This window comes from Tachysurus vachellii, chromosome 1 (assembly GCF_030014155.1).
Source record: "Tachysurus vachellii isolate PV-2020 chromosome 1, HZAU_Pvac_v1, whole genome shotgun sequence".
Lineage (NCBI taxonomy): Eukaryota > Metazoa > Chordata > Actinopteri > Siluriformes > Bagridae > Tachysurus > Tachysurus vachellii.
Window position 1 is genome coordinate 43,555,984 of NC_083460.1, and position 72,089 is coordinate 43,628,072.

Genomic DNA, 72,089 nt, shown 5'->3' on the forward strand with positions numbered 1-72,089 from the left:
TCGCTTTCATGTTGCTACAAATCACATCGGCAACTAGTTTAAACACAATATGGCCAAATATTTGTGGACACCTGACCATCAAACTTATATGTGATTTTTAAATATTCCATTTCAAATAAATTCTCTCTTTGGTTTTATAATAACCTTCACGTTAGGTAACCTTTAGTTTAGGGATGAACCGGATACGGATCTGATATTAAGGTGACCGTAAACATTTACTGTTATTTGATAAATATTGCAAAAGCAAATGCGGCTATACTGAATATCAGAATATGAGAAAAGCTGTGTTTTGGCCGTGGCTAATCATTGCCCAATTGTGACTGCAATGTTGCTTTTAGGCAATGATTCTATAAACAAGAAATTATTAGGAGTTATTATAATTTATACGAGTGGATATATGAGTGGCATTTAAAACACAATCTGTCCAAATGTCCTGTTTATTTTTTATAGATCCTGAAAAAGCCACACTAACTTTATGGTGCTTTAATGTTATCTTTGCTGTGGCAATGGTGTTGAACTAGGATGTGGAATTTGACTTAATATTAAAGGTAACACTGCTCGACAAATTTTGGGAAATGATCAAATTCAGAGATAAAATGTGCTAACTGTAATATGATGAACATGATGCCTTGTAAATTCTCGACAAAGTATGGTAGAAGGATGAAAATGGTACCATATGAAAGTTTATACATTTCTACTCACTTTGAGATGAAAGATTATTACCTAACTGTAATTTATTGGTCTTTTATTGCAGTGTACATTTGTCTTGGCCATAGCTACACATCAGTCAGGTACATTTGGTAACATTTCCAAGGAACACTCACTCTCTCTCTCACTCATCTTCTACCGCTTATCCGAACTATCTCGGGTCACGGGGAGCCTGTGCCTATCTCAGGCCTCATCGGGCATCAAGGCAGGATACACCCTGGAAGGAGTGCCAACCCATCACAGGGCACACACACTCTCATTCACTCACACAATCACACACTACAGACAATTTTCCAGAGATGCCAATCAATCTACCATGCATGTCTTTGGACCGGGGGAGGAAACCGGAGTACCTGGAGGAAACCCCCGAGGCACGGGGAGAACATGCAAACTCCACACACACAAGGTGGAGGCTGGAATCAAACCCCCAACCCAGGAGGTGTGAGGCGAATGTGCTAACCACTAAGCCACCGTGCCCCCCTTCCAAGGAACATTTGCGTGATATTTTCCCTCAGAAACCAAGATGCCTTAAAACTGTGTAAACAATGCTGATAACTACATGTGTGAGGAGGTTACATTTGCACCTCACAAGTGAAGTATGAAAGTAAAAAAAGCCATCATACCAACTATATAGTGAAAATTAGGTGATCAAGACAAGAGCTGGGCCCCTCATTATTGTTGTAACTGATCTGAATCATTTATCTGCATCATCATCTGCTAAACAAGAAGAAAAAGTCCATGTCTTTTGCAGTCCCAATGGTGTGGAGCAGTGAGTGATGAGCATGGGGAGAGATTCCACCAGGATATCACAGACATGGAGAAAAGATCCCAAGGAAAATGGAGTCTGTCCCTGCTTGTTAATTACTGCAGGAATCTCTGCAGGGATGATCCTACTTCAGTTCACAATAGACTAGTCAAAAACCATGGAACCTTGTCGTTTATTCTGCTTGTGTGCTGAGGACCTTTGTGTTTGTGTGCTGAAGTTGAATGTTAAAAAAACAACACAGATTTATACATGACGCTTGTACACACACACACAACAAAAAATAATACAATAAATGTTTCTTTTTGTGTCATTTGCCCTCAAGTTTAAACCTCTCTTGCCCCATGTGTGTGTTTTAGGAGGGTGAGAGCGAGAGACTCACAGAATCCTCCAAGAAGAGAAGGAGGAGATGATGAAGACTCTAGCACAAGAGGAGTTACAACATTTCTTCTCAAAAATACATGGCTACTTTTGTGAACCGTGTGTGTGCATGTGTGTGTATATGTGTGTGTGCATGTGTGTATATGTATGTGCGTGCACGTGCGCGTGTATGTACTGTATGTGTGTGTGCACGTGTATGTACTGGTTTCCTCCTATTTTTAAGCTACCCTTGAGTGTGAACATGTGAAAGCATCTGAGTTTGAACCACACGTGTGTTTTAGGAGTACGAGCGAGAGCAGGAGGCTCACAGTATCCTCCAGGCTGAGAACAGTGAGTCCATCACTCACCTGGAGGAAGAACAATGAGAGGAAGAAGACTCTGATTGACCAGAAGGAGTTACTGAAGGTAAACATTTCTTCTCACTAAACTACGACTGCTATACCTGCTTGTTTCTTCACGTTTTAGGAACATTTTGTCCTGTTCAGATTTTAGACTGTTCTCCTGAGTAATGAATCAGTATTTAAAAGTGTGTAAATGTATGTGTTGTTCCCTCAGGTCAATCTGGCTGAAGGTGAGGAGAAACAGCAGAACCATCAGGAGATCATCACTCAACTGGAGGAGGAGAACAAGATGAAGACAGTCACCAGGAGGAGTTACTGAAGGTAAACATTTCTTCTCAGGAATCTGAGTGAGAACTTGTTGCATCACATGAACATGGTGTTGTACACGTGACAGATGTTGACAGGGACGTGTTCAAAGTCAGGTGTATAAGTGACTAACACATAGTGCAATGTTTCTTCAGGCTGGAACTACAATTTCTAAGAGATTCACAATTTAACTCCAACTTTTTAAAATATTTTTATTAACTCGAATTTAATATTTAAAACAGAATTAAACAATTAACACAACTCATAGCTCAAAACAGAACATAACTCAAAACCTTGTTGCATCACATACAGAACAATTCTTAATATACAAACAAATAAAAAAAACAACTAAACAAGTAACAGTGAGAGGAAGAAGACTGATAAAAGGTAAACTTTTTATTAAAAAAAAACAAAAAAAACATGAACAATAACAATATTTTTTAATTTTAACCAAAATAAGAAAAAAGAAAGAAAGTCCATAAATCAGATGTTCCTTCTGAACACTCAAGGTCACCATACAAAAAAAAAATTAATTGTTAAAATTAATTATTAATTTGAACTTAAACAAAAAAGTAAACAATGAACAATTGTTGAACAAGAGTCTTTGAATTAAGACTGAACAGCTGTTTAACCATTAAAAAAAACTAACAATAATCATCACAAAACAATAACAAAAAAAATCTTTTTACAACAAAAATAAAAACCAACATGTAAAAGAAAATCAAAAATAACTCAAATAAAATGTGTGCGGTGTGTCGCTGCATCTGACTTCCATTGTCCAGGTCTTTGCATGCTGTTACGAACTATGTTTGTGGGTTCGCTGTTTTGCTTGTTCTTGTTCTCTCTCTCTCTCTCTTTGCTCCACTATCTATCTTTTCAGATCCTACCATTGGACATCTCCTGTCAATCTTCATTATCCTGTGTGACATCACCCGTCGATCTACCAACCAACCAGAATCAGAATCAGGATTAGAATCAGAAACAGAGACAGAAACAGAAGGAGAAAGAAGATGTGTGCTAATTAGTTAGAGGGCTCTATTGTTGTTCATTCGGTTTTAGTATGTCAGACTGTTCATGTATCCCAATTTGTTAGTTATTTTGTGTACGTGACTTGAGGGTCACTTTGTGTACGTGACTTGCGGGTCACTTTGTGTACGTGACTTGCGGGTCACTTTGTGTACGTGACTTGAGGGTCACTTTGTGTATGTGACTTGAGGGTCACTCGTTCGGCATCTGGATGTTTGTGTTTCTTCGCTTCGTGGATATGACTTTATTTATTTTGGGGAAAACTGGACAGGTGAGTACGTCACGTGACATACATTGTGCAACACGTAGGTAAGCTTTTCTGTATTAGACACACTAGGGTAGGAGCGCGTGCCACCCTCTGTATCTTTTGTTTGGATAGGAAGTATAGGTTAGTTAGGGCGTCATCGACGCTGAAGATTTGTTTTATTACTTTTCTTTGTAGTTCAGGTTAGAGGGTTATGTTCAAGCTAGCGCAGTTTTGTTTTGTTTATTTCTTTGTTTTGGCACCGCTCATGTCTCGTTTTCCCTTTGTGTTTTTTTGTTATCTTGTTTCTGTAGATATAGTAAATATTATCACCTTTGTCACCACAATCTGTATGATAATATAGACAGGTTTTGCCCGCTATTTGTTGTTCGTGTCGTTGATTGCTACATACACACCAGAAATCTAACTTTATAATCATTTCATATTGTTACATCCCAACCATACCCCTAAACATCATTTGGGGTCGTAACACATGCTGATAGGGGATAAGAAAAAAGAAAGAAAGAAAGTCCATAAATCAGACGTTCCTTCTGAAAACATTAACAGCCAGAACATATCTGGAAACCTTGTATGTTGCTATATATAAACCTTTATGGCTGAAAAAGCAATAATGCTGCAATACTCACCCATGAACAAAATTAGAGCCATCAAACACAACTCTGCAGTAATGGCGAAGGCAGTGAGAGATTATTGGTGTTTTTTTTAGATAAAACTGCCTCAGGTATGTTTCCTAACATCGAAGACACCAACAACAGAACATCAGCAGATGTTCTGTATGTCTAGTGTCTATTTATGTTGATCAGCTGCGAGAGAGAAACACCACATGACCACATTAGCATGACCTACATTTTAGTGCATCCTCAAGAGAACCTTAAGAGTAAGCTGATGAAAAATAAAAATGATAGAAAATATATAAATTACAGACATTTCTATACTTCTGCATAAACAAAGATGGACTTACTGGAGCAATCAGCAGCAAGTGGAGTCGAGGAACTGAAATTCTGTGGCAGCAGCTCCTGCTGCTGAGCGACCCTCAACTCTCCGGGAAGCAACAGACGCACGGCAGTCTAGATGTCCTTAGAGGTGACGGCGGCGGGCTTGTTGCGGCGAGACGGACGTGAAGACTCACCGGTGACGAACGAGTCCGTGATGCACATGCACACAGATGCTCCCCTCTGTGTCCGCTGTGCTTTGTTCCGCTTCCGCCGTTTTACACTTTCAACACAACGCAGAAGAAAACCCACTGCATATAAACCTCTCTATCTTTCTCTTTTTCTTTCATATTGTGTGTGTAACACGTGTAAAAACTGGTGTTAGAAACAGGATTTTTTTTTCCCTTTTTCTGTTTTTCATAATGTACAAAACACATCAAATACAGTCCAATCTGTCGTGGATCATTAAGAACAAACAGATCCAACTTTACACACACATAACTGTATAAGTCATAACAGAGATAAAACTTAAGTGTGCATCATTACATAATGACTTTCAGCAGCCTACTGCACGTGTAATGGCGCCATTACGTCAATTCACACTTTACATTAAACACTTTTACAACCTTCAGAACTTGGATTACTAATATCTTAATAAAGAAAAGTTACTAAACAATCACATTTTGTGCAGAAAATCCATAAACAGTAAGTAATGAACTACTTTTGAACACTTTTCCGAGGAGCTGATAAAACAAAGCTCTCCAGAAATGATGTCAGTTCCACCCTCACGCTTACACGTGACACTTACTTAAACGATTCTTAATAAACTTTCTTTTTAAAGGTTAACAGTTTCAAAAGGGAAAGGAAAACAAAACCAATAACAAAGAAATAAAAATTATATATGTAAAAAAAAGAAATAAAAATAACAATAATATTGTGCTTGTGGTCACATGACCATTCATCACATGTGCAATTTCTTCTAATACAAATTTCTAAATAAAAGCCTCTTGCGTTAATGCAATTACTTAATAATAATTTCAATAATCTAGTGCAGAGGTATTCAACTAAAATTTAAAGAGGTCCAATAAGAGAAAATTTCTTGAAGCAAAGGTCCGGAAGATCATAATGTCTAAATAGTTAGTGTGATATATATTTAAGTAGCCTAGTTGTTGTATCAACATCTGCAAGTAATCAATACCTGACTGTCAAATCAAATAAATTCAGTACAATTTAAAAACCTTTTGACAATATTTGTTGTCACGTAACATAGAACTGAACATATGTATGATTGTAGACATGTATAACGTTCTCTCATTACATAAATAAAGTAGGGCTACATTTCAAAGTAAGAGAAAAATAAAATGTGAAAATTGTGTGTTTAAATAAAGTGCTTAACTTTCCTTTTTATATCTCAGTGAGAGAATTGAGCTCTAGCTTGGCAGGATGTTAAACCTGGGCTTGGGTTAGGGTTAAACCTGGGCTTGAATGGAGTCAGGGCCATTCTCATATACATTGAATCACTTTGTTCTGCTGAAACATTAGTGTAGCCCAGCTAGGGTTATATTAAGTATCATTTCTTCTCTTTTCATGTAATGGGGCATTTATGATTGTTTGTGGTTCATATAATATCATAACTGTGTCTGTGTATAGTGATAAAATAATTGTGCACGTCCCCTTTAAGAGTTTGTTAGTAATACACTGTCTAAAAACGTGGCTTTGCCCAGCAGGTTAGTTAATTTCTTTGTGATTGGCCCTTGTCCTTCTTATTCCCGCCTCTGCAGGTATACTGAGAATTATGATTGGATGAAGGGGTGGAGTTTAGAACTGCAGATCGGTGGGAGAGGTTTGTTTGGCAGAGACAAGAAGGAGTGAGTGTCATGCACAGGGATGTTCTTGGTGGCGGTTGGTTGGCAACAGCTAGACTGTGACTGGGTAGGAGATGGCGGAAGGAAGTGAGGAGACCGGAAGCGAGATGGGATTTGAAGAAGAAGGCGGGAGAGATAGGAGTGTTTGGAGTGTAATGCGATCGAGAAAACGGAAAAAAAAGGAGAAGGCGACATATAGTATAGATGAAACGGATAGTGAACAAGGTATGGCAACAGTAAGTAAACCACAAGATGAAGAGTATAAAGTGATTGTGACACTGTCTCAGGAGGGGTCGTCATTTGGTGAGTGGAATCTGATTCATTTGACGAAGTCGATAAACAAATTGCTAGGCGAGGTCAAAAATGCAAAGATATTAAGAAGTGGAGCACTGCTGATCTTCTGTAGGAATAAAAAACAACAAAAGAAAGCCATAGAACTGAGTACAATAGATGGCAGAAGAATAAAATGTGTTTTACATTTACATTTACAGCATTTGGCAGACGCCCTTATCCAGAGCGACGTACATAAGTGCTTAAATCTCTAACATTGAATACATTAATGCTGGATCACTAAGTTACATACTTAAGATACCATGAGTTTAAAACATTCGTTCTAAGTTACAATGAAAGTGTCAAAAGGTGTGTTTTTTTTTTTTTTTTTTTTTTTAAATGCAAAAGATAATGAAAGAAGTGCTAGTTGAAGTGTTTCCTGAATAAGTAGGTCTTCAACCGCCGCTTGAAAATAGCCAGTGACTCAGCTGTCCGGACCTCTAGGGGAAGTTCGTTCCACCACCTTGGTGCCAGTACAGAGAAGAGTCTTGTAGTATACTTGCCTCTTACCCTGAGAGATGGTGGAACCAGTCGAGCAGTGCTGGTAGATCGGAGGGTGCGGGGTGCAGTGCGAGGAGTGATGAGGGCTTTGAGGTAAGAGGGAGCTGGTCCATTTTTGGCTTTGTAGGCCAGCATCAGTGTTTTGAATCTGATGCGTGCAGCTACCGGAAGCCAGTGGAGGGATCGCAGCAGCGGGGTGGTATGAGAGAACTTTGGCAGGTTGAAAACAAGCCGGGCAGCTGCATTTTGGATCATTTGCAGAGGACGGATTGCGTTCATAGGTAGACCTGTCAGCAGTGCATTGCAGTAATCCAGTCTAGAAATGACAAGAGACTGAACAAGTACCTGAGCAGCCTGTGTGGACAGAAATGGTCGAATCCTTCTAATGTTGTAGAGAAGAAACCGACATGAGCGAGTCACATTAGCAACATGAGAGGAAAAGGACAGTTGATTGTCCATGGTTACCCCAAGGTTGCGAGCTGTGGCTGAAGGGGAGATCAGATCGTTGTGCAAGGATATAGCAAGATCATGACCTGGGGATGAATCACCTGGGATGAAGAGCAGCTCAGTTTTGCTAGGATTAAGCTTTAACTGATGAGCAGTCATCCATGATGAAATTTCTGCCAGACATGCAGAGATCCGGTCAGAAGCTGTGGCATCTGCGGGTGGGAAAGAGAAGATAAGTTGTGTATCATCAGCATAGCAGTGGTAAGAGAACCCATGTGAGGAAATAACTTCACCAAGAGAGTGAGTATACAGGGAGAAAAGAAGAGGACCAAGTACTGAGCCCTGTGGGACGCCAGTGGAGAGTCTGCGTGGAGCAGATGTCACTCCCCTCCATGTTACCTGATATGAGCGTCCTTCCAGGTAGGAAGCGAACCATTCCCAAGCTGATCCGCATATCCCAAGACTCCTGAGGGTGGCTAAGAGAGTCTTATGGTTGACCGTATCAAACGCTGCTGAAAGGTCAAGGAGGATAAGGACGGATGAGAGATTGGCTGATCTAGCAGCATGTAGTTTCTCAGAGACATCTAAAAGGGCTGTCTCTGTGGAATGAGCTGCTTTAAAGCCAGACTGGTTGGGGTCTTGGAGGTTGTTCTGTGAGAGATAGACAGACAGTTGATTAAAGACAATGCGTTCAAGAATTTTTGAAAGAAACGAGAGAAGTGATACCGGTCTGTAGTTACTGATGTCTGATGGATCCAGAGCAGGTTTCTTCAGGATGGGAATAACCCTTGCTCTCTTGAAGGTAGTTGGTACCTGACCAGATGCTATGGATCTATTGGTGATAGTTGTAATGAAGGGCAGAAGGTCTTGCGAGATGGTCTGCAGCAAAGTGGAAGGGAGTGGATCCAATGGGCAGGTGGTAGGATTGCAAGACTGGATGAGTTTTAGAATCTCTTCTGCTGTTACAGTTGAGAAATGTGACAACAAAGGTGTAGGGGAGTCCATACTCTGAGATGTAAGTGCAGTCGGGGCTGAAGTGAAGGTCCGGCAGATTTCCTCAATCTTCTCCTGGTAGAAAGAAGCAAAGTCTTCTGCAGTCAGGGAGGATGAAGAAGGTGGAGCCGGGGGGTTGAGCAGAGAAGAGATGATGTTGTGGAATTTCTGAGGGTCATGTGAGGAAGCTTCAAGCTTTTCCTTGTAGAAGGAAGTCTTGGCAGAAGTCTTAAGGTAGACTGAAACTACTCCTGATTAATCAGCTGAGAGAACAACAAGGACCAACACTATAAAAATCAACAATGGTATAGAATATAACAATTCAAATCACACTACTCTAGAACAAAGTGAGTTAAGCAGATAGTATACAAAAGTCAGGAACCTACTTTACCAGAAGACAATATATTCAAATGAAGAGAGTTAAAGCACACTGAAGAGTAGGCTGGTTCACCTTCAATTTAAATAGGTAAGCCCTGCCCCCAATTCACACCTTAAGGTAGACTGAAACTACTCCTGATTAATCAGCTGAGAGAACAACAAGGACCAACACTATAAAAATCAACAATGGTATAGAATATAACAATTCAAATCACACTACTCTAGAACAAAGTGAGTTAAGCAGATAGTATACAAAAGTCAGGAACCTACTTTACCAGAAGACAATATATTCAAATGAAGAGAGTTAAAGCACACATATTTCCGGTTTTGACCGGAAATAAGTCGTTGATTCGAGGAGTTATCACAGGGATACCGGTAAATATCAATGAAGATCAAATTAAAGACAATTTAGCAGGGGCAAAGGTGCTGGAGGTAAAACGCCTTAAAACAACCAGAAACGGGGAGAAATGCGATAGCCTGTCTGTTATGATTAAGTTTGATGAAGCAAGACTTCCAAGTAAGTTATTCATAGGTTACATGAGCTATGAGGTCAGAGCATACATCCCTCCCCCTCTGAGATGTTTTAAGTGCCAAAGATATGGCCATGTAGCAGCGGTCTGTAAGGGTAAACAAAGATGCGGTAGTTGTTCAGTCGAGCATGAGTATGGGAAATGTGGGGAAGGAGTTAAATTGAAATGCTGTAATTGTGGAGGGGAGCACAGTGCAGCCTACCGTGGATGTGAAGCTAGCAAGAGAGCAATGGAGGTGCAGTGGGTGAGATCGCTGCAAGGAATAACATATGCAGAAGCTGTAAAGAAAGTGTCTAAGGAAAAGGAAATCAATAAACCAGAACTCAAAGTAAATAACACTAAGTCTTGTGAGAAATGTGAAAAAATAGAGGAAAAGAAAGATATGTTAGTTATGGGAAAAAGTGAATTCGTGTTGTTTATGGTTGAGGTGATAAACTGCTTGGCACAAACAGACAAAAAGACAGAGAAGATCAAAATAATAGTTAAATCAGCGGAAAAATATCTAGGAATTAAAGGGCTTAGCTGTGAAGTAGTTGAAGAAATGATAGTGGTAGGAAGTGCAAATTCGCAGTCATGGGCTGGTGGCTTTTTATGATATTAGCTATATTGCAATGGAACTATAGAAGCCTTATAGCAAATGGACAGGAATTGAAGAGTTTTGTCTCAGAACTAGCAGATAGACCTCTTGTAATATGTGTGCAAGAAACATGGTTAAAGCCACAGTTAGACTTTGTATTGTATGGATATAATTTGATTAGGAGATATAGAGAAATAGGAAAAGGTGGAGGTGTAGCAACTTTCGTTAAAAGTGGGGTAAGATATAAACTTATTAGTACAGGGAAAGAACAGGAATCTGTTGTAATTGAAGTATGGTCAGGGGAAGATAGCATAAAAATAGTCAATTTTTACAACCCTTGCAATAGATTAAGTGCTGATATATTGGAATCAGTTTGTGGGTCAGTGCAGGGCAAAATTGTGGAATGTGGGGATTTTAATGCGCATAGTACACGATGGGGAAGTAAAAACACAGATATAAATGGATTAGCAATAGAGAAATTTATAGAGGATAAGGAGCTGGTGTGTATTAATGATGGAAAGGGCACACGGTATAATAGTTCAGGTAATACAGAAAGTGCCAGGAATTAGTGCATGGGAAGTACTGAGTAGATCAACAGTGGGTAGTGATCACTAGCCGATAATAACTAGAATTGGCATAGCGGTACACCAGGATGGGGTAGCGAAAATACCAAGGTGGAAATTAGATAAAGCTGACTGGCAGACATTTCAAGAAACTAGTATGTCTAAGTGTGTGGAACTATTGAGTAGAGATATAACAGATGTAGAGGAACTGAATAGTGTTGTAGTCGCGGCCATTATACAAGCAGCGGAAGAAACAATTCCGAAAAGAACAGGAAATAAGCAATAAGCAAGGAAAAAGCATGCCGTGGTGGGATGAGAGCTGTAGAGTAGCAGTTAAAAAAAGAAACGAAGCATTTAAGCAGCTTAAAGCTCATCACACACTAGAAACTCTAGTTGGCTACAAAAGGGCACAAGCAATAGTTAGGAAAATGATTAGGTCAGTCAAGCGCATGTATTGGAGACAGTATTGCAATAAAATTGGGATTGAAACACAGTTGTCAGATATATGGGGAACAATCAGAAGCATGAGTGGATTACGTAGAAAGGTGGACATGCCAGTGTTATGTAGTGATAATAAGAATGCCGTTAGTAATGCAGAAAAAGCAGAGCTTTTGGTAGAAACCTTCGTGAAAATCCACAGCTCTGGAAATTTATCCACTATAGATAAGCAGAATAGGACTCAGACACTGTTGGAAAACCCTGGAATTAAGGAGGGTAGTACTGTGTCAGGAGGAGATATGGACTTGCCATTTACTATGTTCAAATTAAAAAGGGCTATCTTGAATGTAAGGCAAACAACACCAGGGAAAGATGCTATATGTTACACCATGTTAGGGCATATGAAGGATGTGGCATTGGAGGAAATATTAAGGCTAATTAACATGATATGGAATACAGGTAAAATCCCGCATGGCTGGAAACAGGCAGTGATAGTCCCAATACTCAAACCTGGTAAGAATGCTGTAGACCCGTCAAGCTATAGACCTATAGCATTAACATCACAATTAGGAAAGGTCATGGAGAGGATGGTAACAGACAGGTTAAGTTACCATATGGAAAACAAGGGTCTCTTTTCAGCGTATCAGTCTGGTTTTCGTAAGGGAAGGGGGACAATGGACTCTGTTTTGTGCTTGGAAGCAGAAGTTAGGAAAGCACAAACTAATAAGGAAAGTGTAATTGCTGTGTTCTTTGACGTCGAAAAAGTATATGATATGTTTTGGAAGGATGGACTACTTATCAAACTTAACAAATTAGGAATAAAAGGTAAATTATTTGGTTGGATACTAGACTTCCTGGACAGAAGAACTATAGAGGTTAAGGTTGGTACAGAGTATTCAAGTAGGCATATTGTGGAAAATGGTACCCCACAAGGTAGTGTCTGCAGCCCCATACTATTCAATATCATGATAAATGACATTTTTGATCAAGTAAGCGGAAATGTAGGTAAGTCACTTTATGTAGACGATGGAGCACTCTGGGTTAGGGGCGAAATGTGGAATACTTAAGAAAGAAAATGCAAAATGCAATAGAGAAAGTTGAACAATGGACTTATAAATGGGGGTTTAAGCTATCAATTCAAAAAACTCATTATATGCTTCTCTAAGCGCCATAAGGTAGTGCCACTGAAATTGTATGGACAAGATTTAGAACAAGTTAAAATGGTGAGATTTCTAGGAGTTGTTTTTGATGAGAGGCTGACTTGGTGTCAACATATTAATAAGGTCAGAAATAAATGCAAAAAGATTAACAACTTGTTGAGATGTCTGTCAGGGTGAGACTGGGGAGCGAGTAGAGCGTCGCTAATAAGCATTTATCAGGCTCTCATGAGAACTGCCACAGACTATGGTTGTTTAGCGTATATGTCAGCATCAGATTCCAACCTTAGAAAGCTTGATGTGGAGCAGGCACAGGCTCTCCGGATTTGTACTAGGGCATTTAAAACGTCACCAGTAACTGCATTACAGGTGGAGGCAGGAGAGATGCCGCTACGTATTAGGAGGGTCAAGATTATGTTGGTATATTGGACTAATCTGCAAGGACATAATATGATGCACCAAACAAAAACTGTCTTGCAAGACTGCGCAGAGCATAGTACAAGAAATCTTTACAGTTTTGGGTGGGTTGGGAATGCTAAGGCTCAAAATGCAGGTCTCAATCAGCTGCGAATTAGACCCACTGTGACCATGTCCGCGATACCACCCTGGAAATTTATACAACCAGCTGTAAATATAAACCTACGACAAATAATAAAAGAAAACACAAAAAGAATGCCAGAGTGGTTAATAGTTCAAAACTATGTAAAGTACCAAGAGGAACTATTCATATTTACAGATGGATCAAAACAGCCAGAAACAGGCCGAACTGGTGCAGCATTTTTTATTCCCAGGTATGAAGTAGCAGTCAAGAAGAGGACAACAGATTACCTGTCAATCTTCACTGTGGAGTTAGCAGCAATTTTAATGGCATTAGGGTGGGTGGAGGTCAATAATCCGGACACAGATGTCATTATAGCCTCAGACAGCCTATCAGCATTATCAAGCATTCAGTCAGGGAGAGCGTCATGTAGACAAGACCTCATTCATCAAGTATTCCACTTGCTTCTCATACTTCACAATAAAAGAATAGGGGTCTCCTTCCTTTGGGTCCCTGCCCATGTAGGGGTGGAAGGAAATGAAATTGTGGATATACTAGCAAAAAACTCTACAAAGCAGGAAACAGTTGGTGTGCACATACCAATAAGTAGAACAGAGGTCAAAACTATCATAAAGCAACACTCACTTAAAATATGGCAGGAATATTGGAACACAGCGGATACAGGACGTCACTTATACAATATACAAAACCAGGTAGCCACAAGCATGAGGAAGGGCAGAAGCCCAAGGGATGAGATGCTAATCTCACGGCTTAGACTGGGTCACACTGGTTTAAATGCAATACTGTACAGAATAGGAAGACATCCCACTGGACTATGCACTGAATGTAAAGTACTAGAGACAGTAAAGCATATACTGTTAGACTGTAAAAAGTATGAAGAAGATAGGGCAGAGTTAAAGGCACGCATGGATGGACAAAGCATGACACTTGAACATTTATTAGGTAAAGCGTCTATGGGAATACACAAATTAGTGATTTTGTTTTGGAAATTTTACTGGGATAAGTGAAAGAATCTAATTTTTTTTTTTCTCTCCTCCCTTTGTCCTTTGATGTCATTCTACTGCCCACACTCCAGTCTAGTAGGTGGCGGTAATGCACCTTTAAGCTGAGTTGCCAACCGCCATAAAACTCAAAAGAAGAAGAAGAAGAGAGGTTTGTTGTTTGTCTCCTGCGAGTTTTAAGGCTAATATATAGAGTAAATAACCACTGACAAAGTGTGTTAAAGCGTCTGTATTTGGCTGACCGAGTGTTATTACTACTTTTATTTGTGTATATAATGTGTACAAGAGTAAAGTTTATGACTTGTTTCTTCTGAGTCTGCTGCACAGAGCAGCCGAAGCTACGCTAATTCTCGTGACTATCTGACTGCTTTCCTACAGTTTAGTTTAGTTAACGATGTGACTGGGAGGAATTCATGGACCAGTTGGGACTTACCTCGGACGTGCTTTGGAGTATCGTTGCTATGGCGATAAAGGATCGTGCTGCTGTTCGGTAGAGGAGGGACTACAGAAAGATGTACAGCTTCAGAGGAGGGAATTCCGTGTTCCAGCCGCCTGGGAAGCCGTTCAGGTGATTTGTTTATTGTTTTATTTCAGCTCGTAAGGGTGCATAGATATCTACACTGTGTGAAAACTACATATCCCATGAACACTTGAGCTACTGTTAGCATGTGGCTAGATGTCACCTTGGCTACGGCAGTTCATTGGACCGAATGCGTCAATAGAGCCGCCATCTTGGACCGGGGACCCCCTCCTCTTTAATGCATCAGTGTCAATGTAGGCAAAGGGAAATAAAATCACCATAAATTGTCATGAATGTCATTTTCTAGTTTTTTTTGGTTCGTTCCAACAGTCAGACATGTATTTATCATTGAGTCCAGAGAACATTTAAGGTTTTGGTATGAAGATAATCTACTTTTTCACAATATAATGCTGACGTCTCTGTTTATCACTTGGGAATCTACAAAGATTCAGATTATTTTATTTAATACCATGTCAGCAATCAAAGCTGTTTTCATGGCAAAAAATATCTTATAAATACAATAAAAACAAAACAAATATAAACAGCAAGTCATATTATACAATTTTTTATTTTAATTAACATACGATAAAAAAATCCAAACCATTTTCAGACATAATGTCATTAAATCTGTCCTTAAGTGAAGTAAGTTGATAAAAGAGCATTGTAGAGGTTCTAGCCCTTTTTTAGGGTGGCTCCAGCCCCCTGTGTGTGATCTCAGCCACCCTAAAACTAGAAGTATAATTTTTACTTTCAAAAATAAAAATGACGTTAAAATGCAGGACGTGTCGTTGATGGGAAAGAAAATGATTTATCAGTTTGATCCATGAGCGAATCTTTTACGTGCTGCGTTCAAAAGTGCGTCATCAGCTGTCTGCTTTATCTGACCTGAGAAGCACAGAGTCAGTCAGAGCTGGAGGCGTTTATCTAGAACATTAATCGGCGGAAAGCCACAAAGACGGTTATAGAAGGTGTTTTATAAATGTGATAAATGTTGTTATAAATTTTACAAATTGTTTACAAGGTTGTGTTTTGTGTCTGTTTCTCCCACAAAAGCATGTTTTTCAAATGAGAACGTATTACTATAAGCCCACCCTAGTAGTTTTCATTGTTTAATTAAAGATGTATTTATTGTGAGGATGTATTTTATATCATCCCACAAGTAAAAGTTTGTTGGAGGTACAGTAATAAAAAGTTGTACTACTACTGCATGTTTCTGCTATAGTAGTGAACTTAATGTACACAGATGTGTGTGTGGCTGTAGTGTATATATACAGTACTGTGGTGACATTTAAAATAAATCACTTATACCAGTCAAATTTCACTATTCTTATTAACACAAACTAAATATTAATGCAAACAATCCATTCAATACTAAATAAAAACAACATTTATTGATTTGGTCTTTGTGAATATTAGTTTATTAATGACTGCATTCATTGGACACACTGTTTGTAGAGAATGCACACACACATGAATTGATTTGATTCAAGACTGGCATCATTACATCATGCATAAAATTTTGGTGTCCACTTTTGTCATTTTAAACAATAGCATAACTTTTGGCTTACTATGTAGTCATATAATATAAAACTCTTCTTGTTTTAAATTGTCACTGAGGCCTAAAGATGAAACCCTAGAAGCGCCCCTGCTATCTATGGATAATTCTCCACCCTTTTCTTTCAGCCGACCAGAGTCCGCTCTTCCAGAACCAGAACCCATGCAGGTGGATCCTACTGGTCTCTCACTGTCAGAGCGTCATGGAAGACTTACTCTAGGATTGTGTCTATACTGTGGAGCATCGGGGCATACCATCATCTCATGCCCCATTCGCCCACCACCACACCTGGTGAGTGTTATTCAGCCTGATCCATCTTTTTACTCACCATTGTAAACTCAATGTCTGATATGTGTTCCCCATCACTCTGTTTCAGTCTCAGCCCTCCTCCATTCCGGATTAACTAATTAAACCACATAAGTCCGTCCCACACCACTGTATTAATAGATAAAGTGCTGTGATCTGATAAAACATTTAATAAGGTGTTAATATGATCAATTCTGCTCATAAAACATTTCTCAGTAATGAATGAAATGAAAAAAATGTACCTTTTTTTTTTTTTCTTTTTTTTTGTGTTTACAATGTTAACAAACTTATTCATGCTGTACCTGTTCCATCCTCCACATTTTGCTCACCTAGTTTCTCTGGCACATCCTTCTCTACCTTTTCACACAAATGGACACTGAGCTGCTCACTAGGGAGGAATCATGTATGAAAGTTACCACTTGCTTACTTGATCCCCTCCCTACAAGCTTGTTTAAATCCTGTTTGTATTCATTGTGCCCTGCTGTTCTCAGTATTGTAAATGATTCCTGCAGACTGGTGTTGTGCCAGCAGCGTTGACTGGTGACTGGTTTTGTCTGTACGGGTGTTCCTCAGGGTTCCATCTTAGGCCCCTTACTTTTTAGCATGTACATATTTCCACTTGGATTGCTTTTAAGATCACTTGGGCTTAATTATCACTTTTATGCGGACGACACTCAGATTTATATTCACTCTAAGCCTAATCAAAATTTGGACCTTTCTTTTTTAACACACTGTATCGCTGAGACAAAAACGTGTCTCAAAATTGTTTGTTCCTCAACGCTGATAAGACAGAGCTTGTCTTGCTTATTGGTGCCCCTCACCAGCTTCGCAAAGCTGGCTCACTGTTTCTAAACGTAGATGGCTCTGTTCTGGAAGTACAAACCAAATGAAAAAATCTAGGAGTAATCTTTGATTCAAGTTTGTCTTTTGACCCTCACGTTCGGCACATTGTAAAGAACTCATTTTTTCATCTCAGAAATATGGCTAGACTTCACCCTATGTTATCCCGTTCAGTGACTGAAAGGCTTATTAAGACTTTTGTGTTCTCCCGCTTTGACTATTGCAATGCACTTCTGGCTGGGGTTCCTAAATCCACACTTAATAAACTGCAATGTGTGCAAAATTCAGCTGCTAGGATCCTGACTGGAGTCAGGCAAAATGAGCACATTACACCAATTCTCAAGTCCTTGCACTGGCTTCAGGTCAGGTTCTGAGTAGATTTTAAAGTCCTCATGCTTACATACGAGGCACTGCATGGTCTTGCCCCCCGGTATCTGTGTGCACTTTTAACTTTATACACACCCAAGCGTTACTTCTGCTCCTCACAAGCAGGACTGTTGGTAGTCCCACAGACACGGCTGTGTTCTGTAGGGGATTGGGCTTTTTCCTCGTACGCGCCTAGACTTTGGAACGCAATCCGTCCTCACATCAGAGGCACCCAGAACTTTAGTACTTTTAAATCTCTTTTAAAAACTCGTTTTTTTAGGGTAGCTTTTTCTTGACTACTTTATTTTTGTGTGTGTATTACTTGTTTTACTTTGAGTGTGTTGTATTCTTATTTGTTTTTTATGTAAAGTGCATAGAAGGTGTATAAGTGCATAGACATTGTAGTTCCAGCCTGAAGAAACATTGCACTAAGAGACTCACAATTTAACTAAAACTTTTTTAATTTTTTTATCTTCAATGTTTAACAATTAACATAATGATATTTACGTAACATAATTCAAAACATAAACGGAACACAACTCGTAAACGGAACACAACTCAAACAATCTTCTATAATGTACTGTATAAAATAATATACAACAATACACTTGAACAAAACAATAACAATAAACATAACTGAACTATATGATTAACATGGAACAAAACAACTCAAAAGGGAACAAAACAGACAAGGACCATTGCAATGTTGCTAATGATGTTTAGCATCCTGCGGTTTCCCACATTGTTCAGATCTGTGCTCATAGGGGATAAGAAAAAGGAAAGACAGCCATAAATCAGATGTTCCTTCTGAAAACTATATAAACACCTTTATGACTGAAAAAGCAATAATGCTGCAACACTCACCAAAGAACAAAGTAAAGACCAAGCTGGTGAGTTCCAGAATGATGCAGGAGGTGGTCAGACATTTAATTGCTGTATCCTCACTCCTCACCACCTAGAATATGTTGGACAGGGCGCCCAGAATCACACTTGCGTACAAAAGCCATTTGGTTGCCGGCCACAACCGCCTGGATGCCGAGAACAACACTCACCAATGAAACCAGTGCAAATTAAGCTGAAGAGTTCCAATATGATGCAAAAGGCGGTCAGCCATTTAAGGACCTCCTCACCGTTCTGCATCACCTCGAAGACATTGGCCACGGCGACCAACATCACGTCTAGATGAACAAATCCACCTGGTTGCCGCCGACAAACCACCTAAGCTGATGAAAAAATTTAATTTATAGAAAATATATAAATTACATAGAAATTTCTATACTTCTGCACAAATAAAGACGGACTTACTGGATTCTCTTCACGCCGCAGCCACGCCTCCTCTTCACGCTGCGCATCCGCTTCACGCCGCAGCCTCGCCTTCTCGACACGCCCGCAGCCACGCCTCCTATTCATGCCGCGCATCCGCTTCATGCCACAGCCGCACCTCCTCTTCACGCCGCAGCTGTGCCTCCTCTTCACGCCGCAGCCGCGCCTTCGTGACACGCCGCAGCCGCGCCTCCTCTTCACACTGCGCATCCGCTTCATGCCGCAGCCTCGCCTTCTCTTCACGCTGCGCATCCGCTTCACGCCGCAGCCTCGCCTTCTCTTCACGCCGCGCATCCGCTTCACGCTGCCACCTCTCCTCCTCTTCACGCTGCCGCCTCTCCAACATTAATTTTTTTTATTAAAAAAAAGAATAAAACAAAAAAAGCAATTCAGCCTAAATTTATTATTTATTTATTTTTAACGACAATGTAAATTAAAATACAAAAATGAAAAAGAAAATCTGCAGAAATAACAATATAACTTACAATTGTAACTTCTCTCATTGACCATGTTCAGCTCTGTAAGTGCCGATAAGGGATAAGAAAAAACAATGAAAGCAAGTCCATAAATCAGATGTTCCTTCTGAAAACTATATCTACACCTTTATGACCAATGAACAGAAGGTAAAGCAACGTGAGCCCTTCCAAGGCGATGCACACGTCGATCAGCCATTTAAGGGGCTCTGAACCGTCGTGCACCACCTTTTTTTTGGTTGGCTGCTAGAGATGAGCCGGATACTCGGCTGAAACGAGTATCCGGTACGGATAAAGCACTTCTGCTGAGTACGAGTATTATACGAGTAATACGAGTCAATATCTGTGCTCGGATTGAATGAAAATCATCATTGGGTAGCTGATTGTGTCAGCGTTCTGTGATAGGCTAGTCACAGCGCCCCTCCCCTACAGTGATAGGCTAGTCACAGCGCCCTTCCCCTACAGTGATAGGCTAGTCACAGTGCCCCTCCCCTACAGTGATAGGCTAGTCACAGCGCCCCTCCCCTACAGTGATAGGCTAGTCACAGCGCCCCTCCCCTACACACATACAGATGTATTGTGTTGCTGTGTCTCGCTCTGCTCACTTACAGTCACACACAGAACAGCTCTCTGTCTCTCCCTCAGTCACTCGGGTTCGCGGGTCTTTTCCGTTAACGTTTAGGGTTTCTTCAGCTTTTTACTTCGGGTTGTAACGTTAATAATACGTACTTACTAACCAGTAGAGTTCTGGTAAACGTGGGTTCGTTCAGACGTGGTGCTTGCTTGGTAGAATGCGACTCACATTGCGTCTCTGCCTGTCGGAGATTTTTTTTCTTTTTTAAACCTTCAGCTGTCTCTAACCAGTAACCAGACACTGAGTGTCTGACACGTTTTTGCTGTATTTCATAAAAACATAAAGGTAGTAATCTAGTATTATAAATATTACAAATTAATTATTACCGGTTAAAGCCCCGCCCGTTCCAAGATAAACCCCGCCTACTTCCGGGTTAGGCCCCACCCACTCCGATTATACAGATAATTCATATGGTTAACAGATACGGATACAGATACAGATAATGCTGTACTCGCTCATCCCTATTGGCTGCACTGCCGCACAGCATAGCGAACCCAAACACAAACTTTGCCACCGTCTTTTTTGTTTCTACCCGATTGACGTTGAGCTGCTGCGAGAGAGAAACACCACATGACCACAATAGCAACAGTACAGAAATCATTATTGCAGCACATTGTATACAAGCAAACCAACAGGAAATGCTGCATTTATCCTACATTCTAGTGCGTCCCTACAAGATAATGCATTTAACTTGGAACGAAATACGATTTATTGGAAATTATATATATTTATGTATGTATATATATATATATATGTGTGTGTGTGTGTGTGTGTGTGTGTGTGAGATGCAAAAGGACATGAAACTCTAGGATTAGTGTTTACTTCTGAGGTCAAATTAGTGTCCATCTAATTTCAGTCAATGAGAGGACAATTAGGTCTCTGTGAGTGTCCTATTTTAATTAAAGAACACAGATATATCAAAGTCTGATGTTCATGACGTGTGTTTGTTGATGTGGATCACGGCAAAAACAAGGGAGATTTCTGACGCCTTCAGAGAAAGAGTTATTTTTGCTCATCAGGCTGGAAAAGGTTCCAAAATCATCGTGAAAGAGTTTGGAGTGTAAAAATCTATAGTCAGTGTTACCTATGAAATGATGACATTAACTTGGATCTGGATTTTGTCTTTTATTTCTCTCGTGCAGAACTCACAATGTACACATTTGGTCCTTGCTGCTGTTGTTTTCTTGTTGGAGTTTAGAACTGCAGATCGATGCCAGAGCTGTGTTTTTTTGTGGGTTTTTTCTCCTGCGAGTTTTAAGGCTAATATATAGCGTAAATAACCACTGACAAAGTGTGTTAAAGCGTCTGTATTTGGCTGACCAAGTGTTATTACTACTTTTATTTGTGTATATAATGTGTACAAGAGTAAAGTTTACGACTTGTTCCTTCTGAGTCTGCATTACTTTAGTGCATTATTAACCCTCACGGTGTGTTGATAGAAATGTTAAGAGTGGAGTAACTGCCATAGCACCAACATCTGGTTATCCTTATGTGACAATCTCATCCAATACAATAAACAAAGTGAAATTAATGCAGCAAAACCAGAAAAACCAAATAAAAGACAACAAAGGCAGGAAGAAGGAAGTTATGGAAACTAAACTAAAGGAAATGGGGACACTGTTGTATGAAATAAAGAAACTGAATGTATCTGATTAAAACTGTGAAGAAGAGATCCAGGAGGAAGCTGATACAACAACAGGAGGAACAGACACTGTACCTAGACAGTTGGATAAAGACCCATCATCTTGCTGAAAGAAGATTATTGAATTGTTCTAAGTTTTCTTTTTCATTTTATAGAACGATAAGTTTTCTTTACCTTTTATACCAACTTACGTAATCGTTTGTATGCTCAAGAAATGATGTAATGTTCAGTAGCATGTTTAAATGTCAAGATAGAGAGTAACATTGAAAGCTTGATGTGAAATCACAAGGTTTTGTGTCAGCAGTATAAAAAACACACAGTCGGCATAAAAACAGCAGCGGCAAAAAACCTGAAGAACTAATTATATTTATATATGTATATTTATGTATATACATTATTTTTCACTTATATTTTCATATTTTATATAGTTTTTTATATAGTTGATACTTTTTTATTTATCTATCTCCTTTTGGTTTTTTTTTTATCCTAAATTGTATTCCTTTTTTTATGCTTATATACCGGACAGTTGTAAAAAGCATGTGACTGCATGTCGTACCCTGTATGTACGTGTACGTGACCAATAACTTTGGGTTTTTTTTTTAACTTGGAGACTGTTTCTTGGTTTGTAATTTTATTTTCTTCTACTTACGCTAGAATTGTTTGATTATTTGAAGCAGATTTTATTTGTAATTTTCCATATTTTCCATTTTACATATATTACACACATTTATCTGTATTACACTGCTTTTAATAAAAACAAGGCCTCCCATTGTGAGGATCCTGAAAACACAAGAAGGTCTAAGTCTGACTCCTTCATCTAAAGATACAAACAATAGATTAGGTAGAAGAACTTGAAGAGGACCGAGGGACTTGGAAGGACACCTGCGTTCAAGGTAAGACCAACTCTGATAGCTGATCTTGTTTTCAATACTAACCCAGTTAGGTAATAATAGTGTGGAAGGTTTTCTACACAATCCCAAAACAAGTGTCACTGAGGGACACGTACGTCAGTATAAATGACTTCAGGTGTAATATCTTTTTGGTCAGAGCAGCGTGTCACAGCAGGTTAGAGTACAGTTATAGTGTACAAGGGATTAAAACCTTCATATTGTTCATAATATGTGGACTTGGTGTATAACTACATTATATTTACACATAAAGACAATTTCACCGGCTATTATTGGCTTTACGGAAGTGACGTTTCCCAACTGGAGTCTTCTGAATGCTGACCTGTCCTGTATTATGCAAGGGTAAAAGTGCATGAAGAGAACTATGAACGTAGACAACTCATTAATAAATATATAGTAATATTAATGTGATGATTAGGCTTTTTTCTGGATATAACAATGCTATTCATCTTGTGTTCAAATTAACATTCATCCAAGACTGACAGCAATTAGCAGGAATTATTTAGAATGGTCCTTGCTACATCAGTATTGCTAAAGATACTCTTCAGTTGTTGTTGGTTTTTTTTGTCTAAATAAAAATCTAATATTTTGAAGCTTTGAATTCAAATGAACAATTTGGTCGATAACATTTGAGTTTAGTAGGAAAGGGAAAATATCTATAAAATTATAATTCTATAAGACAATGAACATATAGGAGAATAATGACATTTTGCTTCCACACAGAATCAACAATTATTGCTGATATTTTCTTAAAATGTTTCATTTATAAAGTAAATAAACTATGTCTATAGAATTAGTAATCAATGCACATGACCTCTTTTTTATGTCCACTAAACACAATGTGAGTGACTATCTAAGGAAAAATCAGAGTAAACATTTATTAGATAAACATGTATTGGGCATGAATTTGCATTATTCACTATTCAATATTATCTTTTTGTGTACAGACTTCGAGCAATCTTGGAGAAACACTGACTGGAAGTGAGTGATCAATTTTGGAATGTTTTGTGCTTGATATTCCATGTATCTAAAGAAATATTACAAATCTGCATAGTTTGCAAGAAAATAGACCAAAACTTAAATAAAGAGTTTGACTACATACATCATCCTTGTTGTGGTGAAACTAAATCACTTTGGTCAGAAGTCACGTCATTAGTTCAGTAGCAGTGATCTGTGTGTAATTTAAATGTCAAGGAGAATTCAGCTAATGAAGCAACATTAAATCCACTAGTAAAAAGAATGAGGCAGCACCAAAACTCTGCAGGTCACGGCAAACACTTTTTTTAGTGTATACAGTAAAATGTTCAAATAATTAACTGTCTTTTCTTTAAATCAATCAGATTTACCCCACAAATGATTTCGAAACTCGAAATGTGTTTATACCAAACAGCCCAAGCAATCTGAAATCTGAGTTAAGTGAACTTCTTGAATTTATTGAAAACCGCCAAGACATCAGGCAGTTCAGAATACTGCTTCATGGAGCAGCTGGGAAGTCCTGCTTTGTGAACTCAGTGAGGAGCGTATACAAGGAAAGAATTGTATTCGGGGCAGCGGAGGGGACATCTGCTGGAAAGAGCTGCACAAAAAAGCTGCAGATTCCCTGCAGACTGGTGTTGTGTCAGCAGCATTGAATTCATTACTCAGGAGAACAGTCTAAAATCTGAACAGGACAAAATGTTAATAAAACGTGAAGAAACAAGCAGGTATAGAAGTCGTAGTTTAGTGAGAAGAAATGTTTACCTTCAGTAACTCCTTCTGGTCAATCAGAGTCCTCTTCCTCTCATTGTTCTTCCTCCAGGTGAGTGATGGACTCACTGTTCTCAGCCTGGAGGATACTGTGAGCCTCCTGCTCTCGCTCGTACTCCTAAAACACACGTGTGGTTCAAACTCAGATGCTTTCACATGTTCACACTCATAAGGAGGAAACACACACACATATACACACACATTTATTTATTTATTTTTAACATTCAACTTCAGCACACAAACACAAGGTCCTCAGCACACAAGCAGAATAAACGACAAGGTTCCATGGTTTTTGACTAGTCTATTGTGAACTGAAGTAGGATCATCCCTGCAGAGATTCCTGCAGTAATTAACAAGCAGGGACAGACTCCATTTCCCTTGGTATCTTTTCTCCATGCCTGTGATATCCTGGTGGAATCTCTCCCCATGCTCATCACTCACTGCCCCACACCATTGGGACTGCAAAAGACATGGACTTTTTCTTCTTGTTTAGCAGATGATGATGCAGATAAATGATTCAGGTCAGTTACAACAATAATGAGGGGCCCAGCTCTTGTCTTGATCACCTAATTTTCACTATATAGTTGGTATGATGGTTTTTTTACTTTCATACTTCACTTGTGAGGTGCAAATGTAACCTCCTCACACATGTAGTAGAAGTTATCTGCATTGTTTACACAGTTTCAAGGCATCTTGGTTTCTGAGGGAAAATATCACGCAAATGTTCCTTGGAAATGTTACCAAATGTACCTGACTGATGTGTAGCTATGGCCAAGACAAATGTACACTGCAATAAAAGACCAATAAATTACAGTTAGGTAATAATCTTTCATCTCAAAGTGAGTAGAAATGTATAAACTTTCATATGGTACCATTTTCATCCTTCTACCATACTTTGTCGAGAATTTACAAGGCATCATGTTCATCATATTACAGTTAGCACATTTTATCTCTGAATTTGATCATTTCCCAAAATTTGTCGAGCAGTGTTACCTTTAATATTAAGTCAAATTCCACATCCTAGTTCAACACCATTGCCACAGCAAATTTAACATTAAAGCACCATAAAGTTAGTGTGGCTTTTTCAGGATCTATAAAAAATAAACAGGACATTTGGACAGATTGTTTTAAATGTCACTCATATATCCACTCGTATTAATAATAACTCCTAATAATTTCTTGTTTATAGAATCATTGCTTAAAAGCAATATTGCAATCACAATTGGGCAATGATTAGCCATGGCCAAAACACAGCTTTTCTCATATTCTGATATTCAGTATAGCCGCATTTGCTTTTGCAATATTTATCATTCATTCATTCATTCATTCATCTTCTACCGCTTATCCGAACTACCTCGGGTCACGGGGTGATCTCAGGCGTCATCGGGCATCAAGGCAGGATACACCCTGGACGGAGTGCCAACCCATCGCAGGGCACACACACACACTCTCATTCACTCATGCAATCACACACTACAGACAATTTTCCAGAGATGCCAATCAACCTACCATGCATGTCTTTGGACTGGGGGAGGAAACCGGAGTACCCGGAGGAAACCCCCAAGGCACGGGGAGAACATACAAACTCCACACACACAAGGTGGAGGCGGGAATCGAACCCCGACCCTGGAGGTGTGAGGCGAACGTGCAAACCACTAAGCCACCGTGCTTAGATTGGTTAGCTGGCCCAGTGTGTTGTGATTCGCAAACCGCCTAGTGCACGTTTTTCGGAAACGTCACACCCCTTACCTTTACCAGTAGTCTTATTTAATATTCACGGAGGAGGAGTTTATGTAAATATTGGGCTTAGTGACGTCAGCAACCCTGGAGGAATGTCGTGTAGTCCATACCGGCCGTTTGCTGTAGTCCTTAGAAATGGATTTCTTTAAAAGCAAATATCTCCCTTTGCTTAAAACTTTGAACGTTGTAACTTTGCAGATGTTGTTTATGCTCAAACAGGAACATTACACACTATCTAAAGTTAGAAAAGTGAAATCGTGTTTTACCACCCCTTTAATTTAGAGAAATAATTGCAATAAATAAAGCAATATGTGTGGTGGAGACAGGAACATAAAGTTAAATTAAATAAAAACAAGATGCAACCAAGATATAAAATGTCATGAGGAAATTGAGAAAGAAGAAACTGAAAGAAAAATAGATCAACTACACAAAAGGAGTTCAGGAATAGATGGATTAGGGAGTGAAGTTTATACTTGTTTAAAGGTATTTTAATAAAGATTTTAAAAGTGTTTGGTGAAAAGGGTTTAAAAAGAAGACACTTTTAAAGGAAAAGAAATAAATGAAGATCACAACTGTGAGTCAATCATCTGTGGAGAAACAAATTTGAGATCCAATTAAAGAGGTAAAAATAATCTCTAAACATCTGTAACACATGGATGTGTATTTGTGTAATCAGTGTGATGATGTGATGATATCTGTGTGTTGTGTGTAGATGCTGAAGGATTTGACTTTGGATTGTAAAAGATGTTAAAGTGTTAAGTTGTAGCTGAGAGGATAAAAGGATGTGATCAGTCACAGTTATGGATCTTCTACATCTGAATATGAATGATTCAGCTCCCAAACTGCTGGAAATGTGGGACGTGTTCTAACGCTTCACCTCCATAACTGCTTTATCCTGCAAAAATGGTCTGAGGAGAGATTCCTGTCATACACCAGACCTGGTGAGTGTCTTATCATTAATGCTGAAAAACACAACAGGACAGAATTACAGACACATTTAAACACATTGCTTATGAACAACAGAAGCATAAATACACACATTAGATGTGACATTTTACAGCACACAGTGAATATTACTCAACATCATACAGTAAAGAGACAGTAAGTCAGTAACTCACTGTAGTGTCTCCAGTTTACAGTGTGGATCCTTCTGTAGATCAGAGAGCAGCTTCACTCCTGATTCTCCTGGATTGTTATGGTTCAGTTCCAGTTCTCTCAGGTGTGATGAGGAGTTTGACCTCAGAGCTGAAGCCAGAGCAGCACAACCTTCATCTGTAATACTGCAGTTAATCATCCTGCAAGAAAGAAAACCTTCTCACACTTAACACACTCAGTTTTAGGATTGAAAACATGAACTACACAAAATCTTTATATACAGTACATTTACTCTCCATCTCACACACACAACAATGACAATATATCAGATCACTACAATTACAGTTACCATAGAGGAGAACTGGATGTTGTAGTGTTTATTAAAACTCTGTGTGTGTGTGTATGTGTGTGCACGTGTGTGCATGTGTGTTTGTGTGCGTGTGTGTGTGTGTGCGTGTGTGTTCATGTGTGTGTATGTGCGTGTGTGTATGTGTGTGCTTGTGTGGTTGATGATATTGCTGTGTGATATTGTGATCTCTTTGTGTGTGTACCTCAGTTTCTCCAGTGTACAGTGTGGATTCTTCAGTCCATCAGAGAGCAGCTTCACTCCTGAATCCTGCAGTTTATTGACTCTCAGGTCCAGTTCTCTCAGACTGGAGGAGTTTGAGCTGAGAACTGAGGACAGAACTCTACAGCTTTCCTCTGTCAGATCACACCGACGCAGCCTGGAAGAGAAATTATGAAATGTTTGATTTATAGTGAAATGAGGTGTTTCCATCAGTGAGAAATAAAGTGTCTACCTGAACACAATGAGCTGGGATACAGGTTAGAGATCTGGGTGTAATAGTCGACTCTGACCTCAGCTTTGTTCCTCACATCAATAATATCTCTAAAGTCACATTTTATCATTTGAGGAACACTGAAAGAATTTGTCCATTTAAAAAAAAAACCCTTTACACATTACAGTTAGTAACCAAATCACTCCTATTGTACAGGAACTGTACTGGTTACCTGTGACATCCACAATCATTTTAATATCATCTCAAATATTTATTTATCATCAACAAATGCTGACTTCCTTAAGGTGAATTTTAATAAGAAGAAGCTTCAGTCAAACTGCCTTTAGTGTCGCTGCTCCCAGGATGTGTATGTGTGTGTATGTGCGTGTGTGTGTATGTGTCTGTGTGTGTGTGTACCTCAGTATCTCTAGTGTACAGTGTGGATTCTTCAGTAAATCAGAGAGCAGCTTCACTCCTGAATCCTGCAGTTTATTGACTCTCAGGTCCAGTTCTCTCAGACTGGAGGAGTTTGAGCTGAGAACTGAGGACAGAACTCTACAGCTTTCCTCTGTCAGATTACACTCCCACAGACTGGAAGAGAAATGATGAAATATCAGAACACTGATCTCAAACACACAAACACAGCCATAATCCAGCTAAAGTTGAAGATGTAACAGAAATGTCAGTGTGTTTGTGTCACACACACAAATCAGAGGACAGGACACCACATCAGCACATTTACAGGAGCAGGGACGTCTTTCTGCACTCCACAATCTCTCAGCTACAATTTATTATAAGACCATTAGGTCATGTACATAACACACACATGTGAGAGCGAGCAGCCTACAAACACTACACTCTGATCTGTGTTCAAGTTTCTACAACCAACACTGCAGATACAGTGCATTTTATTACAGAAAATAAAGAATTATACAGCTGTACACTTCCAGTTAATAACATGACAATATTAGTCGTACTTTACACTCAGTTATATGTTGGATTTCACAGAGACACTAAAACAGTTGGTGTGTGTTGTTCTCTGTGCTCGTACAGGTACAAATCTGTCACCTCCAGACCTCTGATTTTACACACACACTGGTTCAGGTGTTTGGTGTGGACCTGAGTACAGGTGGTGTGTTCACATACGTCCAAACACGTCCAAACTAAAGAGAAAGATTACATTTTTTAACCTTATAAATGATTCTTGATTATGATTTACATATTTTAGGAAATATAGATGTGCAAAATCATCCATCATAAACAATGTAAATAAAGGATATTAGAAAGAACATTGTACTGTTTACTACAGATGTCACTGTTACTGTTTCAACACAACTTAGTGAACCCTTCTTTCTCCACAGAGTAAATGGGATCATGTCTTTCATGCCTCCACAACTGAGAAGTGAACGTGGGGTTTTCTTCTCAAATCTGAGCTCCTTCCCTGTTTACAGAGTGACGTCACATCAGCACGACTGCACACAGCATCAGAAATAAACAAAGTCAAACTTCTTACCTTTAAATGAGTGACACTGTATATACACAAGTATTAGCTTTAGATGGATCAACATACAGACATTCGTTTGTTAAATCTAAAACACTGACTATACACATAGCAGGAAATCTAACCCACCTTGTAGGTAAAAATCTAACACAACACTACTGTGTGTTACACTAAAGGATTTGTGTAGGTGGGCTTCAGGTGGCTATAAGTGACATGGTAGAATGTAGTGTACCAATGTGTAATATTTTATCAGTACATAATGATGAACAGAGAACAAAACCAGTCTGTTATTAATGTTGTACAACAAAAATATAGATTCACTACAGCTGCTTATAAATACAAACACAGTCCACAGCTTAAAATCTCCAAAATCCACAGAAAGTTTCAAAAGAACGAAACCTGACGTCTCTCCAACAGTAACAGTGATAAACCTGAACGACCGTCACGTGCAACCGTCTTTGTGTTCACCGTCTGTTTTTACCACATCCACCATCTTCTGATGCAGTGAACCAGACAAAAAACTGTGTCTATAATTTCAACCACAACAGATTAGCAACAATCACGACCCAAGAACAAGAATGTGATCGGTCATTAACAGTTTGGTGTCTTTGTCGAGCTCCAAGTAGAACAAAACAGGACTTTTTAATAACAGCGGTCACGACACTACACTCACCTGTGACACATTATTCATCCTCTCTCTTTTTACCTGCTTGTACACTTGATAAGCAAAGAAAAAAGAACCCCATCAAAATAAAAGTCTTCATATAAAAAGTCACATTTAAACTCCATCATCTACAAACAGTTCAGTGTTAGAGAAAGAAAATCATCACTCATCTGAGTTAGCTGCCTAGCTTGTTTCTAACATATTAAGAAGAGCTCCTTCTTACAGGAGAACAATATCCTTGAAGAGTTTCAGTCAGGTTTCAGGCCCCACCATAGCACAGAAACTGCAATTGTGAAAGTCACAAATGACCTGTTCTTAGCTTCGGGCCAAGACTGTATGTCACTATTAGTTCTACTTACATTTACAGAATTTGGCAGACGCCCTTATCCAGAGCGACGTACATAAGTGCTTAAATCTCTAACATTGGATACATTAATGCTGGTTCACTAAGTTACATACTTAAGATACCATGAGTTTAAAACATTTGTTCAAAGTTACAATGAAAAAGTGTCAAAGGGTTTTTTTTGTTTTGTTTTGTTTTTTTTTAAACGAAAGATAAGGAAACGAAAGATAAAGAAAGAAGTGCTAGTTGAAGTGTTTCCTGAATAAGTAGGTCTTCAACCGCCGCTTGAAAATATCCAGTGACTCAGCTGTCCGGACCTCTAGGGGAAGTTCGTTCCACCACCTTGGTGCCAGTACAGAGAAGAGTCTTGTAGTATACTTGCCTCTTACCCTGAGAGATGGTGGAACCAGTCGAGCAGTGCTGGTAGATCGGAGGGTGCAGTGCAAGGAGTGATGAGGGCTTTGAGGTAAGAGGGAGCTGGTCCATTTTTGGCTTTGTAGGCCAGCATCAGTGTTTTGAATCTGATGCGTGCAGCTACCGGAAGCCAGTGGAGGGATCGCAGCAGCGGGGTGGTATGCGAGAACTTTGGCAGGTTGAAAACAAGCCGGGCAGCTGCATTTTGGATCATTTGCAGAGGACGGATTGCGTTCATAGGTAGACCTGCCAGCAGTGCATTGCAGTAATCCAGTCTAGAAATGACAAGAGACTGAACAAGTACCTGAGCAGCCTGTGTGGACAGAAATGGTCGAATGCTTCTAATGTTGTAGAGAAGAAACCGACATGAGCGAGTCACATTAGCAACATGAGAGGAAAAGGACAGTTGATTGTCCATGGTTACCCCAAGGTTGCGAGCTGTGGCTGAAGGGGAGATCAGATCGTTGTGCAAGGATATAGCAAGATCATGACCTGGGGATGAATCACCGGGGATGAAGAGCAGGTTGCTAGGTTGCAGTTTTGCTTCTAACTTCCCCTTGGATTATTTCCAACATATACATTTTTAGAACTGTAGTATTAACAACCTCCACGTAACTTACAGAAATATCTCAACCTCTAATTATGCACTGTTTTTTTCATTTAGTATTTCACAAAGTCTTTAAGATATTCTGGTGGTTTTCTTTCTCTTGCTGAACGTCTCACACAACCTGTTTGTGATCTCTCAGGCTGCTTTGTCTCTCCAGTACCAACCCATTCTGGTTTTGTAAGTCTTGGTTCAGGGTCCATAACATCAGAGTCTCCAGTTTCTACCAATCCTTGTGATTGATCTAGAACATCAGCTTGGGAAACAATTTCAGAATTGAGAACCTCTTCCTGTTTTCGACTGAACAACTGGTCAACATGCCGACGTACCACCTGAGCATTTTCCAGACTCACTCTGTATGATACAGGTCCTGTGATTTCTGCAATTTCTCCCTGCACCCATTTTGGTCCATAACCAAAGTTCTGGGTATACACAGCATCTCCCACTTCAAAATATCTGGCCTTGGTCTGTTTATCATGTTGTTCTTTCTGACTCTGTTGCTTTGTTTCAATCTTGTTGTTGAGGTCAGGATGTATTCTGTCAAGTGTGCATCTCAACTTCCTTCCCATCATCATTTCTGCAGGTGATAACCCTGTTGTAGACTGCGGTGTTATTCGATAACTAAACAATGCACGGTATAACTTGGTCTCAATGGTGTCTCCTGAACTTTTTTTAAGAGATCCTTGAGAGTCTGTACGGCTCTCTCAGCCAAGCCATTTGATGATGGATGATACGGAGCAGCCGTAACATGTGTTATTCCATTTCTGGACATGAATTCTTTACATGCTTCACTCATAAAACACTGAGCATTGTCTGACACTATGACTTCAGGAATGCCTGCACACTGAAACTGTTCCTCAGGCACTCAAGAGTGACAGCTGTCGTTGCTGAATACAGGGGGTAAGCATCTATCCACTTAGAATGTGCATCAATTAAGATTAGAAACATTTTACCCATAAATGGACCAGCATAATCCATATGCACACATCTCCAGGGCTTTCTTGGCCACTCCCACGGATGAAGTGGTGGACCCACAGGAGCTTTCCTCTGTTCCTGACATATTTTACAGCTTTTGACTTTAGACTCTATGTTCCCATCCAGTTTAGGCCACCACAGGTAACTCCTTGCCAGGCCTTTCATCCTCGACATCCCTTAATGGCATTGATGCAGTTGGTCCAACATCACTGAACGTCCTTTCTCAGGAATGATAAGACGTGCTCCCCACAGCACACAACCATCTTGAACACTAAGCTCCTGCTGTCTTTTTTTATAAGGTGCAAAATCTGCTGCATCACTATGATCAGGCCACCCTTTCAGTACATACTCATGAACTCTAGAGAGTACAGGATCTCGTGCAGTCCAGTGCTTGATTTGCTCTGACGTTGTAATTGAGCTCACCTCTTTTTCCAGCATGAAAACCTGTTCCTCATGTTTTTCTGGAAGGGGAAATCGGCTGAGCGCATCCGCATTTCCATTTTCTTTTCCAGCTCTGTATGAAATCACATATTCATAAGCACCTAGCAGCACGGCCCATCTCATTATTCGTTGTGAGGCCATTTGTGGCACAGTTCTGAGCTCATTTAAGAGACTAATTAAAGGCTTGTGATCTGTACATATTACAAATTTGCTTCCATACAAGTACTTATGGAATCTTTTGACTCCAAACACTACTGCCAGTCCTTCTTTATCTAACTGTGAGTAGTTTTTTCTGCTTTTGAAAGTGTTCGTGAAACAAACCCTATGGGTCGTTCTGTTCCATCCGCCATCCGGTGTGCTAAAACAGCTCCTACTCCAAACGGTGAAGCGTCACAGGCAAGTATAAGTTCCTTTTGTGCATCATAGTGTACTAACACTTGACTTGACTGCAGTAACTCTTTAGATTGCCGAAAAGCTTTCTCTTGTTCCTCTTTCCAACACCAGGTGACATCTTTCTTCAGCAGTTTGTGCAGAGGTGCTAGAAGTGTTGAGAGCTTTGGTAGGAAATCCATCCATCCATCCATTTTCTACCGCTTATCCGGGGCCGGGTCACGGGGGCAGCAGTCTAAGCAGGGACGCCCAGATTTCCCTCTCCCCAGACACTTCCTCCAGCTCTTCCGGGGGAATACCGAGGCGTTCCCAGACCAGCCGAGAGACATAGTCCCTCCAGAAAGTCCTAGGTCTTCCCCGGGGCCTCCTCCCGGTAGAGCCAGATTCCAAGGCCCCCGCCTTCGACTGCCACCCAATCCACATTGCACCAGCCCCTTACGGTTCCTCCTGCAGGTGGTGGGCCCACAGGAGATTGGCCCCACGTCGCTCCTTCAGGCTGAGCCCGGCCGGGCCCCATGGGGTAAGACCCGGCCACCAGGCGCTCGCATGCGAGCCCCAACACCGGGCCTGGCTCCAGGGTGGGGCCCCGGTTGTGCCATACCGGGCGACGTCATGTATACACCTTGATATACACTCTCTCATAAGGGGTATTTGAACCGCTCTTTGTCTGGCCAGTCACCCAGGACCTGTTTGCCTTGGGAGACCCTACCAGGGGCAAAAAGCCCCAGACAACATGGTTCCTAGGATCATTCAGGCACACAAACCCCTCCACCACAATAAGGTGGCGGTTCGAGGAGGGGCTTTGGTAGGAAACGATTGTAATAATTCAACAGTCCCAGGTAAGCTTTAAGCTCTGTTACTGAAGTTGGTGTTGGTGCATCTTTAACCGCCTGAACTTTTTCAGGGACAGGATGAATCCCGGTTGCATCCACTATATGTCCCAGGAATGTGACTTCCTTTTCCATGAGGTTGCACTTTCCCCGTTTTAACCTCAGACCGGCCTCCTCCAGCCGATGCAACACTTGATCTAACGTCCTCAAATGCTCCATATCGTCCTTCCCAGTCAGCAAAATATCATCCAGGTATACCACTACTTTTGGAATGTCTTTTAGTACAGCTTCCATCGTCCTCTGGAAGATTGCTGGACTTGAGCTGACACCAAAAGGTAATCTGGTGTAGGTAAACAGACCTTTGTGGGTATTTACTGTCACATACTGTTTCATCCAAAACAATCTGTTGATAGGCATGACTCATATCCAATTTGTTGTATTTATCTCCTCCGGACAGAACTGCAAACATATCCTCCATTTTTGGATTGGGATACTGTTCCAGTGAAGACTCTCTGTTTATGGTCACTTTATAATCTCCACACAATCTCACTGATCCATCCGGTTTTAACACTGGCACTACTGGAGCTGCCCAGTCTGAAACTTTTACAGGCACTATTATGTTTTCATTGATCAGTCTATCCAGCTCGACTTCCACCTTTTCTTTCATTGCAAACGGCAAGGACCTTGGCTTGAAAAAACACGGTTTTGCCTCACTGGATACATACATTTTTGCCTTGGTTCCTTTTAGTGTTCCCAGTTCCTCTTTGAAAACTGTTTCATGTGCCTTCAGAATGTCCTGTAACCTTTCAGAACTATTTTCTATGTTGTTGATGTTCTCCCAGCTGAGTTTTAACTCTGTGAGCCATGCTCGTCCCAGCAGATTTGGTCCTGATCCCGCCACCACAACTGCTGGTGGTTATTTGGTAATACCTTTGTATTTTACTTTGACTTTTGTGGTACCTAGAATGTTCACTGACTGTCCTGTGTAAGTTTTAAGGTTGACCTTGCTTGTACTCAGAGGCAGTTTCTTTTTAGCATCCAATTTGGCATGTTCTGCTTGAGATAAAACAGTCACGCTGCATCCTGTGTCAATCTCAAATTTCACTAGGCATTCATTTACGAACAACATTTGTATGATAGGGGATACATGGGGTATGCTTGACTCTATACTATACATGGTGAATACTTCCTCTCCAGGCACCTCTTTTACTTGGTCTTGGAGATAATTTGCTCTTTTTTGCAATCTTCTTCTCCCCCATCTTGAAGTTTTCTTGCCCTTATCTGCTTTAGCATCTTGTAGTTTTATTCTACACACTCTTTTCAAATGTCCAAGCTTTCCACAATTGTAACATTTTTCCCCCGCAAACTTACAATCCTTTGGCCCGTGGTTATTTCCACCACAACGGTAGCATGTCCCTGTACCACCTGACGTGCTCTTTTCTCTCGCGTCCATCTTGAAAACAGTGGTACTGTGCCTGTGTCCTTTCTCTCTGTTCATATCTGCCATATCCTTATTAGCCGCTTCAATAGCCTGTGCTTTTCTCAATGCCGTCTCAAATGTCAGACCATCCTCTGCTAATAATCTCCGCTGTGTGCTACCATCGTTGACTCTGCACACTAACCGGTCTCTCAGCATGACAGTGAGTGTGTCACCAAAGTTACAGTCCTGTGCTAGCTTCCTGAGCTCAGCCACATATTCTGCTATACTTTCACCCAAGCGTCTATTCCGTGAATTAAACTTCCAACTCTGGATTAAAGTGCTTAGTCAACAAACTCACAACAAAATCATATGTCTTTGAACCTGGTTTTTCAGGGCTCAGCAGATTCCTCATGATTGTGTATGTCTGCGCTCCGACACAGCTCAGCAAAATGGCACGTTTCTTTTCTGGTTCATCCACATCATTTGCCACAAAGAAATGGTTTAATATCTCGCAATATTCCTCCCACGACTGCGACGTGCTATCGAATGGGGCCACGGATCCCACCATGCCAGCCATCTTATCGTCCAGTCAACTCACGTGGTAGCCGCCAGCTAACAGCAATTATGTGGCTCACCTTGCTGAAATTCTGTTCATTTCACTCAGGAACGTATTTCACAATCCCAAATTTAACCTCGTTGCCATATGTTGTATCTTGTATACAATGACAGAAACGTGATTTCGTTATAAGCTTTAGTTTATTAATAACATAACACGCACGTGCCCAGCTTCGTGCAGCTTCCACATACACTCCGTATACTTCTTCGTCAGTGCATTCCAACACCTACGCACATCACTACTGACCTCTACTGGTCATTATTAGTTATAACATATGACAGTTTGACAAGCTTCAACTTGCTGAAAGCTCTTTCTGCACCAGAAACAGAGACATGTAGGGTGCAGAAGATGTGCACTGCAACACAAACCTCTCCAAAAATGCTCTGGAGCTGCATCCTGTAGATTGAATTCAGCAGGTCAAGAGGAGAATGACAGTCTGCAAATGTAGCATTATACACAGGTTTAAGATGCCTCACTTCGTTCTCAAAGCCTGTTGTAAGATCCTGTGTATATTTGCTCACTAATGAGTGGCAAGCTGGATGAATCTGATCTTATTTTAAGTCTTTTAACTTCAAGATTGCAAAAAAATCTTCATATATCTTTGCAGTGGTTTCGAAGCGGATATCCAGTGCAGAGATTATATTATCCAATGCCACAAAAAACACGTCGTTTCGAAACCGAATTTCTTCTGTCTCTAGTTGGTTGGCATCCTCTGAACTCTGACTCTCATCTGCAAAGAGCTTTCTTTTTCTTTTGTGGCTGACTGGAAACCCCATGTGCACATCCATAGCTTCTGCAATGAGGGAAGCTTCTGCAAAAAGATTATCCCATGAGTTACGCTAAACTTCCATCTCCTCTTTAAGTGCCCGTATGTTGTCTATTTCAACTTTCCCTGATTGCAGAATTAGGTTTCTGTCTTAAATGGACTGCAGCATTTTCTTCCATACAGTGAGAAGAACTACGGCTTTGAAGGACATGAAGTACTGTTTTAGACCACTGGCCTCTGACCTAGCTTCATTGGTTAAACTGCACTTTGCAAGGATGGTGTCCAGAGCTTCTATAATTGATGGCAAGTGGTTTGCTACAGGTTTAACTGCAGCTATGTGTGCACTCCACCTGGTCTCTGATAAGCGTTGAAGTATTTCCCAACGCTCGGGACTTGTACTAAAGAGATTGTACAAGCGGTTCAAACAGCCAAAAAATGTGGAAACATCAGGACAAGACTCTGCTGCTTGTACACCAACAAGATTCAGAGAGTGCGAGGCCACCCTCAGCAGTTTTCCCACAAAAGTAAATCGGTCCCCGAAAAGACACCACTAAACTGTCGTAAAGAATTTCATGTCGACTGGGATACAGCAGCTCTTTTGGCCTCCCTCTCCTACTTTTCATGGCGTTTCTGGTTCCCTTATTTATGTTTCCGTATCATTTTCAATCGGTCAGTCAGTCTCCGTCTCTTCCACTAAGTTCATCTCTAACTTCAGCTGCCGCATCAACACTGTTACCAGCATGAAGTTGCCCCCCAAACAACGCAAAACGTCAGCAAAATAGTCTCGTTCGTTTGTGCTGCTAAAAGTTTCGTTTGTGCTGTTTCGGTTTTTATAATATTAAAATAATATTAGGTGGTCATTCACTCAGCCACCCACCTGCTCCAAATTCAACAAAATCGGTCGTTTGTGCTCCGTTTGTGCCGGTGTTTTAATATTGAACATTATAGGTGGGTTATAAATGCTGGTATTACAATACTAATAGAGTAAAATAGATCATTTAACTGGTCACACATTTATGATTCATGAGCAGTGATTATTTTATTTCAGGTTTGTCATTTGTTCAATCTCTCACCCACATATTTCATGTTAGTAAAGATGTTTTAATAGAACGACAACTCAACTGTCAAGACAAACAATCCAATTAAGAATTATCTTGACTTCCCTGGTCTCTCCTGACTTTTTATTTTATTTACTTTAAAACTTTGTATTATTGTTTATTTAAGGTTTTAAATAAGAAGAAACTGAGTGTGAGGGTCGACACCACGTGGAGAAATGTACTTGGTTTTAATAATGATAATAAACCAGAGTGGAGACACTGTACAAACCACCATTAACCAAAAAAGCTGCTGACCTCCAGTGGAGGATTTTACACTGTATTCTCTCTGTGAACTCTTTTATCTCCATTTTAAACCCCGATGTTACACAAAACTGTCCTTTCTGTTCACAGAGACAAACTGTTGTTCATGCTTTTATTCACTGCTCCAGGTTACAGTCTTTCTTTGTGTTTTTACGGAGCTTCTTAAGGTCTTTTAATGTTGATTTTACTTTTCAGTGTTTTATTCTTGGTTTTATATATGTCAGGAGAGACAGGTTCAGGTGCCAACTGATCAATTTTATCTTTGGTCAGGCAAAAATGGCAATATACCTGAGCCGAAAAAACAAACTTGCTCAAAATACAGACTGTGAGTCTAAAGTAATCTTCTCCAGACTTATTAAATCAAGAGTACTGACAGATTTTAATTTCTATAACAGCATGAATAACCTGCACGTTTCAGTCAGTGTGGTGTTGGTCTATGTGCTGTCATTGAAGGAGAACTAAGCTTTGCAGCAGAGCTAAGCTAATGATGATTATTATTATCAGTTAACCTCATTTATTTGAATTATTTATATAGTTATTGAGTCACGCTGATTGTTGTTTTTTACGTGACTTGTGCAAATAAAGGATCTCCCCCCTCCCCCCCCTCCCTCCCCCCCTTCTCGGAGAATCATGGAATAACAACAAATTTTTTCATCTTATAAATAAACTATGAATTACTCCAACTATTTATAATGTAACAAAAAACACACCAACACAGCGAAATAAAATACATTCCCATAAACAAAACACAAACACAAAATATCCTGATTGCTGGATAAATAGTTTAATATGTGATTTGTAATGACAAAGTTCCATACAGTCATAATGTCACATATTCATAATAAACAGACTGTAGGATTACAATTAAAACCAAGTATTAAAATAATAGGTACAGCACTTTAAAAGGATATATGTGTTTCTAAAATCTAACCAAAAAAGTAAACTAATTCTTTTTACTCTTACCATCTGATGATCAAATTTGTGAGGTTTAAATTTATTCAGTGTTAAATACAGGAGATGATCAGTGGTGCTGAATTTTTACCTCCTTTATTTAAACCAGGATTGAAGTATGGATAGAGTTTCTCAGTGAAAGTCTGACCAGTGAAAGAGTAGATACGAGATCTGGACTTCACATCATAAAAGGAGACCAGACCCTCCTGATAGTCCACAAACACCCCCACAACCTCCACCTTCTCTCTCAGTGTGAGGGGGACAGAGGGATCTTCACAAGCATCATACTGATTCTCATTCCTCAGTACCACAGTCCAGAATCCATTCTGAGGAGTCAGTGTAATTGCCCTCTTCCTGTTAATGTTCTCTCTCGCGACTCCTAATGACCAGCCAGTTTTCCCTCTGACCTGCACCTCATAATAAGATCTCCCTGAGGAGAAACTCTGATTTCCCAGAACACAGATACACCAATTAAACCTCTGTGGTGTATCAGGGAGATTCTGTCTTTTGTCTCCATGTGTCACTTGTTTTCCATCAGCAGACAGGACGAGATATGGATTTGCTGTATCAGGATCCAGAGTCACATCCACTGAGAGAAACACAGTGTGTGATATGAGTAAACATGTAAAAAATATTACATCATCATCCAGTGGATCATATTCATTATTGATTTATAAAAGGATTTGTAGAAGATGTTTTAAATTTTATTTCATTGAAATTTCAAAAATACAGTTTATAATAGGAGTCTATTAAAAATACGAAATATAAAAAGGTTCCTTCTGAAATTTTATTGATTAATTTGTGTTTGTAATTTTTGTTTTTCAGGAAATACACAGAAAATGTCACAGAACATGAGAGAAAAACATTTGAGGTAAAAACGTTGAGTGTCTCTAGAGATAAAAATCTGAGACATTTTACATTTAGAAATAAAACATGGGACTCTCAAGTGATTGAGAGAAACTGTGTGTTTTTATATTCTTTTTTAACTGTATGATTATAAATCTCTCAGCCTTCTTTGTCCAGCAAAACAACAACATTCCCCTCTGATAGACAAAGAGTTTTATACTCATCACCTTTCCACATCCACGTGTAACAAATCATTCAGAATCATTCCTTATTTCCACACAATGTTTTACTAACATCTAGAATCTTTCATTTCTACAAGTGAAGCTGAATTCAATCCAATCATAAAGCTGAACAGTGAAGGGGAAAGAACAAGGATTTACTCCAAGTTGTGGAATTTGGACTCAAACCTTTGGGGGTTTATTTAATGTCAGGACACAAAACAGTTATTTTGAAAATCTGAATTATAAAATATGAATCTCTGAACATCTAAAAAATGTAAATTAAATCTTAAATCTAAATTTTAACTCCTGCACATGGATTCACATAACTTCTCATTACATAAGAACATTTTGATATGAAAAGTAAAATTAAAAATATCTAGTGTAATGTTTACTTCCAGTTAGCGGTCATCAACAATAATGTCTCTGCACTACAGGGAGTGCAGAATTATTAGGGAAGTTGTATTTTTGAGGATTAATTTTATTATTGAACAACAACCATGTTCTCAATGAACCCAAAAAACTCATTAATAGCAAAGCTGAATATTTTTGGAAGTAGTTTTTAGTTTGTTTGTAGTTTTAGCTATTTTAGGAGGATATCTGTGTGTGCAGGTGACTATTACTGTGCATAATTATTAGGCAACTTAACAAAAAACAAATATATACCCATTTCAATTATTTATTTTCACCAGTGAAACCAATATTACATCTCAACATTCACTAATATACATTTCTGACATTCAAAAACAAAACAAAAACAAATCAGTGACCAATATAGCCACCTTTCTTTGCAAGGACACTCAAAAGCCTGCCATCCATGGATTCTGTCAGTGTTTTGATCTGTTCACCGTCAACATTGCGTGCAGCAGCAACCACAGCCTCCCAGACACTCTTCAGAGAGGTGTACTGTTTTCCCTCCTTGTAAATCTCACATTTGATGATGGACCACAGGTTCTCTATGGGGTTCAGATCAGGTGAACAAGGAGGCCATGTCATTAGTTTTTCTTCTTTTAGACCCTTTCTTGCCAGCCACGCTGTGGAGTACTTGGACGCGTGTGATGGAGCATTGTCCTGCATGAAAATCATGTTTTTCTTGAAGGATGCAGACTTCTTCCTGTACCACTGCTTGAAGAAGGTGTCTTCCAGAAACTGGCAGTAGGACTGGGAGTTGAGCTTGACCCCATCCTCAACCCGAAAAGGCCCCACAAGCTCATCTTTGATGATACCAGCCCAAACCAGTACTCCACCTCCACCTTGCTGGCGTCTCAGTCGGACTGGAGCTCTCTGCCCTTTACCGATCCAGCCACGAGCCCATCCATCTGGCCCATCAAGACTCACTCTCATTTCATCAGTCCATAAAACCTTAGAAAAATCAGTCTTCAGATATTTCTTGGCCCAGTCTTGACGTTTCAGCTTGTGTGTCTTGTTCAGTGGTGGTCGTTTTTCAGCCTTTCTTACCTTGGCCATGTCTCTGAGTATTGCACACCTTGTGCTTTTGGGCACTCCAGTGATGTTGCAGCTCTGAAATATGGCAAAACTGGTGGCAAGTGGCATCTTGGCAGCTGCACGCTTGACTTTTCTCAGTTCATGGGCAGTTATTTTGCGCCTTGGTTTTTCCACACGCTTCTTGCGACCCTGTTGATTATTTTGAATGAAACACTTGATTGTTCGATGATCACGCTTCAGAAGCTTGGCAATTTTAAGAGTGCTGCATCCCTCTGCAAGATATCTCACTATTTTTGACTTTTCGGAGCCTGTCAAGTCCTTCTTTTGTAGTCCCGGGAGTGCAGAATTATTAGGCAAATGAGTATTTTGACCACATCATCCTCTTTATGCATGTTGTCTTACTCCAAGCTGTATAGGCTCGAAAGCCTACAACCAATTAAGCATATTAGGTGATGTGCATCTCTGTAATGAGAAGGGGTGTGGTCTAATGACATCTACACCCTATATCAGGTGTGCATAATTATTAGGCAACTTCCTTTCCTTTGGCAAAATGGGTCAAAAGAAGGACTTGACAGGCTCCGAAAAGTCAAAAATAGTGAGATATCTTGCAGAGGGATGCAGCACTCTTAAAATTGCCAAGCTTCTGAAGCGTGATCATCGAACAATCAAGCGTTTCATTCAAAATAGTCAACAGGGTCGCAAGAAGCGTGTGGAAAAACCAACGCGCAAAATAACTGCCCATGAACTGAGAAAAGTCAAGCGTGCAGCTGCCAAGATGCCACTTGCCACCAGTTTTGCCATATTTCAGAGCTGCAACATCACTGGAGTGCCCAAAAGCACAAGGTGTGCAATACTCAGAGACATGGCCAAGGTAAGAAAGGCTGAAAAACGACCACCACTGAACAAGACACACAAGCTGAAACGTCAAGACTGGGCCAAGAAATATCTGAAGACTGATTTTTCTAAGGTTTTATGGACTGATGAAATGAGAGTGAGTCTTGATGGGCCAGATGGATGGGCTCGTGGCTGGATCGGTAAAGGGCAGAGAGCTCCAGTCCGACTGAGACGCCAGCAAGGTGGAGGTGGAGTACTGGTTTGGGCTGGTATCATCAAAGATGAGCTTGTGGGGCCTTTTCGGGTTGAGGATGGGGTCAAGCTCAACTCCCAGTCCTACTGCCAGTTTCTGGAAGACACCTTCTTCAAGCAGTGGTACAGGAAGAAGTCTGCATCCTTCAAGAAAAACATGATTTTCATGCAGGACAATGCTCCATCACACGCGTCCAAGTACTCCACAGCGTGGCTGGCAAGAAAGGGTCTAAAAGAAGAAAAACTAATGACATGGCCTCCTTGTTCACCTGATCTGAACCCCATAGAGAACCTGTGGTCCATCATCAAATGTGAGATTTACAAGGAGGGAAAACAGTACACCTCTCTGAAGAGTGTCTGGGAGGCTGTGGTTGCTGCTGCACGCAATGTTGACGGTGAACAGATCAAAACACTGACAGAATCCATGGATGGCAGGCTTTTGAGTGTCCTTGCAAAGAAAGGTGGCTATATTGGTCACTGATTTGTTTTTGTTTTGTTTTTGAATGTCAGAAATGTATATTAGTGAATGTTGAGATGTAATATTGGTTTCACTGGTGAAAATAAATAATTGAAATGGGTATATATTTGTTTTTTGTTAAGTTGCCTAATAATTATGCACAGTAATAGTCACCTGCACACACAGATATCCTCCTAAAATAGCTAAAACTACAAACAAACTAAAAACTACTTCCAAAAATATTCAGCTTTGCTATTAATGAGTTTTTTGGGTTCATTGAGAACATGGTTGTTGTTCAATAATAAAATTAATCCTCAAAAATACAACTTCCCTAATAATTCTGCACTCCCTGTACAGTAAACTGTGTCTGTAGTTTAGGTCTGAAAAACACAGGCCTGAATTCCTACACGTTTTCTTTAACTGGTACAAAAAATATTTTATCAAAGACACTTGTTTAGGGTGTCAGTTAGTGTTAGTGTAAAAATATATTTTTGTAGAATACATTCATGACTTTTATGTTCAAGTTTATCTGTAAATGACAAACTGCATGGTGTAAAAACTTTTCTAACTGCATGACTTTAAAGCTCTCACCTTTTGGACTGCATAAAGATTACATTTACCACTGATAGTCAAAGAAATCCATCTTTTATCATGCAGTTAAAAAGGTATAAAGTTAATCTCTGTACAAACAGAAAAGGGTTTAAGGGCTTTAGTGCATGACAGTAATAAGGAGCTATAGTGAGGAGAATAATGAAACACTTTAATACTCCTTTTATCTGGAGACATCTACAGATGAAAATAAGTCTGATGATGCAGTGGTGTAATGCTGATATGTACATTTTAATATGAGAGGAAATCAGAAAGCTCACTGTACCTGCATACTGCTGAATCATCTTCAGATCTGTGGAAACTAATTGCAACAAAACATCACTGTCATTAGATTTCAGATCAGTTATTGGTATTTAATATTTAGATTTTGCAAAACATCTACTTTAGCCTATTATTAGACTTTTTTTTATCAAATCTAAAGTACAAAATAGTTTCTCACCTGTTTCCTTTAACTTGTCATTGACTGATTTAGTGAGTTTCTCATTCAGAGTCTGCTGAAGCTGAGACAGAGCTGTCGTCACAGTGTACACACTCACATCAGTGTTAATGCTGATCTCAGTCCAGTTCTTGGTGTGTGGAGGGCTGCACATGGAGGAGTAAATCTACAGTAGAGCAGGAGAGAGGAGAAATCCCTCAGCATGGTGAGTGTTGTTCTGTGATGTTCTGTATTGTCAGTGAACAGAGAGAGGAACACTGACCTGTAGGAGGTGGAGATGCTCCTCAGTGTGTGAGAGCTGCTCCAGCTCAGTGTCTCTCCTCTTTAGCACACTGATTTCCTGCTCCAGCTCTTTAATGAGTCTTTCAGCCTTCCTCTCTGCTGCTTTCTGTTTCTCCTCCATCATCTCCAGCAGCTCAGCCTGACTTCTCTCAATGGAGCGAATCAGAGCAGTGAAGACTTCAACAATGTCTGCTTTCTCTTTCTCTGTGCTTCTCTAAAGGAGGAACACATTTTCACTTCCATCAGATAACACTGATAGTGAACTTTGTTCATTTCTACAAATAAGAATAAAACTACTGAATGTATCAGATATTAACTCATGTCATGTTTGTACACACTTTGCTTTGCTCTACTGAGTGTTTGATCTCTTTTATCTTCTTCAGTCGGTCCTGAACATGATAATGTGGCTCTAAATTAATTTTACAGAAACTTAGTCCACAATCCAGACAGGATTTTAGGGCCTTCAGCTTCTCTCCACTGCAGGTATCACAAAGAACCTCAGGTTTGTTAGAACCACTTTTCTTCTTGAAGAGATCTGCAACCTCTCTCAGTGTTGTATTGATCTTCAGTTCAGGTCTCTTGGTGAATTTCTTGTTACATAATGGACAGCGACAGTGTTGACTCATGTCCCAGCACTGTGTAAGGCAGCTCTTACAGAGGTTGTGTCCACATGGAGTGGTGACTGGATCAGTGAACACATCCACACACATCGGACACAGCAGCAGATCTTCAGACAGGAGACTGCTGGAGTCATGAGAAACTAGAAAAAAAATGTTACACATTGTTGATAAATGGTGTAAATAGATTAAACTGCATCTGTAGTTTAGGTGTGAAAATCACAGACCAGAATGTCTACAAGTTTTCCTAAACTGTGTAAAGGCACTTGTTGGGGTGTCAGTTACTGTTAGTGTAAAAATGTTATTTTTGTAGAATAGAGTCATGAATATTTCAGTGAAAAATGGTTGCCATCTGACATCACTGATTGAACATCAGCTCTGTTTGGATGATGAGAGGATGCAGAGTTTATTTAAACAGCATCGTCCTGCTAGTTGTGTGTGGGTGGTTGGGTGGGTGCTGGTGTGGTTAGTTGTGTGAGAGTGTGAGCTGTTTTTGGGAGGCGCTTTAAATCTCTCCCAGAAGTTTGTATTTACTGTTTAGTGATTGTACTTTGATTGAGTTTGTTTGATATTTTGTTATTTTTTCTGTTGTTGGAATTGACATCTCTGTAACAGGAAGTTTTTCTTTTGGTTGTAAGTTAATATTTGTTACACTTTTTCATTCTTTATTTGTTGAGTTCTATTGTTAATTTGGAGAGGGGTTAGTAGGGAAGGGGTGCCGTTTCTTTTGGATCTTGTTTTCTCCTGTTTATGTTAATAATGGAGTTTGTGTATTGTGTATTGTGTTGTAATCTTTGTTTTTTATTTTCTTTTGTAGCTTATTTAGTTTCTCCCTAAATGAGTTAGATGGGTTCTGCTTATTGTTTTGTTCTGATCCCCCTCTTGAAGTCTTCAAACCCTCCTGCACTTCATGTTTGGGAATAAATGAGCTTTGTTCATTTTGACTTGGTTGTATAGTGACATTCTTTTTTGTGACAGGATTGGGGTTGAGTTGTTGATCCTCACAGTTGACACACACCACCTTTTATTCTGTTACTCATCCCTCCATCCCCAGACTCCTTTTGTTCCCTGGGAACGTAACGAAGTATCACTGCCGAGTTCCAACAATAACACATTTTTACTAAACAAAGTGACACATTTTTCAGCCTGTAGTTTCATGTTAATGTTCATTTACAGATTCCTAGATTATTAATCTTTTATAAGTATTAGACTTTTGGACATCAATGTGTATATAAAATGTTGTGTTCTACATTGTTTGGTGTTAGATTATACATTTTGAAGTTATTTAGTGTTGCAAGGTTTTGTTAAATGAAGTTTGTAATAATCATTATCGATATTCAAGATGAATATTACATAGAACACATTATTGTGATGTAATATTTTACTATGAAAGCTGTCTGACCTTCTGTGCACGTGTCTAGAAGTTCTTTGTGACTAGAAATTGTTATTACCAGAGAGAATTTGTGTACAATATTAGAGGGTCAGAAGGAGCTGGAGACGTGATGGTGAGACTCAGGCTCATAAACAACTTAGGCAGACCTTGGTAAGATCCTGATCAGTAGATGATCGAGCGTTGTGCATCTAGCCAATGAATGCTGATGTTTTCCTTTCTTCTGTTTTCTGCCTATAAATCATTCCTATATAACCTTAGTGTAATAAATGTTCTAGGCCCTTCCTCTCTCATGATACACGAGGAGTGCTGGGTCCTGCTGTGCAGCAGCACAAATACATTGTGAACCTTTTTACTCTTGCTCGTTCTGAACAGTGTGCTATTTTTATTTTCTCAAAAACTTCCACAACAATAATCAGTCACAGATTTTGCTAAATATATTATTTGGTAAATATTTTACATCTTTCTTTAACAGTTTCTATGTATTTGTTATTATTTGTATATTTTCTGTTTAGTTTCTACAGACATTTAGCTCAGTTACATAGAGACAGTTTTTTCAGGGAGTTTTTCATGATGCTTAATTTCAAGGTTTTGTTTTTTTAATCATTTAAATTTGAATCAATCACCCTGATTACCAACTCAAGATAATTATATTCCCCACTTCATATCTACAAGTACTGCATTATCAGAACTATCAGTCATCACATTATCTGTGTATATGTTACACACACTACTGCTGCTGCATATTGTTATTAGCACTACCATGCACTTCTCCCACTTTATGTACATAACTGACCAGTCATATATTCTGTATTATATTTAATACTCATACTGTCTATATTGTATCACATTGTCTGCATTTTCTTGTACAGTCTGTATTGTCCTGTCTTGTGTAGTATAATGTTATATATGTCTGTACTTTTGAGAGTCACAAACAGCTGGAACCAAGTTTCCTGTGTGTGTCAACACCCTTGGCCAATAAACCAGATTCTGATTCTGATTCATTTTTCTGCCTTTCAGTGTCAGTGAAATAAATTAATATCCAGATATTAAAATAGCAAACAAAACATTTCACTTTTATATATCTATGCAAATAAATACAAACTATAAATAAATAAATAAATAAATAAATAAAACAATAATAAATAATAATTCTAATGAGGTCTTATTTATTTCTTACATTTCATTAAATATTCTTTATTGAATTACATATTGAATTTATAACTAATAAAGTAATATAAATCCTCCATAGTTACAGGATCAGTGTAAATAAATGTCTTTCTAAGATGTTTGTGTATTATAACACAACTCTTATTCTTGCTACATAAGGCAGTTAAAACAATGAAGCCATTCACTGAGACCATTTTTATAACAATATAGATTATAATAGTGACAGTACTTCATTAAAACTTACAGAAAACTAATCATGCATAAACTGTATAACTTACATAATTCTGGTTCTTCCATGTTCCCCCTTTTTCTGCCTTCTGTTTGTGATGAAGATTCAGCCATTTACTTCCCACTGTGTTTTTAAACCTTTACAGTAAATCACATCATTCAGTCCACACATGTAACAGTATGAGCTTTTACTGATTAGTCTGTTTAACTCACTTATGCCTGTCTGCAGTGTTAAACCTAATGAATGACACTAAAACATTTAGTCTGTGATTTAAAACACATGTAAACACACTCATCATCATGAGATTGTAATAAACACAGAATTTCACTGATCTTTCTCTCAGCTTTCAGCTCAATAACTGTATCATTCACAGTTTCTCACATCCACATAAGTTTGTAAGTGTAAGTTTGTGTTCGAGTTTCACCCAGAGCTTACCACAGTCTGTACTGTCCTGTCTTGTGTAGTATAATGTTATGTTAAAGTTCCCTTTGTGTGTCAACACCCTTGGCCAATAAACCTGATTCTGATTCTGATTCATTTTTCTGCCTTTCAGTGTCAGTGAAATAAATTAATATACAAATATTAAAATAGCAAACAAAACATTTCACTTTTATATATCAGTGCAAATAAATACAAACTATAAAGTGTAGCTGACCCCATCCTAATGATGACCAAAACTTTACTGATGGTCTTAATGAAGTTTTATTGAGCCTTGATAACTCCAACAGATCACAGTAATGTAATGAGCCTGTCTGTGTTTTGCCCTGTTTCTGTCTGCTGTCTGCCTTGCTGTTAATTGTTTGCTCCGCCCACTCATTTGTTACCATGGACACTAATTGCACTCTCTCTCCCCCAGGTGTATCGTCTTAGTCTCTGATTGTCTCTGCGTTGTGATTGGGTCCTGTTTGTTATATCTACTCTGTTTGTTCACTTCCCTGGTGTTGGTTGTTGTTGGATATTTGTGTCTATGTTCCTGTTTGCTCAGTATTCTGCCCTGTTTTGCCTGCCCGCCTGTTTCTTGCGTTGGCTTAATAAAAGATTGACCTGCATTTGGATCCTCACTCGCTTTGTCTCACCGCGACAAGTAAGAGCTTATGCCCTTTAGGGGGGTGTTAACAAAAGTCTAAAACTTTAGAGCTGAGAACCGTAGTGCTGTGATGCTTTTCACAACCGTGATCCGTGTCTGCAATGGATGCTGCCGCTTTTCAAAATAAGAGTCTAAAATTGAACAACATCCAAAAACTCAAAATATGCCAAAATGTTATTTAAACAAATTAAATTTATAATAAAGAAAATATTCTAATACATCTGCTACACTCCCACCAAATCAAATTATAAATGTCTCTTAAACATGAATATTTCCACTTGTTTCTTTAACCTTTTGTGTGTTTGAAGAAATGTACTGTAAAGTCCACATGTAAATCAGTTCATTCTGATTCTAATCTCAAAACCAACCTTTTGAGCTGGCCTTCCTACCATTTGATATTTATCTGTTCTCCTTTCTTGGTAAATTTCCTGTCACCCAGTATTAATTCAATCCAATCTGTGAAGACGTCAAGGCGCTTTTTTCCTTCTCGATAAGTGAGTAACGTTGGTTTTGCTTTGTTACACAACTAATATGCCTTTGTCCTTTACATGATTATGCTTGTCATTTTTGCTTGTTTGTTTATCTGCAATCGTATTGTTCTTCCCTTCAGCTATGATAGACACATTTCTTTCCATTAGTTGTCTGGGTTATGTATGTGTGGGCGGAGCTATCAATACAGGGGTGGGACCCATTTGGGTTAGGGGCGTGTTTGTTTTGGTGATTTCAAATGTCAACGTTGGCTTTCAAAAATCGGGAGATCCTTGGCCTGTTTCAGAAAGGAGGTTAAGCGAAATCTCTGAGTAAGTTAACCCTGAAATGAGGGAAACTCTGGCTTTTCCGTTTCAGAAAGGGAGGTATGTTAAAGCCGAGAAAGCAGGTTAAGTCAAGTCCGTTTCTGAAAGAGGTAACTTGTACTCCGAGTCAGTTACCATAGTAACTTACTCTGTGAACCTAACCTGGGGCCTATTGCACAAAACTAGGATAAGGGATTAAGCCGGGATATCTTGGTGATCCTGGCTCAATTTATCAGTGATCCGGTTGCACTAAAGCTGGATTAGGGGGCAGTAGGATGTTATGGTATAAATTACCATGGAGATTTATTCTGTGGAGCTAGCCTGCTCCAGACCAGAAAATCCCTTATGTGTCAGCAGTCACCACAAACAGAAACCAATAGTTATTCCACTGCCCACTATACATTATCACATATAACTAGACCCACTATCATTATTTAAACATTTGTGATCATTAATTTCAATCTTTTTTTATAAATGATGATTTTTAGATGTTGCTATCATTAGATAATTTACAGTTTCCCATAGACTATAAGGCTATATATAAAATGCTAGAATATTAGGGCCAAAAAAGAATATTCACAGACTTTGAGAATGAAGTCTTTTAATAATATTGTAACCCGTTGGTTTAGAGGAGGACGGTTGTTACAATGACAGCTGTGGGGCATTTCGTGGAATTGTTCTTCAGTATGGTTTCACAAACAAGGACATACTTAATCTTTTGGCACATCAGCATCACATTGTCATAAGTATCAGGACTGTAAAAAGGATATGCATCTTTTCTGCAGAAAGAACCAGCCTCATAAATTTATTTTTTCCTTCTTCCTCAGTGTGGCCCTAAGCGAATGCGTTTGGATTAGCCCGACAAACTGTGTCTAAAATAATCAGAGAAGTGTGCAGCGCTATCACATTTCACCTTGGTCCCGAGTATGTTTCACTTCCATTCACAGAACCAGAGGTACAGACACTTGTCACAAACTTTTACGAAACACACGGAATGCCAGTGTCTAGGGGCTATTGATGGCACGCATATCGAAATTAAGCAGCCTTCATCGAACTCCACTGATTACATCAACAGGAAAGGCAAATTCTCCTTGAATGTACAGGCTACCTGTGATTACAAGTACACATTCATGGATGTTGTTATTAAATGGCCTGGCAGCGTTCACGATGCTCGAATATTTGCCAATTCACAAATCAATGCTTACTTGAGACATGGAAAGATTCCTTCGTGTCCAAAAGTAATTGTGGAGGGAGAAGATCCTGTTCCTGTATTTCTTCTCGGAGACCCAGCATACCCCCTGCTGCCCTATGTTATGAAAGAGTATGCGAGTGGAGGTTCTACTCCTCAGGAACAATACTTTGGGTTTTCACTGTGCAAGTGCAGAATGGTGATTGAATGCTCATTTGGACGTTTAAAAGCACGATTTGGAGCATTACGAAGGGCAATGGACATAAATCTGGATGATCTTCCATTCGTCATCAATGCCTGTTTTGTTTTGCATAACTTTTTGTTCTGGAATGATTTCTGTTAGCTTCACAAATGTTGCTGCAGCTGTCTAGTATGACAGAGACTTCCAGCCACCAACACGGCACAATATCAGAACAGAATGCAATGAAACTGAGGGGAGGCGAGTAAGAAATGTGCTCGCCAAGTTTCTTGACCCTTGAACAATGCTCATTTCAGATTATTGCATATAAATTTTGCCACTTACTGTTATTTCTCTGAATTAAAATGTTAAGAAAAATTCAGTTTGGTAGACATTACACTTGTCTGATTAAATTATACTTTCAGATTGTGAACGTCATATAATGTCTATTGAAGTGCTTGGGCTCCTGTGATTTCAATAAATGAATAAAATGTATTTTGTTTATGAACAATCATTTATTGTTTAATTGCTTCAAGATATTCAGCAGGGGAAAAAAGTTAGCCTACTTGTTGATGCTGCATAAAAAAAAACTCCACTTTTTCAAACTGAAAATTAACTCATGCCCTTGTAGGCATTAATTGTTGAAACTGAAAATGTCCACAAATACATTTTACTTTAATGTAAACTTTACATGTCTGTCATCAGAAAGGGGTCTGAGAAAAACAGAGCATTACCAAAAAAGTCCATCAAACAACTTAAACACAGGTCCAACGTTGTAACCATGGCTACAGGAAACAGAATTAAACAAACAATAACAAAAAGTGCTTATTTTTTCAACATGCATGTATATCATGTGTATTAAAGACATGACTACTCTGTGTCATTAGAGTAAAGATATTCAGTGTACGAAAATGGAGCAGAATCTTCGTGGTGCCGTTTGTCTGGTTGGTGCTGAAGAGGGAGCAGAGGCAACAGCTGAACCATAGAGGTAACCAGGTTGCCAATGGTGTGAGCTGTATTGTTGTGGCAGTGGCGGTGGTGCTACAAATGGAGTCTGGGCCATTGATTGTCTCATAAGTAAAAATATGTCTGTAACTGAATTTGTAAGTTTTTCAATGTTTGATGTCAGTCTGCCAATGTTCTCTGAAAACTGTCTGTTTGCAGCCTCCATCCTCTCAAATGTCTGCCTCCTTAGCTTAAGATCTTCCTGTGCAAGTGTAATGAGCTGTCCTTCATCTGACAATTTTCGTTTAAGCCGCTGTTGTCTAGATGATGACAGCGTTGCGTTCAGCCTGTTTTGAGGTTCATGTCTGTTTTGAGTCTCTGTAGACATCCCATCTGTCCTCACTTGCTGTAGCAGGAGAAAGGCTATCGTGACTGACTGATGGTGGATAACTTTCATCGCTGGTGGTGCTGCTTCTGATGTTTGTCGCTTGTTTCAATGCCACAATTAATGGTGGTGACTGCTGGAGAACCACCCCAGATCTGCTCGCAGAGTTCAAAGTACAGTAGTACAACCCTTCCATGCCCACTTCTCTTTCCGGAGTCTACTGCATGCCTGTACTTAAGCCTGATAGCCTTTAATTTTGTGGTTAGTGTGAGTTTTGTGACCTTGTCCTTACTGTGAGGGTAATCGATGTCATCCGTGGGATATTGCTCTTTGAAGCGGTCCAGTATTTCGCCGTATTTGTTTTGGCACATCTCCCAGTCTACATTTTCACTTGCTTTGGCCACTTTATATTCCTGTGTTACTCGCAGCAACAACTCCACCTCACTGTCGGTCCATTTTTTTAAAAAAAAAGTGCCTTTCCTCAACATCCTCAACAACTTTTCCTCAAAGTTTTTGAGAGCCGGGAAGTAAATAAACGCCTAGCGGAAATGACGCAGGTCGAAGCTTTACTCATGAGCAGTAGGGAGATGTAAGCGTTTTCATACATTTCAGTGTGGATGAGCAACTTTTGGAAAACGTTTGAAAATGATAATGTGGACGTGGAGCGTTTTTAGACGTAAACTCCGTTTTCAAATAAATCCGGATTAGTGTGGACATGGCCTGAGTCTCCCCACATTCATTCTTTTGTCAACACAATTGAGACTAAGCCATTAGGGGGTTGGGCCTCCTCAGGTGTGAAACATTAATATTCATGACCATTGACCCGCCCTTGCATATTGCCTTTACACAACAAAAACTGTCTTACAAAAGTTAAATCAATGTCTTGTTTCATGTGAATGTGTGGGTAAAATGGTTTTTACATCTTTTTGTAGAAAATTATCAACTCTGGAAGAGTAGAGAACTTTATTGTTTGTGAACAAATGTTTAGTATGTGTTTCTTGGCCTTATTTCAGCAACTTTTTCTTTTTTTTACTAACCACACAAACATCATTTACTTAAAAATATAAACATGTACGTACATTTTACTTACATAATATTGTAGCCCAGTTTGTGCTGAATAGTTATGTGATATTAGCCATTAATGTTTTGAAGTAACTGAAAAAAGACCAAATGTAAGAGCATGTCAGAACCTCTGCCAGTGTCCCAAAATGGTCAGGCCCCGGAGGGTTAAAGCTTTAGCAGTTAATTTAACAGGTCTTTTCTCTTTTACAGACTCGGTTTCAACATTTGGCAAACTTTGAATCGACTCAGCAAACCCTTCATCATTCGTACACTTTTCATTTTCCATGTTGCAAACAATTGTGAACAAAACATACAATTCATCAAAATGAGCAAAGTCTGTCTTTGGCAACCAATGCATTGGAATTACGCTTTAAACCCAAATGTGTGCACACAATTCTAAAATGGCCATTTAATGTTATATCAGCAAACGTACCTACTGTATAATCCAGTCGACCAGGCTTGACTTGCGTTAATGTCCAAACGCGTGTGCAGCGTAAATCCAACAGCAATATAAATCCAGCAAACAGGCAGAAATCTCTTCCATGTTAAACCAAAGATATCCAAAATGTCTCAACGAAGCCATGTCCTCACGCAGATATAGATAGGCGAAATCCAAATGGCCTCCATTAATCCAGTGAAGCAAAGTTTTTTGACTTAAATGTACTGGCTTTCCACTAAAGTCAGCGGTCTATCGTGTCTAGGGAGTGAGCTATTAATTGACGTGTGTCAATAAAGGCAAATGTTCTTTATATGCTGTTGTGTGTCTTTTACTGGAACAAGCATATCATACAGTCACTATAGTTCCATTGTTCATTCATCCACAGTTCATAGTCCACACCAATCCTGAACATATCACATGTGTAGCTAAACAACTAAACAAAATTCCAAAACGATGAAAGTATATGCTCAAACACAATAAATCTCACATACGTGGTAAAGATCCAATTCGCGGTCATGTTTCACGGTCAAAAACTGTGAGCTTCCCCCGTACACACACCTCCCTCCTTTTTTTTTCTCTCCCAAACACACTGCCCCCTACTGGTTTAACATGGTATGTTCATATAAGGCTCCTACAGGGATGGAACGGGAATTGTTTGAAAATCCACTCCCGTGTCACCTCTAGAGGAGATATGTAACTGTGTGTGTGTGTTTCTCCACAGTATAGAAGATGCCCTATTTGCCAACAGGCAGTTCCAAATGGAATTTAACAATTTCTAAAAAAAAAAAAAAACTTATAATTGTTCTGTAATAAATTGTAAATAATCTATTTTCATGAAATAGATTTTAACAAATGTTATTTTTGTTGAAATTATTTATTCAGGTAATTTTTAATTTGTAGTAATTTCTTGTTTTACTGTAATAGCAATATTTAATAAATCTTTTAAATCTTTTTAGGGTAAATTGCATTTATCTGTTCATGAAGAAGTCGAAACTAACGAGACATTTTTAACTGTAAATATCTATTAAAATGAAGCCATAATGTTCCAGAGAAACAAAGCTTGCCTCAAAATACTGGAAGAAGCTGAGAAGCAAACACACGGTGACTCCCAGCTGAAGCAGTCGGTCACTCAGACCAGAAACAGACTCTGACAATAAGAGGTAGAGCTGGAGGAACTCTGGGAAATAATGTTCTCACATACAACAGCCAGTAAGCAAGTAGAACATCTGGACAATCAGGTATTATAATATTATAAGAAGCACAACACAAAGTTGATGAAGTCACACTTTGTCCCTCAGGATACCAAGAAATATCCTCCAGAAAACATAAAGGAATCCCACAGGGAGAGTCAGGGGATGTTATAATCTGGCACAAACTAAACATTGCTGAATCTAAAGAATTTAAAAATAAGAAAACATCTCTCAAATCAACAAACGCCTAAATCATTTTTCTAATGTGCCTTTTATATTGTCCTTCAGAGCATTAACAGTCAAACACCCCGTCAGATCACAGCCAGATCACAGCACCTCAAAAGGACAAAACACTGACACCCTAAAGCCACAGTGCAGAAATCTGATGGACATTAGAGAACAGTACAGGTGAAAAAACAGCATAGAAAAACAATCAGCCACCTAAGTCTCACTCGTAAACAACTTTCTAAATAACTTTCACTGGTATGTATGTATTATATATCTCTAACCCTAGGGTGTAATTACATGTAGTGTTAGTAAGACATGTTTAATTGCTGTGAGATCTGTGTGTCTGTCAACTGTCATGATTGACCGTTATATGGCACGCGGTCTCCTGCTTTAATGCTGTTCAGATGATGATAACGGGGTTCCAGAAAGTTCTCTGCTCTCAGCTACAGCCATGTTTTCATACAGACCTGAAGTGAGAGATTAAGTATTTCTCTCTCTCTCTCTCTCTCTCTCTCTCTCTCTCTGTCTTTAAAAAAGCTTCATCTCGATCAGTATGTGCTGGATAATTACAGACCTATATCAAAATTATCCTTCATCTCAAAGGTCTTGGAAAAAGTTGTGTATTCACAAGTCTCCTCTTACCTAAATACTTTTAACATCTTTGACACATTTCAGTCTGGGTTTAGAGAATTTCACAGTACTGAAACTGCCCTATTGAAGGTTACCAATGATATTTTATTGTCACTTGACTCTGGTTCTTGCTGTATTCTAATCATGCTTGATCTAAGTGCAGCATTCGACACAATAGATCATGATATCTTTCTACAAAGACTAAATCAAATAGCTGGTTTTCAGGGATCTGTGCTGAACTGGTTTGCTTCCTATCTTAAGGACAGATCTTTTTCTGTGAATTTGGGAAATTGTTTTTCATCTAGAGCTCAAATCTCCTATGGTGTTCCTCAGGGCTCTATCTTGGGTCCTTTGCTTTTCTCACTGTATATGCTTCCACTCGGTTATATCTTTCAGAAACATAATTTATCATATCTCTATGCTGACGATACTCAATTCTATTTTCCTGTTAAAAACAATAACTGCTCTATATCCACTCTGTTTGTTTGTCTTCAGGACATTAAGTGCTGGCTGGATCTGAATTTTTTTACAGTTAAATAATGACAAAACCGAAATAATAGTTTTTGGTCCAACAACTGTGTCTTCTGGTCTTATAAAGCAGCTTGGCCCTTTGTCTTCTAATGTACATGATCATATTAGAAACCTTGGTGTTGTTTTTGATCCTATGTTTTCCTTTGATAAACAGATTAGCACTGTTGTGAAAAGCAGCTTTTTTCAGTTAAGATCAATTGCTAAAATCAAGAAGATGCTTTCTATGAAGGACCTTCAAACGATAATTCATGCTTTTATAACTTCGAGATTGGACTACTGCAACTCTCTTTATTTTGGCTTGCCTAAATCATCTCTGAACCGTTTACAACTGGTACAAAATGGTTTGTTTTGAATTGTGTTTTTACTTTTGCATTATTCTTGTTTGTTTCTACTTGATGTACAGCACTTTGGCTGCAACGGCTGTTGTTTTAAATGTGCTTTATAAATTAATAAACTGTTAAAGCAACTGATGTTGCTATGACAACATGGTAAACTCTGATTCTAGAACTGTGTTCAGACTGTGATGTCACACAGGATAATGAAGATTGACAGATGTCCAATGGTATGGATCTGAAAAGATAGATAGTGGAGCAAAGAGAGAGAGAGAGAAGAAGAACAAACAATCGCCGCGGTTTTTGAACTGTGACCTCAGTTTGACCTCTTTCACATGTGTCCCAGGTTTGGTGTTGATAGCTCATTTAGTTCTTGAGTTATTGACATTTTAGTAAACACAGGATAATGAAGATTGACAGGAGATGTCCAATGGTAGGGATCTGAAAAGTTTTGGGGCCCCTTAAGGACCCTGAATCAAAATTTCGACTTTTTTTCGAAAATTATTGACATTGAGACTCCAGAGAATATTACTGCACTGGATTGGTCTCGACCAGGCGAAAAACCAAGGACTAGTTTGCAAAAGTAGGTTTCGGACAAAATGTGCTATAGCGAAAAAATTTAATGGTGGACATGAAATCGGAGATGTACGTGTTTTAAGTCATGAGCCAAGGATTCCAATGATATAAAGCACTTGAGATTTGGACATAGGGGTTATGGGTACAAACGCGTTGAGGGGCGCTGAATCGCCCCAAATTGTCCGATTCCACTGAGTTTTTGGCCCTGAGTAACTGTGACCAGTACTACCATCTGACCAAGTTTGAGCTCTCTAGGCCTTACGGTTTGGGCTGCACGATCATTTGTAGGGCGGAACAATAATAATAATAATTAAAGCTGCAAGCAGCATTTCCCGGGTTCAAGCGTTTAAGGCCTTTAGGGAGTTTAAGGCCTTAAAGGATTTTCACATACACAAAGTGACCCGCAAGTTACAGAGGGTGCCACAATATGTCATGTCATGCTACATATGTCATGCTACAGAGGGTGCCACAATATATGTCATGTGAAGTACTCACCTGTCCAGTTTTCCCTAAAATAAACAATGTCATATCCATAAAGCGAAGAAACACAAGCACCCAGATGCAGAACGAGTGACCCGCAAGTCATTTCCTGAAGAAAATGTGAATGTGCTTGCACGTGGCAAATTCCCCTCATCGTGCTGAGAGTTTTGATATGTCACATGTCCATGTTGTGCTAACTTTTTGATGTCGCTAATTTTGGGGGCGGGGCTACACGTGACGTCATCAGAATACCTGCGAGAATCAGAATCTTTGCCTTACGAGTCAGCACAAAATTGGGTTTTTGGACTGTTGGTGGCGCTAGAGGGCTTTTTTAAAAAGGGCTGTTTTTAGTGATTTTTCCGTTATAGCGCCACCAAGTGGTTTTTGAACTGTAACCTCAGTTTGACCTCTTTCACATGTGTCCCATGTTTGGTGCTGATAGCTCATTTAGTTCTTGAGTTATTGACATTTTAGTAAAACTGGCTCCTCACAGTCCAAACGTTTTGGGGCCCCTTAAGGACCCTGAATCAGAATTTCGACTTTTTTTCGATAATTATTGACAATGAGACTCCAGAGAATATTACTGCACTGGATTGGTCTCGATCAGGCGAAAAACCTAGGACTAGTTCGCAAAAGTAGGTTTTGGACAAAATGCGCTATAGCGAAAAAATCTTCGAGGGAGAAATGAAATCGGAGATATAAGTTTTTTTAAGTCACGAGCCAAGGATTCCAATGATATAAAGCACTTGAGATTTGGACATACGGTTTAGGAGTTATGGGCACAAACGCGTTGAGGGGCGCTGAAGCGCCCCAGATTGGCCGATTTCGCTGAGACCTTGGCCCTGAGTAACTGTGACCAGTACTACCATCTGACCAAGTTTGAGCTCTCTAGGCCTTACGGTTTGGGCTGCACGACCGGTTCTAGGGCGGAATAATAATAATAATAATAATAATTAAAGCTGCAAGCAGCATTTCCCGGGTTCAAGCGTTTAAGGCCTTTGGATTGACATGACAATATATGTCATGTCATGCTACATATGTCATGCTACAGAGAGTGCCACAATACATGTCATGTGAAGTACTCACCCGTCCAGTTTTCCCTAAAATAAACAGTCATATCCATTAGAGATGAGCCGGATACTTGGCTGAAAGGAGTATCCGGTACGGATAAAGCACTTCTGCCGAGTACGAGTATTATACAAGTAATACGAGTCAATATCTGTGCTCGGATTGAATGAAAATCATCATTGGGTAGCTGATTGTGTCAGCGTTCTGTGATAGGCTAGTCACAGCGCCCCTCCCCTACACACATACAGATGTATTGTTTTGCACTCAGGTTCGCGGGTCTTTTCCGTTAACGTTTAGGGTTTCTTCAGCTTTTTACTTCGGGTTGTAACGTTAATAATACGTACTTACTAACCAGTAGAGTTCTTTTAAACGTGGGTTCGTTCAGACGTGGTGCTTGCTTGGTAGAATGCGACTCGCATTGCGTCTCTGCCTGTCGGAGATTTTTTTTCTTTTTTAAACCTTCAGCTGTCTCTAACCAGTAACCAGACACTGAGTGTCTGACACGTTTTTGCTGTATTTCATAAAAACATAAAGGTAATAAGCTAGTGTTATAAATATTACAAATTAATTATTACCGGTTAAAGCCCCGCCCATTTCAAGACAAGCTTCTACTTCCGGGTTAGGCCCCACCCACTGTTGGGGGCGCTAGAGGGCTTTTTTAAAAAAATGGCTGTTTTTAGTGATTTTTCCGTTATAGCGCCACAAAGTGGCCAATCGCCACGATTTTTGAACTGTGACCTCAGTTTGACCTCTTTCACATGTGTCCCAAGTTTGGTGTTGATAGCTCATTTAATTCTTGAGTTATTGACATTTTAGTAAAACGGGCTCCTCACAGTCCAAACTTTTTGGGGCCCCTTAAGGACCCTGAATCAAAATTTCGACTTTTTTTTTGAAAATTATTGTCAATGAGACTCCAGAGAATATTACTGCACTGGATTGGTCTTGATCAGGCGAAAAACCTAGGACTAGTTAGCAAAAGTAGGTTTCGGATAAAATGCGCGATAGCGAAAGAATTTAATGGCGGAAATGAAATCTGAGATATACGTTTTTTAAGTCATGAGCCAAGGATTCCAATGATATAAAGCACTTGAGATTTGGACATAGGGGTTTTAGGGGTTATGGGGACAAACACGTTTTGGGGCGCTGAAGTGCCCCAAATTCTCCGATTCCGCTGAGATTTTGGCCCTGAGTAACTGTGACCAGTACTACCATCTGACCAAGTTTGAGCTCTCTAGGCCTTACGGTTTGGGCTGCACGACCGTTTCTAGGGAGGAATAATAATAATAATAATAATAATAATAATAATAATAATAATAATAATAATAATAATAAAAATCCTAACAAAAACAATAGGTTTCCAGCGCTTTGCGCTTGAACCCTAATAATAATAATAATAAAAATCCTAACAAAAACAATAGGTTTCCAGCGCTTCGCGCTTGAACCCTAATAATAATAATTAAAGCTGCAAGCAGCATTTCCCGGGTTCAAGCGTTTAAGGCCTTTAGGGAGTTTAGAGCTAGGGTTAGGGGAAAAGACCGTGGTGACCCCGAACCAGGTCAACAAACTTCTACTGGGCAGCCCTCTAGGAAAAATCTCTCAAAACGACAGTATAATTCCCAGCCAAGTTAAGCTTTTTTCAGTGGGAGGCCAGTCCAGATCCTTAATCGGCCTCATTTTCTCACTGAGGGTGAATTTTCACTTTATATTGTAGTTTATACATTTTATTATGTCTAACATGCCGCAAAAAACGCTTTTTCTCTATCTTTTGTCATTCTGGAGTTATTAGTTAAAATGTACTCCAAAATTGACTTTATGGGCGGAGTTATGCAAATTATAGGCCTAAAACCCCTTAACCACCATTTATCTTGTTGGAAATGGGTCAAAGCCTGTCTAAAGTTGAATTTAAAGAGATTTTGGATCGCTGCTAAGATAAGAGTTTACTAATTTAAATTAAAATAGCTAATGAACGCCTCTAATTTAAAGTTCAAGCCAAAGTTTCTGGTCCAAACATTATTTTAGCAGGACGGAGCGTAGTTACGATCTCCCCCTTATTTTTAATCTAATCCGTGCTTATTAACCTATTTAGAAAATTAATTAAGTTATTTTAATGAAATTAATTTTATAATTTTAATAACCTACGATGCCTATTTCTGCGCTTGAATCTCCGTATTCATGCCTGAGCTTTAACGCTCTGAATGGGGTAAGATTGGGCCGGCGGGCGCCTATTTTAGGGTCACTACAAAGCCAGCGGAGATCTATTAAGGGCAATACGAAGCGGGCATCTGCTCGGTGGTCGAGGCACGCAACCAGAGCCTAAGCTAACGATCGCCATTCGCCTTCAGGGTGGACCAGACCTCTGAGGGTGGCACGAGAAAAGTCATGGGTCATTCTTGGCCTTTCTCCGCGGTATCCTGCGTCGAGGGCGGCAGACCCCTACGCTAGATTCGGGCTAATCCCAAACCGTGCTCCGGAAACGTAACCAATGACCCTTGAGACTACGATGCGCTTACGCTTCCCGTCCCTCTTATATCCCTCGCGCTTACGCCCCGGCGCCTTTCTGTTCGGCTGCCCATAGAGCACGGATCGCCCGTGTCATTCGGCCCGATCGCTACAGCACGTGCTCATGGATAAGCATCGAAACTGTCGCCCCCAACTAATAGGGTGCCTCGGTGGGTGTCTATATCAAGACATTACGTTGTGTTTATTTTATTGAGGTTAACAGTTAAAGTTTTTTAACCTCTGCCCACCGGGATCACGCGTCACGTGGAGATGGCGTCCAACAAGGTGTCCGAGGGCGGCACTGGCTGGGTTAGGTTAGGGGAAAAGACCGTGGTTCCGGGAGTGACCCAGAGCCAACGTTGTGCACGGGCCTGCCACTCGGGCCTCGTTTTCGGCCACCACCGTCACGGCGAACGAAAAAACACCGCCTATTTATAGTTACGAGCTTAAAGCGCTCTTCTAGAGTTGGAGGTCGGTCTGAATTAGGGTTCCGACCTCAGACGACGCCTAAGGTTATGTTTAGGGCTAAAAGTTAGGTTTACGGTTCGGAAAATTAGGGTTACGAACGCGCTTTAAATCTCTGGTTATGTTTAGGGCTGGGAATTAGGTTTAGGGCTAACGGTTAAGTTTTAGGGTTACCCTTAGGGCTCTAAACCCTAGGGCTAGAAACACGGTTATGTTTAGGGCTGAGAGTTAGGTGTAGGGTTCTAAAAATTAGGGTTAAGTTTAGGGTTAGGTTTAGGGCTCCAACCACCAGAGCTAGAAACATGGTTATGTTTAGGGCTTAAAAATGGAAACCTGTGGTTATGTTTAGGGTTCAGGAATGGAAAACGCACTAAATGCTATTTAGGGCTAAGGGTACAGACTAAAATTAAAGCCCTCTTTAGCCCGACGACATCCTAAATAGTGAGACACATCATCAGTAGTAAACCATAGAATCACAGGGTGTTTCAGCCTTGGGTTAGGGTTAGGGTTAGGATAAATGCAAAAGTGCACCCCCCTACTGGGTTAGGATTAGGGGTTAGGGTATAGGGATAAATGCGAAAGTGCACCCCCCTACTGGGGGGGGGTGCACTTCGTTTGTATAGGTGCTAGGAGGCTGAAATTTGGTATATATGGTAATTAGGGTGCGGGAAGTTGATTGCACACGGTTTCAGCTAACCCTAACCCTAACCACCAGGAGTCGAGATACGGTATTGCACCTGATTTTTGTATGTTTTTTTCCAAAATTGGCATGTATATATACTATTTGGAGGTCGCTGGACACGATGGTTGTGTTTTTGAGTGGATTGGAGTTTGTGTGTTTCCAGAATAGCTTGTCAAAATTTGTGGGGAGGGGCCTAATTTTCACAATGTTTCACGAGGGACCTAGGGTTAGGGTTAGGGATAAATGCGAAAGTGCACCCCCCTACTGGGGTTAGGGTTAGGTTGTGTGGTCAAAACGAAAATGCACATGTGCAAATGCACATTTTTCCTCATTTTTCGGTCTAGAGGTCTGAAACTTGGTATATATACTAATTTGGGGACTGTGAGTCGATTGCAGTGACTTCAGCTCGATAGCGCCACCACAAGTGGAGATACGGTACTGCACATAGGGTTAGGGTTGTGGTTAGGGTTAGGTTTTTGGAAGTATACAATGACTCCCCCCATCACAGGGTCTCAACCTGCGCGGTTTGAATAGGGAGACAAGGGAAAGGCACAGGCCGACGCATGTTATTGCACAGCTATCGCTCTGTCAGAACTTTGTTTTGGTTGAGACCCCACTGGGTTTTTGAGAAAACAAGGGAGGTGAGCCACCGGAATGAGTGGGTCAATCTCCAATGTCAGCAAGTTTTAAGGTTTTTAGTTCAGGTATGTTTACATTTATTTATTTATTTAAAAACATTTTAGAATTATTGGCCTATTTAAGGAGTTAAAAACAAACATTTTATGAATTTTAGGACACATCATCAGCAGTGCACCTCAGATTCACCGGGCGTTTCGACCTTTGATCACTGTACACCCTCCTCTGAGGCGGCCAGCCATAGGTCGATCAAGCCTTGGCTTGTGTCCCATGTCCAATCAGAAGTTGACTAATGCTAAAGCTAAGTAACTCCTCCGTATTGGTGGAGTCAATGAACTATTTTGCCTATTAACCTATTTTATCTATGTATTTATTCATTTATGTATTTATTTATTTATACCATCTATCATTTAGTCCTAAAAGATGAGAGCGGACGTGAAGGAGAGCAGAGTGAGTTTAGGCGTGAGAATTGCGTTTAGAGTGAGTTTAGGTGTGAAAATGGTTAAGCTTTAGCTACCAGCAATACACTATCTTTCCCTATCTTATTTTAGTTTCTCCTATTTATTGTTATAATTATAGACAGTAATAGTGGCAAAATTACAGCGCCAAGATTACTTGAGTAGTGTTTCTATCCAACTGTTCGCCAGACTATTTTCTAAGAAATTTAAAACCTTAGGAAGGTAATCTGGTGTGAGTGCAGTGGGGTGCACGATGGACTGTCGTGTGGTTGGTGCTAGCCACCGGTAGAAGACTTGGCCCCATTTAAGGTCTGTTGGCCCCAGACCACCGCCCTGCGTGCTGTCCTAGTGGACCCAGGGAGGCCGGCAACTTACCTCACCCCCCCCAGAATGTCTCCCGTTAACACCGCAAGGTTTCCCGAGACAAGCGGGCAGGGTAAGCGAACGTGTCCGTGAAAGGAGTCCAACGCCGTCCTAGAAGACCCGTGGAGGCCGAAAACTCACCTCGGAGGCCGAATACTCACCTAGGGTCTGCGAACGGGTCCGACGGCCGCAGCTCACGGGTCCGGGAAGCGTGGCAGGGGCACTAGCCAAGCACCTCTTCGTTAACACTGCTAGGTATCCGAGATGCTCAGTTCGTTCCCTGTCCTAGCTAAAACCAGAGGTCTAGAGCTCAACGCAAAAAGCGTCACCTCCAGATGGCCCTGGCTGGGTAGCAATCCAGCGGATGACCTCCTTACGAATTCCAAAATGAAATCTTTCAGGAAGCCATCAAGCTTCTACTGGGTTGGGTCCCCGTGGGTTAAGCGTACGTCAGCGGATTCCTTCCCTACGTTATTCCGATGGAATAGTTTCGGGAAACAATCAGGCTTCTACTAACGTAGCCGCCCCCCAGCTCGAATCTCCATGGATCAAGCCGACACTACATATTTGTGAACCGTTTTCCCAAAGAGGGTAGAAATATAAAATTTCTGGTGTGTTTTTTTTATTTTGATGTCTTCTGAAACAGTAGAACATGATGCACACGGCAAAAAAAACGGCATGTCGATAGCTCGAACGGTTGCCGAGATATTAGCCTTTGATTCTGTTCCCAGAATCCTCTCTGTGCATTTAGGCGGAGCCTATGTTGAAATGGCGCCATCTGCAGCATTAATTATGTATTTTTTGGACATAATTAATAAAAATACATAAATAAATATAATTATGAATAAAATATATATAAAAATACGATTTAGAGTCCGGATTAGTGTAGTATTCCAATTTGGAACGATTCCAATTAGATTTTGGGTGATTATATTTTGATTTAGGGTCCTAATTTCAATTTCAAGTGGGTTTGGGTTAATTTTTTAATTTTTAGGGAATGATAAATATTTTAGAGCTTCGATTAGGGGTATTTAGAGCCAAATTGCGTTGTCAAGGAAACAGAGTCCGGATTAGCGTATTAGTCCAAATTAAAATTATCCCAATCAGGTTTATTTAATTTTTAATCAATTAAAATTAAATTAAGTAACAAATTAATTTGAACCACCAACCAACTAATAAATCAATAAATTAATAAGCTACATTAATCCAACAATTATATTAATTAATTAATTAAAATTTTAATCATTCAATTTAATCAATTCAATTAACTAGCTAGGTCGAATTAGGTAATCAAGTTCTACGCATTAGGTCTGTTTTAGATGCAGAGTTATTAGATCCAATTCAAGATGTTTTTTGGGTCAATTTTGAAAGTTATCTTTTGCAAATAAGTTTTGGATTTTGTTTTTAGGTTTTTTAGAGCCAAATTGTAATATTAGGGAATTTTAAGGCTAAAACTGGTTGGGTTTGGAGTCTGGTTAGCCTAGCGGTCCGAATTGGAGTTTATCGGTTAAGATTAGGTTTAGGGCTAGGTTCTAGGATTAGGCGGCGGTTAGGATTAGAGGTTAGGTTTAGGGCTAGGTTTTAAGATTAGGTTATGGTTAGGGTTGGGGTTAGGATTAGGGTTGGGGTTGGGGTTAGGATTAGGATTAGGGTTAGGTTAGGGGAAAAGACCGTGGCTCCGGGAGTGAACCAGAACCAACGTTGTGCACGGGCCTGCCACTCGGGCCTCGTTTTCGGCCACCACCGTCACGACGAACGAAAAAACATCGCCTATTTAGAGTTACGAGCTTAAAGCGCTCTTCTAGAGTTGGAGGTCGGTCTAAATTAGGGTTCCGACCTCAGACGACGCCTAAGGTTATGTTTAGGGCTAAAAGTTAGGTTTACGGTTCGAAAAATTAGGGTTACGAACGCGCTTTAAATCTCCGGTTATGTTTAGGGCTGGGAATTAGGGTTAGGGCTAACGGTTAAGTTTTAGGGTTAGGCTTAGGGCTCTAAACCCTAGGGCTAGAAACACGGTTATGTTTAGGGCTGAGAGTTAGGTGTAGGGTTCTAAAAATTAGGGTTAAGTTTAGGGTTAGGTTTTAGGGTTAGGTTTAGGGCTCCAACCACCAGAGCTAGATACATGGTTATGTTTAGGGCTTAGAAATGGAAACCTGCGGTTATGTTTTAGGGTTCAGGAATGGAGAACGCACTAAATGCTATTTAGGGCTAAGGGTACAGACTAAATTAAAGCCCTCTTTAGCCCGACGACATCCTAAATAGTGAGACACGTCATCAGTAGTAAACCATAGAGTCACAGGGTGTTTCAGCCTTTCATTACTATACACCCTCATCCATGGCGGCCAGCCGTAGGGCGATCACTCCTCGGCTCGTGTCCCATAGCCGATTGGATAAACAATTTATTTATTTATTTACTAAGATGAAAGATAATTATTTAAGAGAACAAATTATTTATTTATTTACTTATTAGGATGAAGATCATTTTTTAAGAAAATAATCTTCTTGATTTGTTTATTCATTAAGATAAATGATTACATTTAGAGTCCTATTTAGTAAACTGATTGCTTTAAAGTCCTATTTACAATAATAATATGTTAGAGCATATTAAGATAAAACAATCCTATTCATTTACTAAGTGAGATAAATGTCTAAATTTAAAGTCCTATTTACCACTATAATGTTAAAGCTGCACATTACTAACATCATACCTGAACCATCACACAATAAACATTTTCAACACGTTTAAACAAGGTGAAGACAGGTAGAAGACCATGACTCACCTCTCTGCCAGTGGCCCTTTTTGTTAACACCGCCAGGTTTCCGGGACCACACGGGCAGAGTGCTGTGCCCCGCGAAGCATATGTTGAGCCCACAGATCCCAGCGGATGACCCCGGATCAGGTCAACAAGCTTCTACTGGGTAGCCCTCTAGGAAAAATCTCTCAAAAAGACAGTATAATTCCCAGCCAAGTTAAGCTTTTTTCAGTGGGAGGCCAGTCCAGATCCTTAATCGGCCTAATTTTCTCACTGAGGGTGAATTTTCACTTTATATTGTAGTTTATACATTTTATTATGTCTAACACGCCGCAAAAAACGCTTTTTCTCTATCGTTTGTCCTTCTGGAGTTATTAGTTAAAATGTACTCCAAAATTGACTTTATGGGCGGAGTTATGCAAATTATAGGCCTAAAACCCCTTAAACACCATTTAACTGGTTGGAAATGGGTCAAAGCCCGTCTAAAGTGGAACTTAAAGAGATTTTGGATCGCTGCTAAGATAAGAGTTTACTAATTTAAATTAAAATAGCTAATAAACGCCTCTAATTTAAAGTTCAGGCCTAAGTTTCCGGTCCAAACATTATTTTAGCAGGACGGAGCGTAGTTACGATCTCCCCCTTATTTTAAATCTAATCCGTGATTATTAACCTATTTAGAAAATTAATTATTTTAATTAAATTAATTTTAGGCCTAATAACCTACGACGCCTATTTCTTGAATCTCCGTATTCATGCCTGAGCTTTAACGCTCTGAACGGGGTAAGATTGGGCCGGCGGGCGCCTATTTTAGGGTCGCTACAAGGCCAGCGGAGATCTATTAAGGGCAATACGAAGCGGGCATCTGCTCGGTGGTCGAGGCACGCAACCAGAGCCTAAGCTAACGATCGCCGTTCCCTTCAGGGTGGACCAGACCTCTGAGGGTGGCACGAGAAAAGTCATGGGTCATTCTTGGCCTTTCTCCTCGGTATCCTGCGTCGAGGGCGGCAGACCCCTACGCTAGATTCGGGCTAATCCCAAACCGTGCTCCGGAAACGTAACCCATGACCCTTAAGACTACGATGCGCTTACGCTTCCCGTCCCTCTTATATCCCTCGCGCTTACGCCCCGGCGCCTGTCTGTTCGGCCGCCCATAGAGCACGGATCGCCCGTGTCATTCGGCCCGATCGCTACAGCACGCGCTCATGAATGAGCACCGAAACTGTCGCCCCCAACTAATAGGGTGCCTCGGTGGGTGTGTATATCAAGACATTACGTTTTGTTTATTTTACTGAGGTTAACAGTTAAAGTTTTTTAACCTCTGCCCACCAGGATCACGCGTCACGTGGAGATGGCTTCCAACGAGGTGTCCGAGGGCGGCACTGGCTGGGTTAGGTTAGGGGAAAAGACCGTGGCTCCGGGAGTGAACCAGAACCAACGTTGTGCACGGGCCTGCCACTCGGGCCTCGTTTTCGGCCACCACCGTCACGACGAACGAAAAAACATCGCCTATTTAGAGTTACGAGCTTAAAGCGCTCTTCTAGAGTTGGAGGTCGGTCTGAATTAGGGTTCCGACCTCAGACGACGCCTAAGGTTATGTTTAGGGCTAAGAGTTAGGTTTACGGTTCGAAAAATTAGGGTTACGAACGCGCTTTAAATCTCCGGTTATGTTTAGGGCTGGGAATTAGGGTTAGGGCTAACGGTTAAGTTTTAGGGTTAGGCTTAGGGCTCTAAACCCTAGGGCTAGAAACACGGTTATGTTTAGGGCTGAGAGTTAGGTGTAGGGTTCTAAAAATTAGGGTTAAGTTTAGGGTTAGGTTTTAGGGTTAGGTTTAGGGCTCCAACCACCAGAGCTAGATACATGGTTAGGGTTAGGGTTAGGGTTAGGTTTATGAATTTTGGTTTCAAAAAACCTCTTGTTTGAGTTTAAAATGCAACCGTGATGTCCCGTAAGGGCCCCGTAGTCCCCTCCCCAGGTGGATGTTGAATTGATATTTCCTAAGTTCAGGGGCAGAGTGGAAGAAGGTGAAGGCTAGGGTTGGGATAAGATTGGGATGGAATCAAGGGTTAGGGTTAGGGTTAGGGTTAGGGTTAGGTTTAGGAGTTGGGGTTAGGGTTAGGGTTAGGGTTAGGGTTAGGTTTTTGAAAGTATACAATGACTCCCCCCATCACAGGGTCTTAACCTGCGCGGTTTGAATAGGGAGACAAGGAAAAGGCACGGGCCGACGCATGTTATTGCACAGCTATCGCTCTGTCAGAACTTTGTTTTGGTTGAGACCCCACTGGGTTTTTGAGATAACAAGGGAGGTGAGCCACCGGAATGAGTGGGTCAATCTCCAAGGTCAACAAGTTTTAAGGTTTTTAACTTCAGGTATGTTTACACTTATTTATCTATTTATTTATTTATTTATTTATTTATTTATTTATTTATTTTAAAAAACATTTTAGAAGTATTGGCCTATTTAAGGAATTAAAAACAAACATTTTATGAATTTTAGGACACATCATCAGCAGTGCACCTCAGATTCACCGGGCGTTTCGGCCTTTGATCACTGTACACCCTCCTCTGAGGCGGCCAGCCATAGGTCGATCAAGCCTTGGCTTGTGTCCCATGTCCAATCAGAAGTTGACTAATGCTAAAGCTAAGTAACTCCTCCGTATTGGTGGAGTCAATGAACTATTTTGCCTATTAACCTATTTTATCTATATATTTATTCATTTATTTATTTATTTATTTATACCATCTATCATTTAGTCCTAAAAGATGAGAGCGGACGTGAAGGAGAGCAGAGTGAGTTTAGGCGTGAAAATTGCGTTTAGAGTGAGTTTAGGTGTGAAAATGGTTAAGCTTTAGCTACCAGCAATACACTATCTTTCCCTATCTTATTTTAGTTTCTCCTATTTATTGTTATAACTATAGACAGTAATAGTGGCAAAATTACAGCGCCAAGATTACTTGAGTAGTGTTTCTATCCAACTGTTCGCCAGACTATTTTCTAAGAAATTTAAAACCTTAGGAAGGTAATCTGGTGTGAGTGCAGTGAGGTGCATGATGGACTGTCGTGTGGTTGGTGCTAGCCACCAGTAGAAGGCTTGGCCCCATTTAAGGTCTGTTGGCCCCAGACCACCGCCCTGCGTGCTGTCCTAGTGGACCCAGGGAGGCCGGCAACTTACCTCACCCCCCCAGAATGTCTCTCGTTAACACCGCAAGGTTTCCCGAGACAAGCGGGCAGGGTCAGCGAACGTGTCCGTGAAAGGAGTCCAACGCCGTCCTAGAAGACCCGTGGAGGCCGAAGACTCACCTCGGAGGCCGAATACTCACCTAGGGTCTGCGAACGGGTCCGACGGCCGCAGCTCACGGGTCCGGGAAGCGTGGCAGGGCACTAGCCAAGCACCTCTTCGTTAACACCGCTAGGTATCCGAGATGCTCAGTTCGTTCCCTGTCCTAGCTAAAACCAGAGGTCTAGAGCGCAACGCAAAAAGCGTCACCTCCAGATGGCCCTGGCTGGGTAGCAATCCAGCGGATGACCTCCTCACAAATTCCAAAATGAAATCCGTCAGGAAGCCATCAAGCTTCTACTGGGTTGGGTCCCCGTGGGTTAAGCGTACGTCAGCGGATTCCTTCCCTACGTTATTCCGATGGAATAGTTTCGGGAAACAATCAGGCTTCTACTAACGCAGCCGCCCCCCAGCTCGAATCTCCATGGATCAAGCTGAAACTACATATCTGTGAACCGTTTTCCCAAAGAGGGTAGAAACATAAAATTTCTGGTGTGTTTTTTTATTTTGATGTCTTCTGAAACAGTAGAACATGATGCACACGGCAAAAAAAACGGCATGTCGATAGCTCGAACGGTTGCCGAGATATTAGCCTTTGATTCTGTTCCCAGAATCCTCTCTGTGCATTTAGGCGGAGCCTGTGTTGAAATGGCGTCATCTGCAGCATTAATTATGTATTTTTTGGACACAATTAATAAAAATACACAAGTAAATATAATTATGAATAAAATATATAAAAAAATACGATTTAGAGACTTTGGAACGATTCTAATTAGGTTTTGGGTGATTTTATTTTGATTTAGGGTCCTAATTTCAATTTCAAGTGGTTTGGGTTAATTTTTTAATTTATAGGGAATGATAAATATTTTAAAGCTTCAATTAGGGGTATTTAGAGCCAAATTGCGTTGTCAAGGAAATAGAGTCCGGATTAGCGTATTAGTCCAAATTAAAATTATCCCAATCAGGTTTATTTAATTTTTAATCAATTAAAATTAAATTAAGTAACAAATTAATTTGAACCATTAACCAATTAATGAATCAATCAATTAATAAGCTACATTAATCCAACAATTATATTAATTAATTAATTAATTAATTAACATTTTAATCAATCAATTTAGTCGATTCAATTAACTAGCTAGGTCGAATTAGGTAATCAAGTTTTACGTATTAGGTCCGTTTTAGAGTTATTAGACCCCATTCAAGATGTTTTTTGGTCAATTTTGAAAGTTATCTATTGCAAATAAGTTTTGGATTTTGTTTTTAGGTTTTTTAGAGCCAAATTGTAATATTAGGGAATTTTAGGGCCAAGACTGGTTGGGTTTGGAGTCTGGTTAGCCTAGCGGTCCGAATTGGAGTTTATCGTTAATGGTCAGGGTTAAGATTAGGTTTAGGGCTAGGTTCTAGGATTAGGCGGCGGTTAGGGTTAGAGGTTAGGTTTAGGGCTAGGTTTTAAGATTAGGTTATGGTTAGGGTTAAGGTTAGGTTTAGGGCTAAGTTTTAGGGTCAGGCGGCGGTTAGGGTTAGGTTTAGGGCTAGGTTCTAAGATTAGGTTATGGTTAGGGTTAAGGTTAGGTTTAGGGCTAGGTTTTAGGGTTAGGGCTAGGTTTTTAGGAGTAGGCGGCGGTTAGGGTTGAGGTTAGGTTTAGGGCTAGGTCCTAAGATTAGGTTATGGTTAGGGTTAAGGTTAGGTTTAGGGCTAGTTTTTAGGGCTAGGCGGCGGTTACGACTAAGGTTAGGGTTAGGGCTAGTTTTTAGGATTAGGCGGCGGTTAGGGTTAAGTTTAGGGCTAGGTT

The 72,089-nt window shown here is 40.0% G+C and overlaps 1 protein-coding gene, 1 long non-coding RNA gene and 1 pseudogene across 2 annotated transcripts; 1 reads left to right on the forward strand and 2 right to left on the reverse strand.

The window, feature by feature from the left end:
• Nucleotides 1-14,443: 14,443 nt before the first annotated feature.
• Nucleotides 14,444-18,417, forward strand: LOC132851639 (uncharacterized). The gene is made up of 3 exons (XR_009649052.1): nt 14,444-14,629; nt 16,265-16,427; nt 16,513-18,417. It is a non-coding gene; the product is annotated as an uncharacterized LOC132851639 (long non-coding RNA).
• Nucleotides 18,418-31,570: 13,153 nt separating this feature from the next.
• LOC132856536 (uncharacterized protein K02A2.6-like) lies at nt 31,571-36,147 on the reverse strand (annotated as a pseudogene).
• Nucleotides 36,148-39,314: 3,167 nt separating this feature from the next.
• LOC132856600 (nuclear factor 7, brain-like) lies at nt 39,315-48,168 on the reverse strand. Its single transcript, XM_060886261.1, has 7 exons — nt 48,097-48,168; nt 45,156-45,401; nt 44,980-45,050; nt 44,622-44,855; nt 44,363-44,525; nt 44,189-44,215; nt 39,315-39,850 (listed from the first exon to the last, which is right to left on the reverse strand). Exons 1-7 carry the CDS (start codon nt 48,158-48,160, stop codon nt 39,315-39,317), a joined length of 1,341 nt encoding a protein of 446 aa, XP_060742244.1. The 5' UTR covers nt 48,161-48,168.
• Between the last annotated feature and the right edge of the window lie 23,921 nt (nt 48,169-72,089).

Coding starts and splice junctions, on each gene's coding strand:
- LOC132856600 (XM_060886261.1), bottom strand. CDS start 48,160: ATGGCTGAATCTTCATCACAAACAGAAGGCAGAAAAAGGGGGAACATG. Junction 44,526..44,621: donor AGCATCTCCACCTCCTACAG/GTCAGTGTTCCT, acceptor GCTCTACTGTAG/ATTTACTCCTCCATGTGCAG. Junction 39,851..44,188: donor GATGATTCAGCAGTATGCAG/GTACAGTGAGCT, acceptor TGTTTCTCTCAG/TGGATGTGACTCTGGATCCT.